We start from the raw sequence: 70,396 nt of genomic DNA, 5'->3' as shown, positions 1-70,396 counted from the left end.
CCACTGGGGGATATTTTTTGCTTCATTATAGTGAGATGGTTCATGAAAAGAGTGTAGCGCAATTAGACATGACCTATAGTTTGGTGATAGAGACTCATAGGAGACAAACCTATTTGGAGGGTTGGAGACTCGACCAGATCTTCTCAAAGAGGTTTCTTATATATTGGAACCTTGGGAATATTTTTCTAAAGCATTCATGGGAACTTGTTGACCACACCGAACATATGTTTGAATTGGTCTATTATCAATGACATCATTTTCATTTTCGTTTTCAACATTGTTAAGAGGAATATCCTCTTGGTCATTTAACAAATTTTCATTGAAAATCTCCTCTTCTTGAGGAGTCACTTCTTCTTGAGGAAGAAGATCAAACAAGAAAGCATATTCGCTTTCATTAATATCTTTAATTTTTTCAAAATCATTTTCATTTTCCAAGAAGGTTACATCTTTAGAGACATATAATTTGTTGCTTTTGGGATCGAAGCATCTAAATCCTTTTTTATTTTCTCCATATCCTAAGAATACACATTCAATAGCCTTAAAAGATAACTTATCTCTTTTATGTGAAAGAACAAAGCATTTGCATCCAAAAATTCTTAATCTATTAAAATCGGGTGTTCTTTCAAATAATTTTTCATATGGAGATGTATTTTCTATGGATACTGAAATCATTCTATTTATTAAGTAGGTTGATGTTAAAGCGGCTTCGGCCCAATAGCTTTTTAGAATTTCCTTAGCAATAAGAAGTGTCCTAGTTGTTTCCATAATGTGCCTATATTTTCTTTCGGCTAAACCATTTTGTTGAGGAGCTTCAGGACATGATTTTTAATGGCAAATTCCATTTGTTTCTAAATAGTTTAAAAATTCGTTTGATAAGTACTCTCTACCCGAATCGGATCTAAGTATAGAGATATTACTTAAAAATTGACTTTTGACAATCATATGAAATTTCTTTAAAAAGGTAAAGCCGTCAGATTTTAAGCTAAGAAAATAAATCCATACATACCGAGTAAAGTCATCAATGAAGGTAATATAATAGAAGTATCCTCATTTTGATATGATGGGAGAAGGGCCCCAAACATCCGAATGAACTAACTCAAAAGGCCTTTTAGACACAAAGGTTTTATTTGGAAAAGAAGTAGATTTCATCTTTCCAAAAATACAATTCTTGCAAACAAAATGTTTCTCATTACAAATTTTTTTTCTAAAAGGAGAAGAGTGCATTTTGAGAAACTTGGATGTTCAAGTCTTTGATGCTATGTTTCAAATTTTTTTTTAACATAATTACAAAAAAGAGTTTGTAGGGAGATTCAAGTTGCTCATGTAATAGAGATCTCCGGAGATCCTATTGTTAAAATGTATACTCAAAAACATTATTGTAAGTATAAATATATATACTTATATACATAGAGATACGTATACATATATTATATGTATACGTATCTCTATATATAAGTATATATATTTATATATTTTTCCCTTTTTCTCTTTTACCCAAAAAGGGTATTTCTGTCTTTTTACATTTTGCGCATATTCCATTTGGAATATGCTGTATTTTTTCCTTTTATTTTTTTGTAATTCTCTTTTTTTTTTCCTTTTTGCATAACAAAAAGGTGCATTGGGGGTCCCCCCAATAGAGTCGTTGGGGGGGGGGGGGGGGCTGTAATGAAATATGCGGAAAAGAAATGTATGTCCTACAATGGACATTCACACATAGAAATCAAAGAACAAGTCCAAAAGAGGACATACACAAAAGCCAATAATGGCTAGAAAGCATAAAATCTTATAAATGCACAAAAGGGCTTGAAGAAGCCACCCATTACAAAGGGGGAGACCCCACTTATTTATAGGCAAGAGAGGAGTGAGGGAGAGTTAGAGAAAAGCAAGAGAGAGGGACCATTGGGAGTCCCAACAAGGAGTCGTTGGGCTCCCAACGGTCACAATTGTGACCGTTGGGGGCCCAACGACTCTTTGTTGGGGCCCCCAATGGCTGTGCATTAAATGCACAAAAAGAAATAAAAAAGACAAAAAAAGAAAAAGGAAAAAATAGAAAAAGAAAAAGGAAAAAAGAAGAAAAGGAAAAAGTCTAAAATGCCCCTATTGGGCGAGATTACAAAACTACCCCTTATCGGGTAGTGAATGAGAACTATATTTATATATATATACATATATATATATAGGTATTACATATATTTTAACACCCTCCCTCAAGCTTTACGGGGATACAACGGAAAGCTTGTTGAGAAGAAACATGAAACGAGGAGCAGCAAGAGCTTTGGTGAAAAAGTCCGTCAACTGGTACTCGGATGTGACATAGGGCAATGCTATGGTTCCTTTTAGGTATTCATCTCGAACATAGTGGCAATCCATCTCAATGTGTTTAGTACGCTCATGGAAGGTGTGGTTGCTGGCAATATAGATAGCACTCTTGTTATCGCAACACATCTTCGAAGGAATTGAGATGACGATGCCCATATCACAGAGGAGACTTCTAAGCCACACAAGCTCCATGGTTGTAGTGGCCATTGCACGATATTCCGCTTCAGCTGAGGACAATGATACTTTATGCTGCTTCTTGCATCTCCAAGAAATCATAGAGTCACCTAGGAAAACACAAAAACCAGTGGTTGAGACTCTATCATTGGGATTTTCTCCCAATCAGCATCTGTATAAGCAATTAAATCAAGGGATGATGAAGAGGAAAGAAAAACTCCCTTAGTTATGGTGTTTTTAATATATCTGACAATTCTTAAGACTGCACTCATGTGCACAGTTGTAGGTGCATGTTGAAACTGACTGACGGAGTGAACTGCATGAGCTATGTCTGGCCGAGTGATGGATAAGTATGTCAGAGACCCAACGAGTTGACGGTAGGGAGTAGGATTCTCAAGAAGTGTCCCATCTTCCAGTCTCAGCTTTGCATTGATAACCTCAGGGGTTTCTGTCTTCTTATCATCCGAAATTCCAGACTTGGCACAGATGTCAGCAGCAAGTTTCATCTGAGAGAGGATGTACCCTCGAGGTGAATATGCAACTTCAATACCTAGAAAATATCTTAAGAAACCAAGGTCAGACATGTCAAAATTTTCTTTTAAAATTTTTTTAATATAATGGATTCCTTGCTCATCACTTCCAGTGATGATCATATCATCAACATATAGTAGTAGAATAACTACAGAGGACCCTGCACTTTTCACAAATAACGCAGTGTCAGTATAACATGAACGAAAATTTAAGCTAGTCATTACAGTACTAAATCTGTCATGCCAAGCTTTCGGAGCTTGTTTTAACCCATATAGTGCCTTTTTTAGTTTAAGAATTTTGTTTTCACCAATGGATACTCCTGGTGGAGGATCCATATAGACCTCTTCACTTAGTTCGTCATTAAGAAATGCGTTCTTAACATCCAATTGATAGATAGGCCATTTTTTAACGGATGCAACCGCAATAAGAGTCCTAACACTAGTCATTCTAGCTACGGGAGCAAAGGTTTCTTCATAGTCTATTCCGTACTCTTGAGCATATCCTTTGGCTACCAACCTAGCTTTATAACGTTCTAATGACCCATCACTTTTAGTTTTAATTTTGAAGACCCATCTACATCCAATAGACTTCTTTCCAGTGGGTAATGAGGTTATTTCCCAAGTTTTAGCCTTTTCAAGGGCACTAAGTTCAAGTTTCATGGCTTCAACCCATTGAGGAATGTTTTTGGCTTCATTATAGTGTGACGGTTCATGATAAGAGTGTAATGCAATTAGGCATGCCCTATATTTAGGTGTTAGGGACTCATAGGAAACAAACCTATTAGGAGGATTGGAGATCCGGCTAGATCTCCTTAAAGAGGTTTCTTCTATGTTGGAATTTTGAGAATATTTTTCTAAAGCGCTAATAGGAGTTTCTTGACCACGCCTAGCATAGGTTTGAATGGACCTATTTTCAACATCATTACTTGCATTTTCAACATTACTAAGAGGAGTATCCTCTAAATCATTAGGAACATCCTCTTCGTGAGGAATCACATCTTCTTGAGAGAGAAGATCAAATAAGAAAGCATATTCGCTTTCATCAACATCTTTATGTTTCTCAAAACCGTTCTCATTTTCTAAAAATGTAACATCTTTTGATACATATAGTTTGTTGCTTTTGGGATCGAAGCACCTAAAACCCTTTTGATTTTCTCTGTATCCTAAGAACACACATTCGATAGCCTTGGGAGATAACTTATCTCTTTTATGTGTAAGGACAAAGCACTTACACCCAAAAATTCTTAATCTATTAAAATCGGGTGTTCTTTCAAAAAGTTTTTCATATGGAGATATATTTTGTAGGGATGAGGATATCATTCTATTTATCAAATAAGTGGAGGTTAAGGCGGCTTCGGCCCAATAGCATTTTGGAATTTCTTTGGAAATAAGAAGAGTCCTAGTGGTTTCCAAGATGTGTCTATGCTTTCTTTCGGCTAGACCGTTTTGTTGGGAAGTCCTAGGACATGACCTTTGATGACAAATTCCATTGGTTTCCAAATATTCTTGAAATTCATTTGATAGATATTCTCCACCGGAGTCGGATCGAAGAATGGAGATATTAGTTGAAAATTGATTTTTGACAATCATATGAAATTTTTTAAAGAAGTTAAAAACTTCGGATTTTAAATTGAGAAAATAGATCCACACATATCGAGTGAAATCATCAATGAAAGTAACATAATATGAGTATCCTCCTTTTGATATGACCGGAGAAGGACCCCAAACATCCGAATGAACTAATTCAAAGGGTCTTTTTGACACAAATGTTCTTTTTGGAAATGGGGTGGATTTCATTTTTCCAAAAATACAACTCTTGCAAACAAAATGTTTCTCATTACAAAATTTCTTTCCAAAGGGAAAGGAGTACATTTTTGAGAAGCTTGGATGTCCAAGTCTTTGATGCCAAGTTTCTATATTTTTATCTTGGACATGATTACAAAATGAGTTAGTAGGAAGTTTCAAGTGGGTCATGTAGTAGAGATCTCCCCTCCTATGGCCTTGCCCAATCCGCTTCCCGGACTGGAAATCCTGTATAGAACAATCCTTGGTTGAGAAGGAGATTTCACATCCATGATCACATATTTGGGAGACCGATAAAAGATTTAAATTAAGTTGAGGTACTACTCTTACATTTGGCACAAAAAAATCTTTTGAAAAATCTAAGGTTCCAAAACTTTTAACTTGTAAAGAGGTACCATCGGCGGTGGAAACAAAGGAATTTTTGGAGTTTCTACATACATTGGATAGTCCATTTTCAATAGGGGTCATATGAAAAGATGCTCCAGAGTCAAGGATCCAAGAAGGCGTACCTGGAGGAGAAGAAGAGGCAATGGCGGCTCCCGAAGTTGATGGCGACTTGAGTAGAATTTGTAGTGCTTCGAATAGTTGAGCAAGGGAGAAGGACTCTTTCGCTTTCATTGTCTCCTACTTCTTTTGTGGGATTTCTTCAATAATAGCAACTTTACCTTTTGGAGGTTCATTTATCTTTGGACAATTAGGTCTTATATGACCCGGTTCTTGACAATGATGGCAAATGGCTTTCCTATAATTGCCATTATAGTTATTTTGCCTCCCAAAGTGTGGAGGCTTATATGCTTTCATATGGTTGTCGGGTTTAGACACGGCAAGAACTTCATCTCATCCTTTAATCATGCCAAGACGTGTTTCTTCTTGGCATATTTCGGCTATGGCATCTTCCAAAGGAAGTGGTTTGGATCTATGAAGGAGGGAGGACCTAACTTGTTCATATTCGGGCCTAAGCCCATGTAAAAATTGGAAAAAGTGTTCTTTCTCCATTTGTTCTCTCCTCATTTCAACATCTTCACTTGATACCCATTTGGGTTCAAGAAGGGATAGCTCATCCCACAAAGGGCCAAGAGTGCTATAGTAATCTCTTACACTCATTTCACCTTGCTTAATGGTACGAATTTTTTCTTGGATGAAGAATTGACGAGCAAGGTCTTTTTGGGTATACATACCTTTCATAAAGAACCATGCTTCATTTGCTAGGCGGAATTTAGCAATGTTGGCGCAAATCTTTAACTCCATGTTGTTCATGAACCATGCAAGAATTTTTGCATGCTTACTTTCTCAATCTTCTACCTTGGATTGGTGATCTTCAATAGCTTTCATGCAAGCATTTCCTTCTAGAGCTTTTTCTTGATCACCATCAATTTTCGTAAGTTGAAGTTGAGGTTCCCTAATGGTGCCCATAACGTATCCCCAAAGCTTTTTACCTTTGAGGTTGTTCTCCATGGCGGCGGCCCACATCATGTAGTTAGTACCATTGAGCTTGAAGGAGAGATCAATCTTTTGTTCTCCTTCCATTATATAATCAAGAATGGAGGACAAACAAAGAGAGATAAAACAAGACAACTAGCAATATGAATCAAGAGCACAACCAAGGCTTTGATACCATGTAATGAAATATGCGGAAAAGAAATGTATGTCCTACAATGGACATTCACACATAGAAATCAAAGAACAAGTCCAAAAGAGGACATACACAAAAGCCAATAATGGCTAGAAAGCATGAAATCTTATAAATGCACAAAAAGGGCTTGAAGAAGCCACCCATTACAAAGGGGGAGACCCCACTTATTTATAGGCAAGAGAGGAGTGAGGGAGAGTTAGAGAAAAGCAAGAGAGAGGGACCATTGGGAGTCCCAACAAGGAGTCGTTGGGCTCCCAACGGTCACAATTGTGACCGTTGGGGGCCCAACGACTCTTTGTTGGGGCCCCCAATGGCTGTGCATTAAATGCACAAAAAGAAATAAAAAAGACAAAAAAAGAAAAAGGAAAAAATAGAAAAAGAAAAAGGAAAAAAGAAGAAAAGGAAAAAGTCTAAAATGCCCCTATTGGGCGAGATTACAAAACTACCCCTTATCGGGTAGTGAATGAGAACTATTTATATATATATATATATTTATATTTATATATATATATAAATATAGGTATTACATATATTTTAACAGGGCCAACGGTCACAATTGTGACCGTTGGGGGCTCCCCAACGACTCCTTTGGGGAGCCTCCTCTTGCACCCCTTTCCTCTTGTATAAATAGAGGTGTTCCCCCTTGTTGTAAAATAAGCTTGAGAGTCTCAAGCATTTGCTTCCATTTTATGAAATACATGCATTATTGCATGTTTATTATTTATACGCTTTTTGCGTATTTTGTTCAAGTGTTGTGAGAGTGCTTTCGTACACTTCTTTTATAAAGTATTTATGCTTGTATGCGTATTGTCTCTTCGTAGACAATTTCACATGGTATCAGAGCACGGTTGGTGATTAAGGATCGTGGGATTCTCCTTTTTTCGAGTGCCTCGAAAACCGTGCATTCGGATCCTTAGAAGTTGAAGTGGTGGATCTTGCTTCTCAAATATTTTAGAAGGATCTTGTGCAAGCTAGAAGTTGAAGCATTGTGTTGGTACGCCCTCTTCTCCTTTTTTTTACACCTTAATGGGTGAAAAAGAGTCTCACTTCGCTCTTGGCTTCAAGTTTAATGGGTTCAACTATCATATTTGGGTCGGAAACATGGATGCTCACATAAAAGGTAAAGGATTATGGGGTTATGTGCAAGGCACAATTCCGGAACCGGAACCCAAAATAACCGTGTTGGACGGAAATGAAATCAAGATTCTTGAGGGAGAGGAAAGGATCAAAGCTCTTGAAGAATACTCCAAGAAGCACGACGAATGGGAAATGAAGAACTTCAAGATTCTTTCTTGGTTCTTCACATCCGTCGAAACAAAGATTAATGCCAACATTATCAAGTTCAAAAAAGCATCGGAAGCTTGGCATTATCTCGAGAAAATGTATACATCAAGAGATCTATCTCATAAGTATTACCTTCAAAAGAAGACCCTCTCCCTTACTCAAGGTGAAATGTCTATTAGGGAATATTTTGCCGACCTTTCCTCCATTTGGGATGAGCTTTCCATGCTTGAACCAAAATGGAGTGGAGAGGCAATTGAACTCCGCCACAAGCAACTTGAAGAAGATCGGTTCTTCAATTTTTTGAATGGGTTAAGACCGGAATTTGAGCAAATAAGGTCGTCACTTCTATCCTCATTTACTCCTCCCTCTCTTGAAGATGTTCTCACCAAATTAAGTGGTGAGGAGACTCGTATGAGTTTATGTAAACAAGGACCAAATGTTCTTGCGGTTCCTTGTAATTATGAAGAAAACAATGAGGTCAATGTCGTATCAAGACCCGAAAATAATGTAAAAACCTATCGTCCTCCTCATTTTAAATCACAAAATCAAGGAGGAGATGGTGGACAAAGAGGAAAGAGGGACTATAGCAAGATTATTTGTCATTTTTGTAAAGAACCGGGGCATATCAAGCCCATATGTCCCAAATGGAAGAAGCTTCTCGCCATGGCTACCACCGGTGCACCACAAAAGGAAGAGGCATCATCAAGTGGGTCACTCTCTTTAAATCAAATAGTCGAAGCCCTTCAACCTCTTCTCAAGGGAGCTACATCCGGTGCCGCCGTGTCTACTTCTTCCATCCCAGGTAAAGTCTCTTGGCTTTTGGACTCAGGTGCATCTTTTCATATGTCCTCAAACATGTTTTCACTTTCCGATTACTCAAAAAATGTTTCTCCATCCTTTGTTTCCACTGCGGATGGAACCTCCCTTGAAATTAAAGGAATAGGTAATTTTGAAACTCAAAATTTTTTCATTCCAAAAATTAGATTTATACCTAAACTAAACTTAAACCTTCTCTCTGTTTCTCAACTCTCGGACCATGGTTGCGATATTAAATTTTCATGTGATAAATGTTTAATACAGGATCGTCGGTCCGGGAAATTGATTGGGGAAGGCTTTAGAAAAGGAGACCTATACTATATGGAATCTCTCCAAGTTCCAAAATCTTTTTGTAATGTTGCCGGAATAAAGATATAAATATGTGGCACAAGAGACTTGGCCATCTTAATATCACCAAGTTATCTTATTTACATTTTGCGAAGGATCTATGTAAAAGTTCTTTTTCTTGTAATGATTGTATTCTCGGAAAAATGCAAAGTTTACCTTTTGAGCAAAGAACTATGTTCTCATCTAAAACCTTTGAAATAGTTCATTCCGATGTTTGGGGACTCGCACCTGTAGTCTCAAAAGGAGGCTTTTCTTATTATGTTATTTTTGTGGATGACTTCTACAGATATTCATGGATCTTTTTTTTTAAGTTCAAACATGAATTTTTACGTGTTTTAAAACCTTCCATTCACTGATTAAGAATCAATTCAACAGTAATATAAAGATTTTTAGAAGTGATTCTGGAGGAGAATATCTCTCCAACCAATTTAAAGTATATCTTGAAGATCACAGAATTATTCACCAAAGGTCTTGTCCTAAAACCTCTCAACAGAATGGGTTGGCCGAAAGAAAACACAGGCACATCATTGAGACCACTAGGACCCTTCTTATTTCCCAAAACATTCCTAAAAATTTTTGGGCTGAAGCAGCTCTTGCTTCTGTTTACCTGATAAATCGTTTACCATCTAGGATATTAGGGAAAATATCCCTCTTTGAGATCTTATATAAGCTTGAACCTGATTATAATAGGTTACGAGTTTTTGGGTGCAAGTGCTTTATACTTACGGATAAAAATGACAAGCTCTCTCCCAAAGCTATCCCCTACGCCTTTCTTGGATATTCTGAAACTCAAAAAGGGTTTCGTTGCTATGATCTTCGAGATGATAAGTTATATGTTTCTAGAAATGTAACGTTTTTAGAAAATGAAAGTGGATTTGAAAAAAATGTTTGTCAACAAGAAAATTTTGACTACTCGTTCCTTTTTGACTTATTGACTAGTAATGATGATATATCTAGTGATGATGATGTATCATCAAACCATGATAAGGAAAATGGTGGTGATGTTGAAGAACATAACCCTCTCAATGAACAAGAAAACCGGATTTCAAGTGACCCCATAACCTACTCACGTAGAAACCAAAACACCTTTAGAAGTGCCATTGACCAATATAGTGAGCTTGTTCCTGCTCTCGATCACCGAAGATCTGAGAGGAATAGGAGACCTCCAACTCGTTTTGTCTCTTTTGATTCCTTTTCACCTCAATATAGGGCTTGTCTTAGTGTCATTCACTCTTACTTTGAGCCAAGGAATTTTGAAGAAGCTAAAAAATGTATAGAATGGCAAGAAGCCATGCAAAATGAACTTAATGCTCTTAAAAGGGTTGGAACTTGTGATTTCCAAACTCTACCCATAGGAAAGAAAACTATATTGTAATATTATTACTCTATGTTGATGACATGTTAATTACAGGTGATGATGTTCAAGGAGTCAAGGGTATTAAATCCGTCTTGACTTCAAAATTTGAGATGTCAGACTTGGGTTTTCTGACATATTTTCTTGGAATTGAGGCTGCATATTCGCAACGTGGTTATTTTCTATCCCAGTCTAAACTTGCTTGTGAGATTATTGACAGATCAGGGATTTCTGATGACAAAGTATGCGAAACTCCTGAAGTTGTGGGAGCAAAAATGAAGATTGACGATGGTGTTCCTTTAACCGATCCTACTCCTTACAGGCAGTTGGTAGGTTCTTTAATGTATCTTAGCATTACTCGACCTGATTTGTCAGGTGCTATACACATCGCCGGTGAGTTTCAGCACGCTCCTACAACCGTTCATATGAGTGTTGTGCTTCGCATCATCAGATATTTGAAGGGAACTGTGAATAAGGGAGTATTTCTATCTTTTTCTTCTGAATTGAAATTACGTGTTTATACTGACTCAGATTGGGGAGGTGACCCTAGTAACCGTCACTTCACCACTGACTTTTGTGTGTTCTTAGGTGAGTCTTTGATCTCATGGAGATGTAAAAAGCAACAGAAGGTCTCTCTGTCATCCACTGAAGCCGAATATAGAGTCATGGCATCCACTACCATGGAAATTGTATGGATTTGACGCCTTTTGGAAGATATGGAGTGCCTATCCGAGAACCAACAAAGCTGTGTTGTGACAATAAAAGTGCAATCTATATTGCCAAAAATCACACCTTTCACGAGCGAACAAAGCATATAGAGATGGACTGCCATTATGTCAGGGAAGAATACTTGAAGAAGGTCATTGATTTACCATACGTGACGTCTGAGTATCAACTTGCGGACTTCTTCACAAAAGCTCTTTGTTCGCCTAGATTTCATTTCATTCTTGACAAACTTGCGGTTATCACACCGTAAGTTTGAGGGGGGTGTTAAAATGTATACTCAAAAACATTATTGTAAGTATAAATATATATACTTATATACATAGAGATACGTATACATATATTATATGTATACGTATCTCTATATATAAGTATATATATTTATATATTTTTCCCTTTTTCTCTTTTACCCAAAAAGGGTATTTCTGTCTTTTTACATTTTGCGCATATTTCATTTGGAATATGCTGTATTTTTTCCTTTTATTTTTTTGTAATTCTCTTTCTTTTTTATTTTTCCTTTTTGCATAACAAAAAGGTGCATTGGGAGTCCCCCCAATAGAGTCGTTGGGGGCTCCCCAACGACTCCTTTGGGGAGCCCCCTCTTGCACCCCTTTCCTCTTGTATAAATAGGGGTGTTCCCCCTTGTTGTAAAATAAGCTTGAGAGTCTCAAGCATTTGCTTCCATTTTATGAAATACATGCATTATTGCATGTTTATTATTTATACGCTTTTTGCGTATTTTGTTCAAGTGTTGTGAGAGTGCTTTCGTGCACTTCTTTTATAAAGTATTTATGCTTGTACGTGTATTGTCTCTTCGTAGACAATTTCACACCTATATAGAGCACCCCTTAGTTGAGAAGGAGATTTCACATCCATGATCACATATTTGAGAAACAGAAAAAAGATTTAAATTAAGTTGAGGTACTACCCTCACATTTGGTACAAGAATTTTTTTTGAAAAACTTAAGATTCCAAAACTTTTAACTTGCAAAGACGTGCCATCGGCGGTGGAAACATAAGAGGTTTTTGAGTTAGAACATAAGTTGGATAACCCATTCTCATGAGGTATCATATGAAATGAAGCTTCAAAATCAAGTACCCAAGAGGACATACATGGAGTAGAAGAAGAGGCAACTGCGGCACCCGATGTTGATAGAGCTTTGAGAAGAAGTTGGAGTGCCTCGAATAATTGAGCTAAAGAGAAGGATACTTTTGCTTTTGTTGAATCTTCTCTCTTTGGAGTGATTTCTTCAATTGAAGCAACTCTTGGCTTTGGGGCTTCATTTATCTTTGGACAATTTGGCCTTATATGCCATGATTCTTGACAATGATGGCATATAGCTTTCTTATAGTTGCCATAGTCATTTTCTCTCCCAAAATGAGTAGACTTATCAGTCTTAACATGATTTTCGGGTTTGAAGATGGCTAAGACTTCATCTCCCCCTTTAACCATACCAAGACGAGTTTCTTCTTGGCATATTTCGGCAGCCGCATCTTCTAGGGGAAGAGGTTTAGATCCATGGAGTAGAGAAGATCTAACTTGCTCATACTCAGGTCTAAGCCCATGTAAAAATTGGAAAAAATGTCATTTTTCCATTTGTTGTCTTCTAAGTTTAACATCCTCACTATCTACCCATTTGGATTCTAGGAGGGATAGCTCATCCCATAAGGGACTAAGAGAGCTAAAATAGTCACGGACACTCATGTCTCCTTGTTTAATGGTGCAAATTTTTTCTTTAAGAAAAAATTGTCTAGCGAGGTCTTTTTGTATGTAGATACCTTTCATGAAGAACCATGTCTCGTTAGCTTTACGAAATTTGGCAATGTTCGCACAAATTTTTAGCTCTACATTGTTAATAAATCATGCAAGAATTTTTGCATGCTTACTCTCCCAATCTTCGATCAAGAATTGGTGATCTTCAATGGCTTTAATTCGAGCTCCTCCTTCTAAAGCTTTTTCTTGGCCTCCCTCCATTTTGGTGAGTTGAAGTTGTGGTTCCGGAATGGTGCTCATAACATAACCCCAAAGCTTTTTGCCTTTAAGGTTGTTCTCCATAGCGGACGCCCATACCAAGTAAATGGTACCATTTAGCTTGAAGGAGAGGTTGATCTTTTGTTCACCTTCCACAGTGAGATAGGAATAGGGGAAGCTAGACAAGAGAGCTAAACTACCAAGGGGACACAAGTAAAAATCAAACTAAAGAACACGAGCACAACCTTGCTCAGATACCATGTAATGAGATATGCGGAAATAGATACAATGTCCTATAATGGACATTCACAAGCAACAACAAAGAACAAGTCCAAAAATGGACATACACAAAGCCACTAATGACTTGCAAGAGAAAAAATCTTATAAAGCAAGAATGGGCTTGTAAAAGCCACACTTTACAAAAGGGGTTTACCCCACTATTTATAAACAAAGGGGAGTGAGAGAGGGAGTGAGAAAAGATGAGAGTGAGAGGGCATTGGGAGGCCCAACAGGGAGTCGTTGGGGGTCCAACGACTCTTAGTTGGGACCCCCAATGTCTCGAAGATCCTGAGCATGACTTTCATTAAATAGCTTATCAAAATACTCTTTTCATCTCTCCTTAATCTCCTCATCTTTGACTAAAACCCTTTACGTTTCATCTTTGATACATCTAACCATGCCCAGATCCCTCGATTTCCTATCTCTCATCTTTGCAAGCCTATAAATATCCTTTTCGCCCTCTTTGGTATCTAACTTATCATAAACCTCTTATATACATTATCCCTCGCGTTTCGAACTACTTTTTTAGCTTCCTTCTTTGCTATCATATACTTCACCAAATTCTCATTATCACGACTCTTAGATTTCTATAACGCTCTCTTTTAACCTTAATAGCTAAATTGACATCATCGTTCCACCACGATGTATCCTTACCTAGCGGTGCACCGCCTTTAGACTCGCCCAATACCTCCTTAGCCACCTTTCTCATGCCACCCGCTATCTTATTCCACAATGATTCTCAATCCTCCCCGAGACATCAATCAGCTTCCTTAAGGACCTGCTCTACAAACATTCCTTGTTTAGCTCATTTCAGTGCCCACCACTTAATTCTAGGATATATCCTATGTCTATCCCTTTTGCGGCATTGTCTAATTCTAAGATCTAAGATTAAGACTCTATGTTGTGTAGTTACACTTTCTCCCGGTATAACCTTACAATCGATGCAACAACCCCTATCTCGCTTTTTAAGTAGGAAAAAATTTATTTGACTCGTATTAACCCCACTTTTAAATGTTACTAGGTGAGACTCCCTCTTCCTAAACCAAGTGTTTGCTAAGATCATATCATAGGACAAACCAAAATCTAAAATCCTTTCTCGACTTTCGTTTCTTTCTCCTATACCATAGCCTCCATGGATACTCTCAAATCCATCCCTACTAATGCATGCATGCCCATTAAGGTCACCGCCGATGAAAAGCTTTTCTCCATAAGATATCCCTTGTACTACTCCATCTAAATCTTCCCAAAATTGACACTTAATGGAATGATCTAAACCTACTTGAGGTGAATAAACACTAATAATATTAATAATATTTGTACCTAATACTAATTTAATAAGTAAATCCTATCACCCTTCCTACGGACCTCAACTACATTATCTATAAACTCACGACTCATAACAATCCCTACTCCATTCCTATTCTTATTTATTCTTGTATACCAAATCGTATATCCCCAAGGTTATATCATTTTTGCTTTCTCACCTACCCATTTGGTCTCTTGTAGACATAAAATATCAATCTTTCTCCTACACATAACATCTACTAACTCTACTAACTTACCAGTTAAAGACCCTATGTTCCAAGTGGCTAACCTAATTTTATGGTTTTGGACTAACTTCTTTACCCCCACCCGTCCAACAAAGTGAGGGAACCCTTGCCTATTTGACACCACACCCGAGCGCCGGTGTAATGCGTCGCTTCTGGGCGACGACCTAGCGACCCTTGCCCATTTATCACTGCCTCCGGGCCTATAGAGTACAGCGCGTCGCTCAGTAGGGAACGCCCCAACGAAATTCTCATATTGGTTCATATTCATAGGGTATGACTAAGTTTTTATGTTGGTTATCACTGGCCTACCGCAACCCTCCTCCTTTATCCGGAACTCATCTTGGAATGGCAAAGAAATTCTCATATTGGTTGATATTAATAGGGTAATATACATGCATACATGATTAAATGTATTTTAACATCAAGAACTCATCTTCTTTCATGGTATCAGAGCTTGATTGTGATCAAGCTATTCTTATCGGTGCATCGAGAAGCGTGCCATTCAAAGGTTGAGAGAAAAAGTGGCATTCTTTTCAAATATACATGAAGTTGTGATCTTGCAAAAGCTTGGAGGAGCACTCGTACTCATTATCCATGGTGGAGTATATATTTTCTTCTTTCTTCCTCTACTCTTCTTCTATCTTTTCTTTGTCATTCTAAACCTTGTAAAATGGATGACAATGATAAGTCACCATTAAACCCATTAAACTTAACGATTCAAACTATGTTACATGGGCTTCAATTATGAAGCACCTTATATGGGGAAAGTGATGCAGAGCATCCAGAGGTTCAGAGTTCAGAAGCAAAGTTGGATCTCAATCCAACTCTCCAGACCCGATCCGGGCACCGCTACCCGAGGCGATCCACCCGCGTGCAAGACATCTCTTGTCTTAGTGGATCCACAATTTAGTCGATGCTCGCCTTGATCCTTCGCTTGATTACATTACGCTCTTCATGGAATCACATTTTGTTGTCAATCTTTATTTTATTTTTATTTTTTTTAGGTATCAGATTCTACGGATCCGGATAGTTCTAGTGCCCTGTAGGATTATTTTGCGGCACTAGATGGTGTATAGGATACTCAGGGTAGTTTTTTTTATTTAAAAACCCAATATCGTGAAGGGTTTTTGGAGCAAAAACATCATTTGGATCTTGGATCTTATCCAAGATTCAATTCAACCCAAACTCTAATTGGCACCACTTTGGGTTAGACACATATAACCCCTTTTTGAATCAGTTTGATCGTAGGAGGTCAAAAGGGGTTGTTGGAGAAGCAATGATGGCCATTTTTGAAAGGAGCCCATGCATTGGGCAAGTAGGTGGCGAGTCAGGGAAGTCCACCTCCCTTTATGCATGATTGGAGCAAGTGGGTGGCAGCATTATGACACCTTTTTGAGGGCTTAAGAGCCTCATGGTGGTCGACCATGGGCTGGTGGCTTTTGTTTTGAGAAAGAAAAAAAAAAGAATTCGAAAATGGAGTGGAGAAGAGAGGTTTGAAGGTTGAAGACAGTCCCAGTATTTTGGTTGTATCTCCCTAGATACTGGTCCAAATTGCATGATCTTTAGCTCGTTGGAAAGCTAAGATCATGCTCTACAAGTTTGGTTTTTACCACTTGACTTGATTCGGCTCGATTAAGCCGGTAAAGTCCATGAGAATTTACCTACTGACGACATCCAGGATTTTTGTGAGAGTGAGCTTTTGAGAAGTCATTCTCGTGGTGGTTGTGACAACATTGGTTCGTCATTGCTGACCTTCATGGTGTTTATTCAAGATTGTTCGTGGTTCAATATTGGCGTCGGTTTCTTCCCACCGACGGGCATTGTCATCTTCAAGCCAGATATTCGTTAGTTCATCGTTCTTGCTTGTTAATTTTCTCGCATGAGTCGTGTTGCTCAATACATTTGCTTGTAAGTGTGACCAGTTTATTGTGGATTTCGAATGCATGACTAGGAAGAATTTATGTTAAAAACTTGGTTGCTTGTTCAAAATATTTTTTGGATTGTTACGTGTGTTTGGAATTCGTTTGCTAAGAGAGAAACTCGTGAAACGCTGACTCGGGTTGTCAGAGACTTACCCCAAAGAAACGATCATATCGACCTCGATACTGATCCGTTTTGGACGTTCTTTAGCTTCCCAGAAAGCTAAGACAATTGTCTCCAACTTTGTAGTTGAACCCATCTCGTGATTCATCCGTCTGCTCCCCTGAAATTTGTTGTCAAGGTGTCGGACTGACAGAAGTCCACTTTTACATTCATTTTAGTTATATGGAGATTCCCTGCATGAAATTTCAATTTTTTTTATTCTGTGGAAAGCTAGAATCTAGATCTACATCTTTCATGTTTTGAGTTTTAATTGAATCGTTATCCTTGTTCATCGAAAATATCAATCTCTCTGTTGTTGTCGTATATTTGAAGTGTTAATATCTCATATCATTTCGTAAATTCAAAATTTCGTAGAGGATTGTAGACAACTCAGAAAATTCCGATTCTTAGTGTTTTGAAAAGGTCTGGATCTGACCTTCGTTTTGTTAGTTGTGAGTTTTCACAAACTCCAACGTTTGAGGGGTCGAAAATCCCTTCAAACAGTCTTTCTGTGGAATCTGATAGTCTGTCTTGGACTTGTTTATCAGTCCCGGTTCCGAGTCCGTGGAACGGACATTCCTGCTCCAAATCTGGTGTTTCTGGATTCGTTGAAAAGTTGTGTGAGTCGCGCACAACTTTCATTTGAACCGCCTCTGTCGAAACAGAGCGCACAGGTCCCAAAAATCTGGTTTTTAGAGTCCTGTTCAGACTGCATCATATAAGCTTCCGCGTGCGTTTGGATCCGTTTGAATCCTAGATCGTGGATCGGTGTGTACCGAGTCCACACCGTACCATTGTATCAGAAAGAGGTTGTGGGGATTAGTGGATGGAAACGATTTGAAACCTAAGTTAATTCTTACAAATGTTGAAGGAGAGAAAGAAATACCTCTTACGGAGGTTGAAAAAACTAAAGTCATCACCACTTATAAGAAAAAGTGGAAAAAATGGGACACGCCAAGATTATGTCTTGGTGCATAAGTAGCGTAGACATCAAGAAATGTTCAAGTTTTGCAAAATTTGAACATGTCAATGATGCTTGAAACTATTTTAAGATAATGTATTCTCTTAAAGATATTGCTCATATATGCAATTTACAAAACCAAGTTCAGAATATGGTTCAAAGGGACAAGAGTATTAGAGAATACGACACTAGTTTGTCCGAATTATGGGAAGAGTTAAATCTTCTTGAACCAAAGTGGCATTACCCACAAGACATAGAACTCCGCCAAAATCAAATTAATGCAGAGCACTTTTTTCAATTTATTAATGGACTAAGATCGGAGTTTGAATCTACCAAGTCTATTCTTCTTCATCGAGGGAAGGTTCCCTCAATAGAAGACACAATAGAGGAATTGAGCATGGAGGAAAATAGGCTCAAGAATAGAATCATCAAGAGTGACGATGACTCGGTTCTAGCCGTATCTAGATCAGGAAACCATGTTCGTACATACAAACCTCCAAATTATGGGAGGACAAATGATGAGAGAAATGGAAATGAGTTTTAGAAAAGGAAAGTGATTTGTTACTATAATCGAGAGCCAGGACATGTAAAAAACTATTGTCCGAAATTTAAGAAACCATATAAAAAGAAGGTTGCCTTTGTCGGACCTTCTCAAGAATCAAGTGAACCATCCATCGGAAGCATGTCTTAACATAATTGGTGGAAGCACTTCAACCTTTGCTCAAAGGAGCATCGTGGAACATCCCTTGAAATCAAAGGAGTAGGAAATTTTGAAAAAGGTTTTCAAAATTCAAAAAGATTTTGCATTCCACAAGTTAGATATATTCCTAAGCTCAACCTAAATCTTTTATCTGTCTCACAATTGTCTGACCATGGATGTAATGTTTTTTTCTCCTCTCGTGAATGTCGAGTGCAGGATCACCAGTCAAGGAAGCTGATTGGGGAAGGCCATAGAAAATGAGGCTTGTACTATATGGATTTTTTGAAAATACCCAAGAAGACATTGTGTTGTAATGTTCAAAAAGTTGACTTAGATCTATGGCACAAAAGACTTGACATCCTAGTGTATACAAGCTCCAGTTTTTTTCAAAGACGAAAAATTTTTGGAATTTTGACGCTTTTACATGTGAAAAATGTATTCTTGAAAAAATGAAAAGATTACCTTTTCACGGAAGAACTTTTGTCTCTTCACGACCATTTGAGTTAATACATTCGGATATATTGGAACCCGCACCTGATATATCAAAATGAGGTTTTATGTATTATGTAATTTTCGTAGATGAATTTACAAGACATACTTGGATTTATTTTCTTAAACATAAATCCAAAGTTTTCTCACATTTTCAAATATTTCATAATCTAATCAAAAATCAATTTAAAAATGATATCACAATTTTTTGCACTGATTCAGAATGAGAGTTTTTATCAAAAGAATTTAAAGATTATTTAAACATACACTGTATTACACATCAGAAATCATGTCCCTATACTCATCAAAATGGTTTAGTCGAAAGAAAGCATAAACATATTATAAAAACAACAAGAATTTTACTCGTTACACAACAAATACCAAAAACTTTTTGGGGCGAAGCCACTCTAACCGTGGTTTATCTCATTAACAGAATGTCATCTTCTTCGCTAAACAATATATCTCCTATGGAAAAACTTTTAAACAAATTTCAAATTACTCTAGGTTGAAGATTTTTGGGTGTAAATGTTTTGTTTTTACAAATAAAAATAATAAATTCTCTCTTCGTGCAATTCCTTGTACCTTTTTAGGATATGCAAGTCACCAAAAAAGCTATATACGTTTTGACCTTAAATCTGAAAATTTATATGTATCAAGAAATGTGTCCTTAGAAAAGAAAAGTTTTTTTAGTGAAAAGCCTACAAAAATAGATAAGTACTCTTTTTTGTTGGACTTAGTCCCAAAGATTGATGAAGGTAATATTGATGAAAGTGAGCAAAATGACATGATAAGTATAGAATCATTTCGTAATGATCAAAGTTGTATTCAATATTCTAGGCGGAGAAGTTTAGAAAAACCATGTGCTTTAGAAAAATATATTAAAGAACATGAACAGATATCAACTAGAAAGTCATCTAGAGTGTCAAAAGTTTCCCGAAATTTTGTTTCGTATGAATCTTTTACACCAAAATATCAAGCCTACGTTGCCTTTATTCACTCTTACACAGAACCCTCCAACTATGCTGCAGAAAAAAAACAACCTGAATGGGCCAAAGTTAATGACAGCAAAACTAAAAGCCTTAAGAAAAGCAAATACCTGGACTATTCAAGATATTCCACCAGACAAAATCTTATAGGGTGTCAATAGGTGTACAAAGTTAAAACCAAAAGTAACGAGTGCGTTTTAAAGCCCGATTAGTTGCCAAAGGCTATTTCCAAGAATATGAAATAAACTATGAAGAGACTTTTGCCCCAGTTGCTAGAATGACCACAGTAAGGATCCTAATAGTCCTTGCCTCTGTAAAGAAATGGCATATATACTAAATGGATGTCAAAAATGCATTTCTAAATAGAAGCTTAGCTAAAGAGTATGCATGGACCCACCACCTGGCATCAACATTCCTAAAGGAAAAATCCTTCGTTTAAATAAGGCTTTGTATGGACTTAAGCAAGCCCCAAAAGCTTGGTATGATAAGTTTAGTCAAGTTATGCTTGATTTTGGTTTTCAATCTTGTTTTACTAACACAACTTTGTTTGTTAAAAACTCTTATGCAGGTATCATTCTTCTTCTCCTCTATATAGACGATATGATCATCACTGAAAATGATAAACAGGGAGTTGACAATATTAAAAAGTTTCTCAAAACACACTTTAAAGTGAGTGGTTTGGGTTTTTTAAAATTCTTTCTTGGAATAGAAGTTTTTATTCTCCTAGAGGCTATTTACTAACTCAATCTAAATTTGTTCTAGATATTGTTGATAGGTTTGGTATCTCAGATGAACGACAAGTTGACACTCTCGAAGTTATAAATATCAAAATAAAGATTGATGATGAAGAACCACTTGAAAATTCAACACCTTACAGACAACTTGTCGGGGCACTGTCTTATATCTTCATTACAAGATCTGACATTGCGCATGTCATTCACACAGCAAGCCAATTTCATCATGCTCCTACCACTATCCATATGGGAGTTGTTTTACGTATTATTAGATATATTAAAACTTCTATTTTTTGAGGACTTTTCTTGTCTGTTTCTTCTTCTTTAGATTTAACTGCTTATACTGATGCAGATTGAGGAGGTGATCCCAATGATCCACACTCAACTATTGGCTTCTGTGTTTTTAGAAAAATCATTGGTCTTTTGGTGGTGCAAGAAGCAACAAAAAGTCTCTCTTTCGTCAACTGAAGTAGAGTACAGAGCTATGGCTACAACCACCATGGAAGTAGTCTAGCTAAGGCGATTGCTTCACGACATAGGTATGAGGAGTACAGGAGCATCCCGGTTGTACTGCGACAACAAAAGTTCTATTTACATTGACAGCAATCGAACATTCCATGAACGAACTAAGCATATCAAGAAGGATTGTCACTATGTACGAGAGGAATTTCTACACGACACCATTGATCTTCCATATGTCTCCTCTAAATATCAACTGTAAACTTCTTTATCAAACCTCTTGTTGCTCCTCGATTTCACTCTCTTGGACAAACTTTCGGTTGTTCAACCGTAAGTTTGAGGGGGAGTGTTAAATAATATAACATATTATCATATTTAATCTCATAGTTTTAGTTTACTTTTATAGTTTAGTTAGGATTAGGTTAGTTTCTTTGTTTAGTTAGGTCTTCTTTATTTTTTTGGTTATTTTTTGGACATATTAGGACTTTATGCTTTTTTGACCAAAGTCAAAAAGCATAAAGTGAGAGAGTCGTTGGACCCCCAACAACTCTATTTAGAGTCGTTGGGAGCCTAACGACTCCCTCCTTCTCCTCTATGTATTATAAATATGGGGTGTTACTCCCTTGTAACTCATGCTTTTGAAGGGTGTTTTACCTATTCAATAAATATATATTTTTTTCTCTTTTATACACCACTTTTCGAGTATTTTTGTGTGAACCCTTGTGGTTATTGCGTGTGATCATTTTTTCAGTATCATGGTTGGAGCTATTTGAACCTTTGTTTGGTGATGATTCAAGAGCTCATCTTCTTTCAGGTATATCTTTGCAAATCAAAAGTATTGAAACCTTAAACTCTAAAAGTTCTCAAAAAATTTGTGTTTAAAAAGTTAAGGTGGTTCTAAAATTAAATTTAAATCTTTTTTCAATTTCTCAAATCTCCGACCATGGATGTGAAATTTCCATATCATATAAGGGTTGCTCTATGCAGGATCTCTGGTCCGAGATGCAGATTGGGCAAGGTCATAAGAGGGGAGATCTCTACTTCATAGATTTGTTAAATATTTTTATAATTATGTCCAAGATAAAGAGATTGAATCTTGACATAAAAGACTTGGACATCCTACTTATTAAAAAATGCATCTCTTTTCTTTTGGAGAAAAAATTTGTAATGAAAAAAATGTTATTTGCAAAGATTGTATTCTTGGAAAGATGAGCTCTATTATTTTTCCTAATAGAACATTTGTTTTTATAAAACCTTTTGAATTAGTGCATTCAAATGTATGGGGACTTTCACCGGTCAATAAAAGACTTGGACATCCTAGTTATTTAAAAATGCATCTCTTTCCCTTTGGAGATAAATTTTGTAATGAAAAAAATGTAATTTGCAAAGATTGTATTCTTGGAAAGATGAAATCTACTATTTTTCCTAATAGAACCTTTGTTTCTAAAAAAACTTTTGAATTAGTGCATTCAAATGTATGGGGATTTTCTCCGGTTATATCAAAAGGAGGCTACTTATATTTTTATTGGCGATTTCACTAGATATGTGTGGATCTACTTCCTCAATCTCAAGTCTAAAGTTTTTTTTCCTTTTTTAAGGAATTTCATATGATTATTATAAATCAATTTCAAAGCAATATGTAAATTCTTACATCCAACTCAGGTGGCGAATACTTGTCCAATGAATTTCAAAACTATTTAAAACACAATGAAATTTGTCATAAAAAAATCTTGCCCTAGAACTCCTCAACAAAATAGGCTAGCTGAAAGAAAACATAGGCATATTATGAAAACCGCTAGGACCTTACTTATTTCTAAAGATATTTCAAAGAGTTTTGGGGTTGAGGTCATTCTAACATCAACTTAATAAATAGAATGCCATCGTCATCTTTACAAAACATTTTTCCATATGAAAAATTATTGAAAAGAACACCCGATTTTAAGCGTCTACGCATTTTTGGTTGCAAGTGCTTTGTTCTTTTACATAAAAAATAAAAGTTTTATCTAAAAGCCATTGAATGTGTCTTCATCGGTTACGGGGAAAAACAAAATGGCTATAGATACTTTGATTTTAAGAATAATAAATTTTATATTTATAAAGATGTGACCTTCTTGGAAAATAAAAATGGGCTTGATAAAATTAAGGAGAAAGAATAAGTAGATTATATGTTTTTATTTGATCTCTTATCAAGAGAAAATAATTCTTGTGATATTTATTTGAATGATAATGAAGAAAACTTAGTTAGTAATGATAATGGGCATTCTAATGATGAGAATGCTGAATCATCATTGAATAATGGTGATGTTGAAAAAACCATACAAATATATACTCGGTGTGAGCAACGAAATCCTCCAAATGCTTTAGAAAAGTACGCACATGACTCTACTATATAATAATAGAATAAACCCACTTAGAATATTCAATCGGGTCTTTATTCCACCAAGTAGGTTTATATTTTATGACACTTTGACATCAAACTATAGGGCATGTTTAATAGCCTTACACTCCTATCATGAACCATCACATTATAATGAAGCCAAACATATTTCATATCGAGTCAAAGCCATAAATGTAGAATTAGATGCCCTTAGAAAAACTATGACTTGAGAAGTAGTTATGTTATCCATAGGAAAGAAAGTCATAGGTTGTAGATGGGTTTTTAAAGTCAAAACCAAGAATGATGGGACCCTGAAAAAATATAACGATAGGTTAGTGGCCAAAGGATATTCTCAATGATATGGAATTGAATATGAGAAAACCTTTACACCAGTAGCTAGGATGACTAGTGTTAGGACCCTCATAGTTGTTACACTATGTCACAGGGATTCGGTCAGCTGGGTGTTGCACCCGCATCGACGCGACGTGGGTGCGGGTTCGGTACCAGGTGCGGTCAAACCGACTCTGGGTGTGGTCAAGGCACCCAGAGTCATAAGTGTCCAATTTTTTTACTTAAAAAAAATTGCCCGATGAAATGGGCTGGAAGGGGGATTAGGGCAAAAACGCCCCCTCCTCCCGACCCTGATGCCTCCTCTTCTCCATCTCCAACCTAGCAGCAGCAAGGCGACCGGTCCGACATGACGATTCCGGCGTGACAACCCAGCAAGTATGTTTCCATTCTCTCTCTCTCTCAATCTTTTTCCCCTCGTCTCTCTCGCTCTTCTTGGCTAAAGCCCCGCCCCCTCTGTCTGTGTACCTCTCTCTCTCTTAATCTCTCTCCCCTCGCCAATGGTAAACGAGCTGAACAAACCAAACAAGGGTTGTTTAGGCTCGACTCATTAAATAATTTGAATAGCTCGAACTCGGCTCGTATTTGTCACGAGCTTGGCCCGGCTCGGATCTATCACGAACAACCCATGTTTGTGCTCATCTCATGAGCAGTTCGAACAGCAAAACAAGTCAAGCTTTTGCTCGGCTCAAGCTCAAACTCACATGACCATGAGGTATGATCAGCTCCTGAGATTATATGAGTTTAAGGTGAAATCACAAGTAACTTTCAGTTTGTAGGAGTGCATGAGCTTATCTTAGCAAGTAAGATCATGAATCACGAGTCCTGTGATGGTGAAAAAACAATTTTGTAAGACCCAAACTCACAAAACCATTTTGTTTGTTTGTTATTAAATAAATTATTAAGTTTTTTAAATCAAAACCATTTCTTTTCAAATAATCATAATGATATTTAGTTTTTTGCTCATCATAGCGTTTTTGACTGAAAAGGAAGAAATGTAAAATGAAAAAGTAATTGAAGTTACAAATTTTCTTATAAAATGTGGGATGCAATAAATGAAAAAAAAAATCATAATAAAATATTGACCATTAATTGGTGAAAATTTTGTAAACTTTCTTGATCTTTGTCATGCAATTTCTGTGGTTCATCTGTATTTGACAATTACATGATTTTGTTAATTGTAGATTGTTAATTTGATTTATTGCATGCATGATAATGAAATGATTTGATGATATTATGATAATTATTTTTTATTTCATTAGTGTTATTGTTAACTGGTAAAAATTACATGTATAATTATATATATACCCTCGAACAACCCCGCACCAAAGTTTTTTTTAAAGTGCCGCATTGTCGCACCTGCACCCACACCTATGTGACATAGCCGTTACATCTATTCAAAAATGGCTCATATATCAACTTGATATTAAAAATATTTTTCTCAATGGAGAATTAAATGAAGAGGTTTATATGGACCCTCCGTGGGGATTTACTATTGAAAAAGGTAAAATTCTTATACTTAAAAAGGCCTTGGATGGTCTTAAACAGGCTCTTAAGGAAGGTATGATAGATTTAGTAGTGTTGTGTCTCATTTGGGTTTTCATTCTTGCTATACATACACTACTTTTTTTATCAAAAATACAAGTTCTAAAGTTGTTATACTTCTACTTTATGTAGATGATATGATAATCATTGGAAGTAATATATAGGAGTTAGTGGAATTATAAATGTTTTAAAAAAAATATTGATATGCCTAACTTAGGGTTTTTAAGATATTTCTTAGGTATTGAAGTTGCTTACTCTTCGAGAGGGTATATTTTTTTTCAAATGAAGCTTGTTGTTGATATTTGTGCTAAGACTTAGCATTTCAGACGATAAGAAAGTAGAAACCCCTGAAGTGATCAATGTTAAATTAAGGCTTGAAAATGGGACTCCTTGAATATCTTACACCTTATCGTCAATTAATTGGGTCACTTATTTATCACCAGACTAGATATAACTCATACAATTCACTCTGGCAGTCAATTTAAGCATGCTCTGACCATTATGTACATGAGTGTTGTATTAAAAATTATCAAATATATCAAGAATACCATAACAAAAGGACTTTTTTTATCTTTATCATCTTCCCTAGATTTACTTGCTTATAGTGATGCTGATGGAGGAGAAAATCTTAATGATAGAATCTCAACTACAGTTTTTTGTGTCTTTTTAGGAGATTCTCTAATTTCATGGAGATGCAAGAAGCAATAAAAGTATCTTTGTCCTCGACTGAAGATGAATATCGTGAATAGCTACGACAACAATGGAGCTTGTGTGGCTAAAAAGTCTTCTCAGAGACATGGGAGTTAATCATCTCAAAACCATCAAAGATGTGTTGCGATAATAAGAATGCAATCTACATTACAAGCAACCACACCTTGCATGAACGAACCAAATACATTGAGATGGATTGTGATTATGCACGTAATGAGTATATGAGAGGAACTATTACGTTGTCGTATGTTACAATGAAGTACCAGCTTGCAGATTTTTTCACCAAAACTCTTCTTGCACCTCGGTTTATTTTTCTCCTTAACAAACTTTCAGTCACTTCACTGTAAGTTTGAGAGGGGGTGTTAATATATATATATATATATATATATATATATATATATATATATATATATATATATATATTCCAGGCTTGTAATAGTTCATGCCTTATAGGGGCATTTTGGTCTTTTCACATATAATAGTGACGGTTTATTGGAAACAGTATTTTATTTTTGTCTTTTTTTTTGGACATTAAGGGGCTCTATGGTCTTTTGACCATAGAGTTGCTGAGACTCCCCAACAGTCATAAATATGACCGTTGGGAGCTCCCAACGAATCTATTTGGGAGCTCCCAATGGCCTCCCTCTCTCTTGTAAAGTGTATATACAGGGGTGGTGTCCCCCCCCCCATTCTTCAATGCTTTTAGCTGAAGCATATGTTCAATAAAGACATTTTTTATCTTTTGTGTTGCCCTTTGTTGGCTATTGTATTGTCCCATAGTGGACTTGTGCTTGTGCACTTTATATTTGTGATCTTGTAAGCCCTTAGAGGCATTTGTTTAATATTTTCGGAATATTTCATTATAGACGCTACCAGGTGGTAGGCTCAGACCAAGGGCACCTGCATTAACTACTAAGCCTACATTACTTTGTTCAAGGGATTGCCTGTATGATTCTCGGGAGAGAAGAATTCCGGTTACAACACCATTCTCAGGTCCGATCACTTTCAACCAGTATTCTTCAACTCTAGTTACCCATCCTTATCCTATCTAAAACACAAACACATGATTGGCACTTGCAGGAGCCATTTGATTTGCTTTTACTATTTGATAGACATACGGTATGATGTGTAGATGAATATGCAAGGTTGAGGATACTGTGCAATTAAGGTTTAATGCAGGACAGCATCCTTGTTTCAAGTGAAACCAATTTCTTTAAAAATGCATTACCTAACAGTTTCACTTAGACTAATTCATTTGACCTGGTCTTAACTTTTCAAGAGGGGAGGGGAGCTACCAATGGCTCTGCTAGCCCTTTTCAACTCTAAGAAATGAGCGAAGAGGATGTATTGCCACTACAGCATATGCATGAACGCACATAGTGGAGAGAGAGAGGTTCAACCAATTTCGCATCTAAAGTTGAAAACTATTTTTTCACATGCAAATACCGAATAAATGCATCTTGTTCTGAAGAATCATTATGAGAGAAGTAACAACACAAGTACCTTCCGGTTACGCCCATTGGTGTCCCACAGAAGTATGGAACCATCATCACCTGCAGTCACCAAAAGATGCCTGCTAATTCGAGAATAATCGAGCACTCGCAATACCTGTACATAAAGAGGTAACAAGGACTAGCTAACAATTAATCCAAAAAATAAGAACCACATGAAAAACTGCTATGTTCAATTCAAATAATGGTAGAGAATCGCTAGATGCAAAAGTCATTGATAACAAAGCAACCTGTGCATTTGGATCCTTAAGTTCTGTGGTTCGTGCACTAGAAGCAAGATTGTGGAGAATAAGATCCCCTTTTACACTGATGGATGCCAAATGTTCATCCTTGCAAGTGTATGCAACACCTGTTATTGTTGATGTATGGCCCCTCAACCATTTGATGCAACGTTTTCTTTGCAAATCCCATATTCTAACAACTTCACCACTTCCCCCAGTGCAAAGATATCTAGGACTTTTATTGCTAAAGCTTATAGACAAGATTGACTCCTACAAAGCCACACAAACAACATATCAAAATGTCAAAACATGAAACATGCTAATGCATTTAGAATATTGATTAATGCATAACTTTATTCATTCATGCCTTCATGCTACAAAAAAAATTTAATTAAAACACTCAAGTTCAGTCCTCCAAAGAAGCCTGAGGACCTTTGTGAGAGGGCTAAATAATGACCAATGAAGGGGTAAAGATGCAATTTTAAATTTTAAGTAACTACACTTTTGTGCAGATCAAAAATGACGTATACCTATAATGATTGAAGTTCTTTCCTATTGGTTAGACTATATATATATCCATTTATTTGGTTTCATGAATTTTGTCAGTTTCATAGGGATAACTTACTTTGAATCTCAAATAGTGAATATATCACACGGATGTTGACTAGTTAAACAACTTGGACTGTAATGTATCAAATCATATAAAACATCCACACAATTGGACTCACTTTCATTTCCATAATTAAGAGAGAGAGAGAGAGTATAGCTTAGACCTGAGAACAGTTGTTGTAAGCATCGTCTCTTATGAATTTTATTAGTTCCATAGGCATAACCGACAAATTACACAGTTTGAATCTCAAACAGTATCACACAGATATTGACCAGTGAGATTACTTGGGGCAACGGGTTGTAACATATGAAATCATGTAACACAGCCTCACAATTGGACCCAGTTTAATTTTCATATTTAAAAAGTTTTCAGGAACTTCTTTTTTGAGATTATTATGTTGGTTCTTCCCATTGTTTTACATAAACAGAGCCATCTTGGCACTATGTGCTCATGTACCTCTTTTTAAGGACCATATCTAAATAGTTTGAAACTTTCACAATCTCTAGCTGTCGAAAGATAGGTATAACGTTCCAATTAGAGGTATGCTAGGCTTCCTCTTCAATAATTACATTAAATAGAATTTTCAGAATTAAGAGCTAACAAGCTATGTATGAAGGAGTAGTAACCAATGTCCGCACTTGTGGAGGGGTGACAACCAATTTTCCGATAACGGTTGGGTTACATCAAGGATCTGCTTTAAGCCCTTTCCTTTTGCGATAGTGATGGATGAGCTTACGAGATCAATTCAAGAAAATGTACCGTGGTGTATGTTGTTTGCTGATGATATTGTTTTGATTGATGAGTCTAGAGCTGGGGTTAATGCTAAGTTAGAATTATGGAGACAGACATTGGAAGCTAGAGGTTTTAAGTTGAGTAAGAGTAAGACTGAATATATGGAATGTCGGTTTAGTAAGCAACGAAGTAGTGATGGGAGTGTAGTGAAGCTTGGTGAGCAAGATATACCGGTGAATGATTATTTCAAATATTTGGGATCCATCATTCAAAAGTATGGAGAAATTGATGGAGATGTAAATCATAGGATAAAGGTTGGGTGGATGAAATGGAAAAGTGCTACTGGAGTGCTGTGCGATCGTAGAATGCCATTGCGGTTGAAGGGAAAGTTTTATAGGACGACTATTAGACCCGCTTTACTATATGGTACGGAATGTTGGGCTGCCAAGAGACATCATATTCAAAAAATGAGTGTAGCTGAGATGCGGATGCTTAGATGGATGTGTGGAAATACAATAAAAGATAAGATTCGGAACGAAGAGATACGTAAGAAGGTAGGTGTTGCACCCATTGAAAATAAGATGCGAGAGAATCGTTTACGGTGGTTTGGACATATTCGGCGAAGGCCTAATGATGCTCCAGTTAGAAGGTTGGAGAAATGGGAAAATATATTAGTTAAAAGAGGTCGGGGTAGGCCTAGGAAGACTTGGATGGAGATGATAGGAAAGGATATGAATGCTTTGAACCTCACCGAGGACATGGCGTTGGATAGAAATGATTGGAGGAAAAGGATTCATGTGGAAGACCCAAAATGAATTTCTTTTTTGGTTCATATCGCTGACCCCAATTGTTTTGGGATGAAGGCGTAGTTGTTGTTGTTGTTGTAAGAGCTAACAAGCTACCATACATGCCTTACAATGATGCAATATGAGAATTAATGTCTTAATAGTAGTCTAAGAATATGAAGTGTATGCAAACATTGACAAGACACCATGAACAATATAATCCATTCATCTCCAAGATTTTGAAATGCCAGATAAATCACAATATCATGGAAGACAGATCTACTTTTTATTCATAAAGAACATCCACACATGAAAACACATACCAATATATTTATGCGAATGGAAATGAATGCAAAAAATCATGCAAGATATTGCCTTAGAATTTTCAGAACATGTTAATATATAAGAGTGCAAATAATTGATCATTATTTTCTTCTAGCAAAGCACAGAATAGATGTTATCACCCTTATCTAACTTTACATAATTGGTTTTGAATTAATAATCATGAGTCTCTTACATCAATATTATCTCCAACGTCATTGGTAGAAGATGGTATTGTTCCCAAATTTTGTCCGCTCTTCCGCCATAGTGAAATTTTCTTATCATCTCCAGCACTTGCTACAACTAAATCTGCATAAGTTTGAAAAATTAATTGTGCACATGCTTCATTGGTCCAGAATTAAGACAACAAAAGCTAATTACAGCAGCTAAAATCATTAAAGAGTATGCCCACAAAGTGTACTTTCACTGTTGCATGTCTCACGAAGGGAAGGACCAACTTATACAATGCAGTTGTCTAGCAACAAGGCCCAATAAAGCATGCAGCAACGAAATCCTTATACCCAGAAGGCTAGACCAGATAGTACTTTAAGGGAGAAAATACCAGTGAAATTAGGCATTCTTGTGGCAACTTTTTGCAACTTAAGTTACTATAATCTTAGTAGCTAAAATCATGCCTACGCTGGCTAGACTACCTAGGAGCAAGCCTACCGGCTAACGCCTAGGAAGCCGAGGTGCGTAGGAGAGTACCTGAGTAGGGGTACCAAGGTTGGTATTGTTTTTTTATAATGTTTATAATCATGTTTTGGTTGTGTATTTTGAAACATTCAAGGTTTTCAGATTTTTTTCTTATTGTTATGTTTTTTATATTTTTATTTTAAATAATTATATTCTTTTGTGGGCCTTTAGATAATGATTAGGTGTCGCCTAAGGGGGCACACACCTAGGTGCCCCCTAATGTTTTTGACTACTAAGGTAACAATGAGTTACATGCTTACATTTCATTGATAGTCATAATTATATTTATTAATTTTAACAATTTGTTATAATTTTTTATTTTCTTACTTTTTAGTTCTTTTGGTCCCAAATACGCCAATTAGTCCCGCCTAGACCCTGATTAGTCTTTTTAAATGTCTATGGCCTACGCATCAACTAGAGCTTTTGACTACATAGTGTTTGCAAGTCAATAAAATACTGTAATGAAAAGAGGCGGAAGCACCAATAGAGCAAAAGGTCACTCTTTAAGAGTGACTACTAGAGCCAAAAACACAAACACCAAATGTGCACACACACAACTCACAAATATAGAAAATGACTTAAAGTCATAAGTTGGATTTATTGAAGAAAGGGAGAGAAGGGTGTAAAAACTCATACATTCAAGAGGGGAACACCTCCTCTATTTATAGAGGAGGAGAGCACAAGAAGGGACCACAAGGGGGCTCCCTTGTAGTCGTTGGGAGCCCCCAACGGTCAGAAATCTGACCGTTGGGGCCCCAACGACTACAAGAGTGGGGCCCCTTGTGGTTCAAACAAAAAGAAAAAAGAAAAAAAGGGAAAAAGGAAAAAGAAAAAGAAAAAGCAAAAATATAAAAAGTACATTTTGCAGTTTTACAAGAATACCCCTATCAGGTATTTCACTAAAAGGAATATGTATATATATACATATATGTATATATATACTTATATATATATATACGAATGTATATATATAAGTATATGTATATATATATATATATATATTTTAACACGCCCCCTCAAACTTTACGGGGAGAAGACCGAAAGTTTGCTAAGGAGGAACATAAATCGTGGAGTTGGGAGCGCTTTGGTGAAGAAGTCAGCTAGTTGATACTCTGAAGTAACATATGGTAATGAGATAGTTCCTCTGAGATATTCGTCTCGAACATAATGGCAATCCATTTCGATATGCTTTGTCCGCTCATGAAAGGTGTGATTGCTGGAAATGTATATCGCACTTTTGTTATCACAGCAGAGCTTGGTAGGAGTGGAAATGAGGACGCCCATGTCAGCAAGGAGACTTCTGAGCCATACGATTTCCATAGTTGTCATCGCCATAGCCCGATACTCAGCTTCAGTAGATGATAAGGAGACCTTCTGCTGCTTCTTGCATCTCCACGAGATGAGAGATTCACCTAAAAAAATACAAAGACCCGTAATTGAGATACAATCATTGGGATTTCCTCCCCAGTCAGCATCAGTAAAAACAGTCGATTCAAGAGATGAGGAAGAGGATAAGAAGAGTCCCTTGGAGATGGTATTTTTGATATATCGCACAATTCTCATTACAGCCGCCATATGAACCGTGGTAGGTGTGTGCTGGAACTGGCTCGCTGCATGAACCGCATGAGCTATGTCAGGACGGGTGATGGATAGATAGGTGAGGGATCCAATTAATTGACGGTAGGGAGTTGGATCTTCAAGAAAAACACCATCTTCAAGTCTTAGTTTCGCATTGATAACTTCGGGAGTCTCAACTTTCTTTTCATCAGATATTCCTGATTTGGTACAAATTTCAGCAGCTAACTTCATTTGAGATAAGATGTATCCACGTTCGGAATAAGCCACTTCAATTCCTAAAAAATATCGTAAATAACCAAGGTCAGACATATCAAAGGTATCTTTTAGCATAGACTTAACATCATTTACTCCCTTTTTGTCATTCCCAGTGATGATCATATCATCAACATACAGCAGAAGCATGATAATGGAGTCATCTGTCCTTTTAACAAAAAGAGCAGTGTCAGTATAGCAAGAAGAAAAACCTAAATTGATTAATACATTACTAAACTTGTCATACCAAGCTTTAGGAGCTTGCTTAAGTCCATATAAAGCCTTTTTTAATTTCAAAATTTTTCCATTTAAATTCATACCTGGAGGTGGTTCCATATAAACTTCTTCATTTAAATTGTCATTCAAGAAGGCATTTTTAACATCAAGTTGAAAGATAGGCCAATTTTTAACAAAAGTTATAGCAATAAGGGCTCGAACACTAGTCATTCGAGCAACTGGGGCAAAAGTTTCATCATAGTCTACCCCATACTCTTGGGCATATCATTTGGCAACCAACCTAGCCTTATACCTTTCTAATGAACCATCACTCTTAGTTTTTACTTTAACCACCCATCTACATCCAATGGGTTTCTTGCCATTGGAAGGATCAATGATTTTCCAAGTTTGCGCCCTTTTAAGGGCATTAAGTTCAAGTTCCATAGCTTCATTCCAATGAGCATATTGTTTGGCATCATTGTAATGAGATGGTTCGTGAAAAGAGTGAAGAGTAATAAGACATGCTCGATAATTAGGAGAAAAAAAGTCATAAGAAACAAATCTATTTGGTATCTTGGGAATGCGATTTGATCTTCTTTGAGAGGTTTCTTCTATCGAGTCACTTTGAGAAAATCTTTCAAGAGCACACGGAGGATTTCTTTCATTCCTTCTAGAGTAGACTTGTATTTGTCTAGACGCATTTTCTTCTAAGTTTTGATCATTATTTGGATGTTCAACAAGATCTTCATTAAGAGATTCACTAGGATCAACATGATCATCTATGATGTTTTCTTGAGGTAACAAATCAAATAAAAAGGAATAGTCAATATTCTCATTTGGTTGATGCGAAAAACCATTTTCTTCTTCGAGGAATGTGACATCTTTTGAGATATAAAGTTTATTCTTAAGAATGTCAAAACATCAATATCATTTTTTTTCGCCATATCCCAAGAAAATACATTCAATAGCCCTAGGAGAAAGTTTATCATTTTTGCGAGTTAAAACAAAGCATTTACATCCAAAAATTCTTAATCTTTTATAGTCGGGAGACATATTGTAAAGTTTTTCAAATGGAGAAAGATTTTTCAAAGAGGATGAAGGGGTTCTATTGATGAGATATGTTGAGGTTAGAACCGCTTCGGCCCAAAAGGATTTTGGGATATTTTTTTAAATCAATAATGTTCTTGTAGTTTCTATTATGTGCCTATGCTTTCTTTCCGCAAGACCATTTTGTTGCGGAGTGTTGGGACAAGAACGTTGATGACAAATTCCATTTTCTTTTAAGTAATTTTGAAAATCATTAGACATATATTCACCTCCCGAATCGGTCCTAAGAATAGATAGATTTCCCAAAAATTGATTTTTAACCATTGCATGAAATTCTTTAAAGAAGGAGAAGACTTCGGATTTGCGACTTAGGAAGTATATCCATGTAAATCTAGTGAAGTCATCAATAAAAACCACATAATACGAAAAACCTCCTTTAGACAAGATTGGGGAGGGTCCCCACACATCGGAATGAACAAGTTTAAATGGCCGAGTGGTAAAGTAACTCCTTTGAGGAAACGGAATAGCTTTAGATTTCCCAAAAATGCAATCTTTACAAGTCATGTGATTGTCTTTACAAGTATTGTTCAAAAAAGAGAAAAGAGACATTTTTACAAAATTTGGATGACCAAGTCTCTCATGCCAAATTCCAATACTTTTGTCTTTAACAAGATTGCAGGATGACTTAGATGGAAGCGTCAAAAAATCCATAAAATAGATATCACCCCTTCTATGGCCTTGCCCAATCAGCTTCCCTGACTGGAGATCCTGCACGGTGCAATCTTTAGGTGAGAAAGAGACTTGGCATCCATGGTCGGTGATTTGAGAAACGGAAAAGAGATTTAAATTAATTTTTGGGACGACTCTTACTTTAGGAACAAAAAAGTTTTGAGATTTTTTGAAGTCAAGAGTTCCAATACTTTCAATTTTCAATGACGTTCCATCGGCCGTTGAAACATAGGAGGACATGGGTTCGGAAAAAACATTTGAAATAGAGGTTTTATGAGATGTCATATGAAAAGAAGCACCAGAGTCTAGTATCCACATACCTGGAGGTGATCAAGAGTAGGCGATGGCAGCTCCGGATGTTGAAGGAGAAGACTTGAGAAGATGTTGGAGAACTTCGGAGATATGATTAAGAGTTTCTTTGATATCTCCTTCTTTGGTACTTTCTTCCTTCTTTGGAGAACTTTCTCCAACCGCGGCAACCTTTCCTTTAAGCTTTGGACAAACCAGTCTAATATGCCTCGGTTCATTACAATAGTGGCATATAATTCCCTTTCTAGGCCCATTACTATTTTTGTTAAAATGGGGAGGTCTATAAGCTTTAACATTCGATACGGGCCTATTAACGGCCAAAACTTCATCACTCCTAATGCTCAAGCCAAGTCGAGTTTCTTCTTGACATATCTCGGCAAGGGCATCTTCAATAGGTAGGGCTTTGCTTCTATGGAGAAGAGATGCCCTTGTTCGAATTCCGGGCGAAGACCATGAAGGAATTGGAAAAAGTGCCCATTTTCAATTTGTTCCCTTCTTAGTTAAATATCTTGTGGAGCAACCCATTTGGGTTCAAGAAGGGCAAGCTCATCCCAAAGAGGTATTAGAGAGCTAAAATAGTCTCGGACACTCATATCCATTTGTTTGGTGGAACGAATTTTTTCTTGACAAAAAAATTGTCGAGCAAGATCCTTTTGGGTATACATACCCTTAAGGAAAAACCAAGCTTCATTGGCCCTTCTAAATTTGGCAATATTTGCACAATTTTTAAGGTCTACATTGTTCATAAACCATGCCAAAATTTTGGCATGGTTACTTTCCCAATCCGCAATTTTGGATTGATGTTCATTAATGGCTTTGATGCGCTCATCGCCATCTAAAGCCTTTTCAACTTCATGAACAAGAGAGGGTTCGGGAGTAGTTCCCATAACAAAGCCCCAAAGTTTCTTACCTCTTAGATGATTTTCCATAGCGGAGGCCCACATGAGATAGTTGGACCCATTTAGCTTGAAAGAAAACTCCACTTTAGAGTCACGTTCCATCGGCACCAAATATTCTTCCTTTCTTCAAAACTTTGAGAGGCACGCGTTCCAAGATGTCAAAGAAAAAGCTCAATCACCAACCGTGCTTTGATACCATGTAATGAAAAGAGGCGGAAGCACCAATAGAGCAAAAGGTCACTCTTTAAGAGTGACTACTAGAGCCAAAAACACAAACACCAAATGTGCACACACACAACTCACAAATATAGAAAATTACTTAAAGTCATAAGTTGGATTTATTGAAGAAAGGGAGAGAAGGGTGTAAAAACCCATACATTCAAGAGGGGAACACCTCCTCTATTTATAGAGGAGGAGAGCACAAGAAGGGACCACAAGGGGGCTCCCTTGTAGTCGTTGGGAGCCCCCAACGGTCAGAAATCTGACCGTTGGGGCCCCAACGACTACAAGAGTGGGGCCCCTTGTGGTTCAAACAAAAAGCAAAAAAAGAAAAAAGAAAAAAAGGGAAAAAGGAAAAAGAAAAAGAAAAAGCAAAAATATAAAAATTACATTTTGCAGTTTTACAAGAATACCCCTATCGGGTATTTCACTAAAAGGAATATGTATATATATACATATATGTATATATATACTTATATATATACGAATGTATATATATATAAGTATATGTATATATATATATATTTTAACAAATACTTGAGGTATCTGGTGGTTTCTTAAATGAAGGTGGTTGATTAGCCCATTGGCAATTGGTTTAACATTAAAGCATATGTACACAAAAATATACATACTATAAAGAAGATTGGTTTGTTCAGCGATTGGTTTAACATAAAAACATTTATACACATTCTACACATCCATAGATGTGCACGTGAGTGTGTGTGCATGAGAGAGAGAGAGAGAATAACAAAGGTTTGTAACAACAAATAAATATAAAATCTACAAATGTCTGGAAGAATTATCTAGAAAGCCATGAAGATCGAGGGGCATCCACCAAATACATAAATGTGCATAAGATTCCTTTCTCCCCCCAATAAGGGATTTATTTCATAAGAGGACTGATTCCATAATACAGAACCAATTTACAATGTAACAGCACACATCAAACACGTCAGACATCCTAATTAGGGACTGCTCTCCCAACATGCAACTTCAACAGTTGACTTTGCTTAAGATCTTTCATGCACCAAACAACCAGCTAGCAACTAACACTTTATGGGTGCATGTGTTAATTGGTTAACTTGGGCTGGTTATTGAAGGCTAACAGCTTCATGAAAACATAATCACACCAACATAGAAAAGGAATATGAACTATAAGATCAGTACTATGAAATCAACTAGTTCATGTGTTGCATAATTCCATGATCTAGATTTTTGATGGACATGGTTCTATGAACCTGAAGTTGGTTGTGGCCCACGTAAGAGAACATAGAGCAACAGAAAAATGAATTTCAAGGCGTAATCCCTCCTGGTCCCTAGCCCAAAATTTCAACATGAGCTGTGTTGTAGAGGCCTGCCGCATAGTCTTCATATCACTCCTGATCCCTTGTCCAAGATTTCCACATGAACTATGTTCTAGAGGCCCACCTCGTAGTCCTCAGGATCTGATACAGGCATTGCCTGTATCAATGTCTCAATAGGTTAAAGTTACCCTTTATTCAATACCAATAGGTAATATTGCATTAATATTACTAGGCCTTCAAGTCAAGAATGTTCATCTAGGTCTCCCATTCTACCACTTGACACATTCTAAATGCAAATGCTGCATTGAAGCTGGACGTTTGAGCTATTTCTTAATATGAAAGAACAAAGTGTTCCAATTTTGTGCTCAACTTCAATAAAGAGTCTGAGGATTCTCCTATTGCAGTGGTTATCTGGCTACCAACAAATGTCATTTTGACACTCGATCAAATTCAGCACACTATTTTCATAAACTTTCCTCCCACGTAGGACAAGTGACCAAGTTGTTCAATAGTATCGTGTAATGGAAATTGTGCCTCTCAACTGTTGGCTGACCTCCTTTTTCTGGATGATGTACTCACTGCCTTTGTCATAGGAATATTGCATTTCGACTTCCATCCTCTACTCCCCATTTACTGTTGTCAATGGATCTCAATGATGGCATCTTGTGTCCTAAGTCTCTAACCATGCAACATAGCTAAATGCGGATAAAAGTTTATAAGTCTTGTTCATTTTATTCCCTCTAAAGCATCATCTCTCGAGCTACCAATGTTCTGAGTTAATAATGCAGGATAGTTAATTCATGCCAACTATACTGCTCCTTCTTACATCAGTTGGTAACCTTCCATTTCCAGGATGTGCTGAGATAAGTTGATTGAAAATTGGAAAAGTGGCACTACATAAATTATAGAGATTGACAGTTGGTTTCCCTTACAGTGTGAGCCATCACTTGACATTCCGAAAAATAGGAAAATATAAACCAATGTTGTTAGTATCGTTGTGAATCAGCCTGAATTGGCTGATTGTATCATATCTCAGAACATTGATACAACGCTGACCTGAACAGGCTTGTTTTCAAAAAAATCTAAAAATGGTCAAAATAGTTTTTATTATTTTAATACTTTTTTGACGTCTTTTTGTGGTTGAAAGTTGGCCGATTCAGTTCCCTTCAGCCATGAATGGGAATCACCCAACCCCTTGAATCGATCAGAGACTATTCTTACAACATTGATATAAACTCATTCTTTTAGCACCATGAACCTAGGCTACATTGGAGTGACAATCCAATTTGCCCCCTTACCCCGAAAAGAAAAATAAAAACAAAAACAAAAAAGAACAAAAAAACGCAGGTTGATTCCAGAAGCACAGTATCAAATATACACATACAGTCAGCACTATGAAACTCCATTCCAGCAAGCAATTGGGTGCAACCTTCTTTCCTTCCTTCCAACATCAAAAGGAACTTCCATTGTCCATCTCGACAGTCTACCCCAATAATCCGAACGAAAACACCCAAACATCCGTTCACAAAATCTCAATTGACAATCGCACCAATCCAAACAACAAAATTCATTTACAAATTACTAATCTGCACTCGATCATCCACAGTATCATCTTGAATCAAGCATTCGTCAACACCATCATCTCCTCCATTCACTCTCATTTTCTCGTGTTATCAAACTCCAATTGCCAATAAAAAACAACAAAAACGCAAACGACAGCACAACAACAGCAATCCATTCGCAAATAGACTTAAATTTTCACACGCATTGCAATGTCGATGAAACCCTACTCACTTCCGACCAACAAACAATGATCAACATAATTGAACAAAGAAGCCCAAAAAAAAAACAGAGATCGATCAACGATGGCTCAAACAAAACTACGATACCCACAGACACCACTCGATCGTCACGCGTCGCCTTATTATCAGATGCAGAAACCCTAGAATGAGAAATTTAGAGAGGGAGAGAGAGAGAGAGAGTACTGGTATGATTCCATCTGACGGAGTTGACGGAGAAGCCCGCGGAGGGAGAGTACTGAAGAGTGCAGGGGTCCCCCGAGTCGATGGCGGTATCGAAGATCTTCACCGTGTCGCCCGCGGACGCGGCCACTAGGGTTTGTCGTTCCGACATCGCCCCTCCCGCACAGACCTGCAAAATTATACCCTCCTCTTCTCTCCCCCCCGCCCCCCCGCCCTGCCTTTTCAAAACAAAATTCTCTCCTACCTATTGATGTAAAAACTCCCTCAGATTGACTTTATTTACATTTTTAATATCTTTAAGAAGATGGTAAATAGCAGGTAGAATACTAACCTTATTGGAAATTTGCTTAACTGGGCGCATTTTCTTTGGGTCTGGGAAACGAGACGAGCAGCTCGCTGTTCGGCTCAGTTTGGCTCGTAAGAATCTCGCCTCAGCTCGAAAATTGAGCTTGACGAGCCGATCTACCAGTCAGCTCGTTTAGATAAATGAGCCGAGCACGGACATGGCAAGCTCGGCTTGTTTTACATAGTATATACTTTATACCAATGTTGCCAGTATCGGAATCGGACCTGTATCGTTTGGCCAACGATTCAGGTGAATGAGGTCGATACTGATTCTCAAGTGAATCGTTCCGAATCAACCAAAAAATAATTAACATATATTACATGTCGATTGACACATGTTAAAGCCATTCAAATAATATTAAAAATTTATTTTTAAGTTATTTTTATATTTATTAAAAATAGCCAATTCAGATCAGTATCATATTTCTGGCGATAAGATAAGTATCGGCTGATTCAGGCTGATACGCATCCATTCTGACAACACTGCTTTATACTTATATTATATATATAATATACATATTATGTGCATTTTATACATTTATTAAATATATATTATGTGTATTTTATATGTATTATATATATTTTATATATTATCAAGCTTGAAAAATATTTAAAAATATTTTTAAAAAATGAGCCAGCTTATGATCAGCTCATCAAGCTTGGCTCGTAACAAGCTCAGGCTCGGTTAGGCTCGAGGTGAGTTCACAAGCCAAACTCGGCTCGTTTACTCAGGTGTAAACAAACTTTGACCAGGTAGGATGGATCCCATCATCTGTCATATGACGAGATCAGTGCAAACCAGTGTGCTCTTAAGTAGGGGTGTCAACTGGTTGGGTTTCGTTAGGACTCAGGTGTAAACAAACTTTGACCAGATTTTCGGTTATGGTATCATGTTCAGACCTAGGTCTATTCGGGTTTACTATAAGAGAAATCATACCCGAACCCCAGAAGAACTACATGAACCAGACCCCGACCATACCCGATAAAATAATATTTTTTATCGTTTTCATATTGAAAAATTGTGAATCTTAATTTGACCTTTGAGTCCACACCTGAGTCTTAATCGGGTCTTCTTATTTGTCACCACCATACCCGGACCTTATATGGTTTGGTTCGGGTCGGGTCCGGGTAAACCTGATCCGTTGACACCCCCTACTCTTAAGAATGGAAACCATAGGCACAAAAGTTTAAATTGGGAAAACCAGACAGCTTGCAAACCAAATACTTCAATGCACCAAGGTTTAAAAACTGGCTGAGTCAACCCAATGACTTGGTTTAACTTGGTAACTGACTGGGTCAAAGACCCCAAAATGAACAAAACTTTTTAACATGACTGGCTAAGTGAGCCCATGACTCGTGTCATTATATGTTTCAAATAAAAACATACCGTAAACTTTTTAAGCCCTCACGTACTAATTTCTGGCAATTATGTGAGAAACCCAAAGGTAGCTACTTTTTTTTATAATAAAAGGGTAGTTAGTTACCACCGAGGTGGTATCCCATGTGGTAAGTGGGGTCCTGTGCCAAGCTAAAGGCCCAGGTTCGAATCCCTCTGACACATGGGGCTTAAGAGATATCTGGTAGAGGTCTGCAAAAATCGCCTGTAAGAAAAAGGTAGCTAGTTAAATGCAATAATCAAGATGTTGAGATACTTCACTTAAATATATATAAGTTTGGCAACTTTCTGCAATTTAATCGTTTTCAAAGCATTCTGCTTGTGTTTTATGGTCGTCACTCATCTTAGATATAGTTTGTTGAATTGCATTTTATACAGGATTTGTTTTCAATCATTACAAATACAAGGTTCTGATGTACATAATTAGACAAGGGTCGCCTTGGTCTATCACTTTAATGCAAGAGTTTTTAGAAGAGTTTTTTTTTCTGGTAAATATGGGATACTAATGAAGGTAATGAACTAATAGTTAGTAGAAATCACTGTTTTCTTCAAAAAAAACGACACTTTTTTTTAGATCAAATGTTAAGAATGCCATCTACATGGTTTGTTTAGTAGGAAACTTGTTTAGAATCATGTGATTTCGCCAAGTAATTAGGTTTTCAAAGGGTTCAAAAATAACTGGCCCATAATGTGCCAAAATTTAATAACTCAAAAGATCACATTTTTCAATCAAAAAATCACGATCCAGGGCTTGATCATTTGCAAACGACGTTAAACACATATATGTGGTTAGATTGAGTCAATACAACTTGCATCTATGATTTCTAGCTCATTAGTTTCTCACCTTAATTAGTAGCAAATCTTTTTTCATTTTTTTAGCCTACTTTTACATAATTGAAAAATACACCCAATTTTTTTCAAGGCCCAAATAGTGATCTCAGGTTTTAGAGCAAAGACTTGGGAGAAAAGGAATTTCTCTTGGGATGTCAAACTAGTTTGTCGTCCTGCTTCCTGCTTTGGGATGACAAGCCAATTTGTCATCTTACATTGGGGATGGCAAACTAGTATGTCATCCCGCTTTGGGATGGCAAACCAGTATGTCATCCTGCATAGAGGACAACATACATTGTGTTTCTTGACTTGGGATGACATTCACCTTTGTAGTCCCACTTTTGGATGACATTCTACTATGTCGTCCTACCTAATAACCATGAGGATAAGCCTCTGAAAAGGCATATCCCAATCCAATAAGAACTCTCCCCGTGCGTGTTTGTGTAGAACTCCTCAAAGATGAGCCATACCTCCATGGAGATATTGATGCACTACAAGAAACCTGTGGATTAGCGACGACCTAAATCCGTCACTAATCCATCGCTAAACAGTTTAGCGATGGATTAGTGTCAGATTAGAGACGGATAGCTTCCATCATGAATTTTTTGACGCTAAGTAGCGACAAAACTTATATGTCGCTAATTTGCGATGGATTAGCGACAAAAATGATCTGTCGCGAGTCAGCCACTATTTTAAATTAGCGATGGATAATATCCGTCACTAATCTGTCGCTAAATAAAAAAAAATAATAAAAATTTTGCTCCCTGTCGGGCGGTATTCCGACAGCAATAGGCCGAACTTGGACTGATTTGTCGATGGCGGCGGAGCAGGAAGACGACCCACCACCGGATCCCAGCAAGTCGTACTCCCTCGGCCCCAAGATCTTCGATTGGGTCTCGCAGAGGTCGGAATGGACCGATCTCGTTGTTGACGGCCATGACTTGAACAAAAACTTGACAGACTCGGTACAGGTTAATATCGACCTGACTCAGTCTAGGTTGCATTCAGACTGAGTGGTATAATAGACTCGATTTGGTTCATATCCTGGGTTGAGTTGGTCCCTATCAATTTTCTTTTTTTTTTAATAACGGGTCGAGTCCTTCTCTCTTTCCCACACAGTGCCATCGGCAACTGTGGTTGCCGACGGCAGAGGCAAAGGGATGCGACTCCCTTTGCTTCCCTTGCAAGGGGCGATAGGGGCACGAACGACCCCTCTTGTCCCCCGCCCCTTTTTATTTTGTACTGAGCCGACAACCCTCATGGTTGTCGGTTTTGATTTCCAGACACCAGCAACCTACTGGTTGTTGGCGGTTTGGTCTAGGTGGATATAGAAACAACTATTGTCTCCTGTCATCGCCTTCCCCCTTTTCTTTGATTTTCTAAGCCGACAACCCTTGTGGTTGCCAGTTTTGGGGTTTATATATATATCGCCATCGGCAAAGGGTGTTGGTGGCTTAGATAGGATCACCCTCTGCCTTCGTCTCTTTTCAGCAGGAGCAAGCCACCAACAACTGTGAGGTGAAGACATAGGGGACGATCCCATTTGCGCCTCCTCATTGAGAGTGGCAGGGACAGGGGTGACTCCCTGTCCTTGCCCCTCTCTTGTCCTTGATGATGCCCCACCATCATCGCTGGCAACCACGGTGGTTGCTGTTTTTTTTTTTCTTTTTAGAGGAAAGGAAATAACTTACCTTCTGGTGGCAGTGACGCCATCCTCAACGCCCTTTTTTTCTTCTCCTCTTCGCCCTCTTTCTTTCTCTCAATCCCTCTCTCTCTTTCTCAATGAAAATGAGACTGAGAGAGAGTGAGGGCCCATGGCTTTTATAAGCCATGAGTGAGGGGCGTTACCCCTCTCCTATAACCTCTCCTCTTTAAGAGGAGTTCTCCCCTCTCTCCCCACTACCCATACGTGGGAAAGAGGGGGTTGCCCTCTTTACTTGGAGGAGGCAATGGCCCCTTCATCTCCTCCATTACCTATTTAATGGGAGGGAGAGGGGTCTTTTCCCTCCATTTTCGTAATCGAACCAAGAGGGTTTAATCCCACATGGTAGGTGTTACAATTCTACTTCCTTTAAAAGAAGATTTCTCATGAATCTTACCTGAAAATAAATGAGAAAATTGTGCATGAATGTTTGTTTTACACTCCCACATAACTTCATTATTGTTGTGATGCTTTCATCTTACCAGGACCATTAGAATAACCTTTTTTCTTAATTTATGATCATTGAACTCTAAAATCTTGATTAGTTCTTTACTAGTATTTAAATCTTCTTGAATAACCAATATTGATTCGACCATATTCAATATCTGCAAAGGATATGATACATATTTTCTTAACATGGATACATGAAACACATTGTGCATCCTAGACAATGATAAGGGTAATGCAAATTGATAGGCTATAGAACCTATCTTTTTCAAAATTTCAAAGGGTCCAATATATTTTGGACTTACTTTTTCTTTCTTTTCAAACCTCATTACCCCTTTAAAAGGTAATATCTTCTAGAAAATGTGGTCACCTTGCTTGAACTCCAACTCGCATCTCCTCTTATCTGCATAACTTTTTTTACGACTCTGAGTTGTTCAGAGTTTTTCACGAATGAATTTGATTTGTTCTTCTATTTGTCGAACCACTTATGACCCTAATATCTTCCTCTCACCTACCTGGTCCCAACATAGAGGCATTCTACAATGTTTTCCATATAAAGTTTCGTAGGAAGCCATACTAATGCTTGCCTTAAAATTGTTGTTACATGCGAATTCTTTTAATGGCAGATCCTTGTGCTAAGAGTCATGATACTCTAATGCATAAGCTCTCAACACATCTTCCAGCGTTTGGATAGTCCTTTTCGACTGTCCATTTGTCAAAGTATGAAAATGTGCCCTCATTTTTAACTGTGTCCCCATTGCTTCTTGAAGGTAAGTTTTGAATCTCTGTAAAAAATAACAGAGTCTGGCACTCCGTGCATTTTTACTATCTCTCTAATAAATAAATGTGTTAACTATTAAAATGAACATATTGTCTTGCATGCGAAAAAATGTGCAGACTTCATCAACCTATTGATGATCACTCAGATCACATTCAATTCATCCTTAGTCTTAGGAAAGTCTGTGACAAAATCCATTGTAATGTTCGTCCACTTCCATGCAGGGATGGGTAGTGGTTGTAAGAGTTCACCCGGTCTCTGATATTCAATCTTCACTTGCTGACATACAAGGCATCTGATGACAAACTCAACAACATCCTTCTTTATTTTATTGCACTAAAAGTTATCCTTCAAATCCCTATATATCTTTGTATTGTCAGGGTTAATGAAGTACGTTGAATGATGAGCCTCGTTTAAAAGTTGTTTCTTAAGTTCCTCGCCCTTATTTATACACACTCGGTCTCAGAATATCAAAATCCCTTAGTTGTCTACCTTTAAATCTGAAACTTCACTATTAGATATTGCTAATTTAATTCCTTCTAATTCTTGATCTAAGGGTTGTCTCTTATTGATCTTGTCCCAAATTACAGACTTTAAGGTCGTCTGCACAAACATTAACTGACCTGGTAGACGTTGCACTTCTGCTTTTTATTGCATAATATTGACAAGCAGGTGTGATATGGATAGTCTTGTCTCCACTTCTACTTTCCAACTAGGTGCATTAAACACCATATTAGCTTTTCTCGGATGATACTTTAACTCAAAATCATAATCCTTGAGTAGCTCAAGCTATCATCTTTGCCTCATATTCAATTCATTCTGGGAGAACAAATAGTTCAAACTCTAGTGGTCAATATAGACCTCAAATTGTTCTCTATATAAGTAGTGTCACCAAATTTGAGTGCAAACACTATCGCCACCAACTTAAGGTCATGAGTTGGGTAATTTATCTTGTGCACCTTTGAGATGCATATGCGATAACCCTATCATGTTGCATCGGGACACACTCAATCCTTTATGCGATGCATCACCATAAACAATAAAACCAACAGTGCCAGAAAGGTAGAACTAACACTGATGCAGTGGTTAATCGCCTTTTTATTTCTTGAAAACCATGTTCACACTTCTCGTTTCACTCAAACTTCACATTCTTCTTTGTAAGTTTGGTTATTTGGGTTCCCTATATTGAAAATTTCTCAATAAAATGCTTGTAATATCCAGATAAACCCAAGAAACTCTGAATTTCAGTGGCATTCTTGGGTCTAGACCAGTTGGTCACCGGTTTAATTTTTGTTGGGTCCATCATCACACCCTATTTACTGATGATATGTCCAAAAAATGATACTTGATCTAGCCAGAATGCACATTTAGAGAACTTAGCGTATAACTTATGTTCTCTAAGTGTCTACAAAACTATTCTCAAGGGTTCTGTATGTTGTTCTTTATTGGCTGAATAGATGGGATTATCATCCATGAGCACCACCACAAACTTGTTTAAAAATGGTTTGAACACTCGATTCATTAAGTCCATGAATACAGTTGGGGCATTCATCAGACCGAAGGGCATGACCAGAAATTCATAATGCTCATCTCTCGAGCAAAAAGTTGTCTTGGCCACATCCTCCTCTTGAATTTTAAATGATGTTACCCGGAGCGTAGATCCATTTTAGAAAGGCATGATGACCCTTGAAGTTGATCAAATAACTCGTTTGTCCTTTGCAGTGGGTACTTGTTCTTTGTTGTCACTGTATTTAATTTTCTATAAGTGATGTACATTCATAGTGACCCACCCTTCTTTTTCATAAACAAAATCATTTCACCCCAATGTGACACCAATACTCAAATAAATCCAACATCTAACAACTCTTGTAATTGATCATTGAGTTCTTTACGTTCTGCAGGTCCCATCCTATAAGGTGCAGTAGAGATAGGTGTCGTGCCAGAAACTAAGTTGATCTGGAACTCGACTTTCCTATTTTGTGAAGTCCTGGTAGTTCTTAAGGGAAAACATCCATAAATTCTCGTACAATATCAACCTCTGCGATCATAAGGTTATCGCTAACTTCTGTGTTCATATAATCATAAAACCCAAGGCAACCCTTTTGTAGGTAATAGTTGGCCTGAAGACCCTAAAAGATGAATATTGGGGCTTCATGGTGTTGAAAGTTGAATTTTTTTCTCTGGCAGTTGATAGTCGCATGATGGTTAGACAAACAATCCATTCCTAAGATAACGTCAATTTCCTTAAATTCCAATATCCAGAGGTCTACTGGCAATAGGCGTTCCTTATTTTTCACAATGGATTCTTTGGTAACCTTATCCACATAAACGGGTTTATCCACTAGTGTTTCTACTTGATAATTTATGTCTAGAGGTGTAAGTGAAACAGGTAATAGTGCAACAAAAGTAAAGGTAACAAAGCTATGTGTTGCTCTTGAGTCGAAAAGAACATAAGCACAAACACCAGAGACAAGAAGTGTACCTTCCACAGACTAGCCAGAGCTTCCTTCAAAGTTGTATCATAAACTCGGTCTGAAGCAACTAGTTTGTCTTTGGGTCTTGCTCTATTTCCTTGCACTGGTTGGGGCCACTTTCTGGCGACGTGTCTTGTTTGTTCATAATTATAGCACCTTATATTTTTCTCATCACAACGCCCTTCATGCTTGAGGTCACAAGTTCTACAATTTCCATTGTTCTTAGAAGGTGGCCCTTGGTGCTGAGGCATCTTTGCTTTCCCATGTTGCTTTTTGTTGCTTCCCCCACAGTTTTCTTCTTCTGCCTTCGAAAATCTGTTGTTGTTTTTTCTCTTCTTGAAGAAACCTGGGGATGACGAACTAGACTATCTCTATTGTACTTACTTTGGTTTTTCCGCTATCTTTGACTTTGATGTCCGGGCATCCCAAAACTCATAACGAGATGCAATTTCCATTAGTCTGGCAAACTTTTGAATTTGCAGTGGTTCCACCATCCTCAAAATCTTCGGCTTTAGTCAACACTCATAAAGTTTGCATTTTTGCCTCTCTCGAGAGACTAAAGCATTCACAAATCTGGATAATGAAATAAACTTGGCGGTGTAGGTCGCTACACTCATGCTCCCTTGCTTCAATTTTCCTCTTCTTCTTTTTCTATTCTTTCGACCCTAGGGAAAAACTATTTATAGAACCTATTCCTAAAAGTGATCCAGGAAACAAATTCTCCATTACCCAGGACATCTTTGATGCATCACCACCAGTACTTTTCATCTCCTACTAGGTTAGATGTTGTAACCTAAACCTTTTGGTGTTCTAGGTATTGTATAACATCTAGTGCCTTTTCTGCTTGCATCATCCATTTTTCTGTTGTCTCTCCCACAAGAGTTTCAACCCAAGAACTACTTCTAAATACAACTTTGTTTTGGCCCTGTTATAGTGAATTTTGTAATAATTCATACAAATCTCTTTCTGTAGTATAACTGGGAGGCACACTACTCTCCATAGTAGCATAGTCTTGTCTATGTGAAACTGATGATGCTCCTCCACCTTCTGCTCCCACATTATGAGGAGGTCGACTCCTTTATGCTTGAGAAGATACGAGGACATTGGGGCTTGTAGTACCCCTTATTGCAGAACCCTCATTTGCATGCTTTGCTTGTGAATGTGAGGCTCGACTCCTGCTTGCTTAGGAGCGCATAGATTGGTAGGATGTTCCTTGGCAAGTTCTTATACTGTAATTAAGAGTAAGGTAAACTACTAAATGAATACACATATGTATCTTAAGCATTGAATGTAATATGCAAGTAGACACTTCCATTATACACATAAACTGTATTTTATTAAGCGACATTTTTATAAAGTTATCGAGTATTTTCATGAGTTCTTGTATAATAAAACCCGTGAATCCCTAACGACAACTAGGACACCACAGACCTTTATTATACGACTTATACAACAAAACCCTACTTTATAAATATCATAAAACCTACTAAGGGGTACTTGGGGTGTGTGTGGGTTCTTCCTCATCCTCAGAGTCTAAAGAAACTCTTACTGGTGATAGTGTTGTTGTGTTGCGGAAGGCACAAAGATATAAGTGTTTGTTCATGTGCTCTCTACCTCTCTTATGTAGAGGCATGCCCCGAAGAGACTGTATCGGTTCTCTTGCTTGCTCTTCTTCTAGGACTGCAATGCTCCTGTCTTGTTGCATTACTGTCTGCCTAGCTTCCTCGTGACATGATGTTGTTTGCAGCTCCTTACTCCTCCTGCTGCTACAGGTAGGGACAATGGTACTTGGTCCTACCTCGAAATCGCCATAGTGGTGTTTACTATAACCCGCACCGCATGTTGTTGCACCCCTGCATCCACGGTTTCTCATTAGTCTCATTCTAACATGACTATAAGAAGAACATCCCTGTGATGTTGGTGTTTCCCCAACTGGTGGTTAAGGTGGTGCTACAACATCAGCTTCATACCCTCGACACTCAAAACCCCTGTAGTTGATTATCACAACGGCTGGTGCCTGAGAAGGAGTGAGAGGTACCAAGTTCTTAATCGCCCTAGACACATTCATCAGGGTTGTCACGAAAAATGATAGAACGACAACTATCTAATCCGTGTGAATGATCTTCAGATGCTCCTGTCTTTCTGCATCTCTACCATTCCTACGATCGTTCTCATTGTTGTTGTTAGCATCCGTACCTGCTAACATGAATCAGTTAATAAGTTTAAAATCTAACTAACTATATAGACTTCCCTACGACTCAATGCTACTGATTTAAACTTGGATCATACAAATTAACTTTCTTATAAGACCATGTAATCTTGATAATCCTCAATTCATAGCCTTTTTTTTAAACCTAGTTTTGTTACCAACTGTAATGACCCAAACCGGGGCCTCTCGAGCTCAGGTTCATGGATTAGTTCCCAAAGAAAATTTATCAAAATAACCTAAAAATATTATGGTAATTTTTTCATAATAATAATAAGGTCCATATATCCATCAATAGTAATGATGACCATTCCAACTGAAAGTATTCAATTTACATAATCTGAATAAAAGAAATGCAAAGATGAAATGAAATACTCTAAGTACTTTGTTGCCAGATAATAGATGAGTCTGAGTCCAAGGTCAAGTCCTTCGGTCAGCAGTAGTTCATGAACCTATAGTTGTAATCAAGCAAGGATGAGTCTACAACTCATTAAGTTCACATTTACAAATAAGTGACGACCATTACAACCGTAGTGAGTTCTAATCTCTGAATCTTAATTTAGTCTATTAACTAAGTACACATGTTATTTAAGAATTTTATCCCTCTTTACTATTTATTTATCTTCATTTTTAAAGTAGACATTTATATTCTACTTTAATCGATTATTTCAAATATAGCTTCCTTAAGCATAACAACTCATGTAGACAATTCAGAGTCTACGGTGTTGGTCAGACATATGAACTACTCACAATAATATAGTCAAAACAAGCCCAGACTATAGACTCACAATCATTGTAGCTTACTCGCCGGTTGCAATCCAGGAGCCTCAAAATGCTCATCGGTAGTTAGCCGAAGAGCCCGAAAGGCTATACCTGCCCCCAATGTGTCCAATGAGCTTTACCTGCCCCCAAGGTTTTTGTAAAGATATACCTGCTTCAAAGGTTTGTGGTTCATGCTACATCATGTATGTGTTTAATGGACAATGTTTTCAACCTATAAGGGTTACCTAAGAATTCTTGAGCCAATCCTGATGTATGAACAAGGTACACATACCCAAAATAATGTCCTAGACCATGTCTCTCCTAATAAAGTTTCTTATCATACTTCATATTGTTATCCTATGTGCATCATTCTTTCAGCTTTTATTTCTTGTCGTTAGTGCATTATATAATAACTAATGTATGTTCACTAACTACTCTTAACATGTAATCACAGACACGTGTCATATTTCTAAGGATAACGACCCACCACAGAGTTCGCTCATCACGTCATGACACTTACAATGTCTTTCCCAAGGCATAAACGTGACATTCTCATGACAAATCATATCCTGAAAACTCTACTATCATTTCTTAAACCCAAACATCTACATTTAACAACATTTTACATGCATCAATGTCTGAATTATCTCCACACAAGATAATATATTCATAAACTAAATTATGTCATAAGTCACAAAGCATGTAATATGTGTCAACATTTTTAAGCATCATTTTGAACATCAAAATTATAGATTCCTAAGCATGCTACTCAGTTGTTCTACTCAAAACATGATAACACCAACATACTTATAACACATGAAATCACACTGCAAGATGCCTAAATTAACCAACATGTATTTTATTTAACTAAGAAAGAATTAGCAAATATTTAATTATAGAAAAAGCTTAAATTCTAATTCTAAGAACTAACCATAGTTTTCTCGCAAATTCTGATATGAAATAAACAAAAATCTTGTATCATCATTTAGAGTCTCGTCGTATAAAAAATATAAAAATACCCTTAGACATTCATGCCAAACTCCGACTCTATTTGATCAGAGTTTGTCATCATGTCCCTTGCTATGGATCCTACTAAAAAAGAAAAATCCAAGGATTCAAAAATCATTTGAATCCAATATCGAGGTAAAAAGTTATGTGTAATCTACTAATCAAGCATAATAAGGGCAAAATAATCTTTTTACTTTTTGACCATCCATGGACTCATGGAACTGTATCCCAGACTCATTATGGGTTGAGTCAAATCTTGCTTGTACACCACATCTAGTTCATACTCATTCTTGTCCAGGTTCAATTGGATATTTTGATTGAGTTTTAGATCCGGATCCAATCTTATTCTGATGTGGATCTTTTAATTTTTCAAACAGATCTAACTGGATCCTATATCCGATATGAGTGATCTAAACCTTGTTCATACTAAGCTTGGTATAAATATGGTGTTGATGATGAAAAGAGCTTGATTTTGAACTGAACCCAACTGGATCCAATTGCTTTGGATCTATCAAATATAGACATGATCCGTCTGAGTTTGGATCCAATTTAGATCCAAACTCTGATCTAACTCGTATTGAAAAACTGAGACATTCACAGTCTCATGTTTTACCCTGTTCAATATATATATATATTTATTTATTTTAGTTGTTAAAAAAAAAGCTTTATCGACTCGATCTAGACTGAGTCAGTATGTCAATAGCACACCCAACTTGGTCTGGATCGAGACGGTCTATCAAAAGCAGACCCGACTCAGTTTAGACCAAGTCGGTCTGCGCAAAAGCAAACCCAACTCGGTTTGGAGTATATCAAAACCAAGTAGGTCTGGAACACACATTTTGTTTCTACCCGACTTGGTTTGGATCACATCCAAACCGAGTTGGCTGGATGACTCGCTTTGACTCGGTCTGGGTTAATAGCGACCTGACTCGGCCTTGGTTGCACCTTAACCAAGTTGTCCAATTGACTTGGTCCGATTCGTATCCCAAACCAAGTCGGTCCCTATCATTTTTCTATTTTTGTTTAACAGAGGGTCGAGTCCCTCTCTCTTTCCCACTCAGTGCCATCGGCCACTATGGTTGCCGATGACAGGGGCAAAGGGGGGTGACTCCCTCTACTTCCTTGGAAAGGAGTGGTAGAGAGAGGGTTTGTATTGAGTATGTGACCCGACCCTAACCCAAATTTTTGGTACGGGCATGAAAAGTGCCAACTAGAATAATATTTTGGTGGACCAAAACCCGACCAATATGCGGCCCCAAGTTTTTTTTTGGGTTTGGGTTATGATTTTTGCCAGGTACCTGAGCATGACCCCAAGTTTCAATAGTTTGTGAAATTTTATACGGGACCCGGGCCTAACCTGAGTTCCGATTAAGACCCACAAATTTTAAATGTAAAAAAGATAAAAATTATTATTTTACCCGATATGACCTGGGTATGATTTCTCTTATGGTGGGTCTGATTAGACCTGAGTCCAGACCCGATACCATTCCCAAAAATTGGGGTCTGGTTGGGTTCTACCTGGGTCCGAACCAAATCCGACCCGTTGATACCCCTAATTATCTGTATCCCAAAATAGCATGTCGGCCTCCCGTCTTGGTGGGTCCAGAGAAAGCAAAAGTGGATGTCCTTCTATGAGTCCCACACCTAACTAGTGACAAAAGTTAAAAACCGTAAACTATGGGCGGCCAAAAACTCGCGAGAAATTGATTTTTTTTTAAATCTCACTATTTTTGGCAAAATCTCAGCAATAACAAATAAATAAAAAATACAAAAATATTTTTTATAAAAATATTTAAAAATTAAAAACTACACGGTTTTGTCACGATAACTAGCTGATAAAAACACAAATATTGAAACTTGCTAGAAATTGAAAATATCGCAAGAAATTACTGTTTTTAACTTTCAAATAATTCCTCGCGATATTTTCACAAGATTTGTCACTATAGCATGCACGGCGATAATTTCAAGTAATTCCTCGCGAAATTGAAAACAGCAGGTCGGTTGGTGTGGCTTGAGTTGCTGAGGGATCGGTTGACCCTTGGCCGCCGTCACCCCAAATAGTGGGATATTATTTTGTTCTTGGTCCCCACCTGTGTCACATGGAGACGGGAGGAGGACACGTCATTTTAGTGGAAATTTCAATTGACAATGTTGCATAACAGGACACGACACCAGATCCAAATTGAAAGTATCCCTGTGAAAATGGGCCCCACAAACGCCTGACAGTGGCCAAAACCATCAATGTCAAAGTTTGAACGGCCCTCAGCAAAGCAGTAGTCAGCAAATAGGAAAGCAGTCCAAGCAGGACTCGTCTCAACATTTTAGTGGTACATTTTTTCATAGGAAATTTGATTCTTCATCTGAAGACTTCTAAAAAGCATGAAAATTATGGATGAGAAAATTTTACCACCATTTCTCCATCTCTTTGGCCTAAGAAGGCTTTTATTTTCCACATTTTGTACAGAATTTTCTTGTGCTTTAAAATGAAACAACTCAACAAGCATGTCAATGGGTCGGGTTGAAGTCTAATATCCGACGGAACTGGTTCAAGGTTTTCGTATCCAAATCCAAAACTGCTTCAGGCAAAAAGCCAAATATATCCGATCCGACAACAGCTTTCCCTGAGTGTACCCACCCTCCTGCTCCGATCAAGTACAACTTTAGCGATACGATTCCAGATCCGAATACGAATCAGAATCTAGAACCTCATGAAATGACCAAAGAACCCCTGACCTGTTCACGTCCTCTCTCCAGCAGTTATTTATACAGCAACCCTTTCGCGCCATCTTCTGAGTTGGGGATTCGACGCAGCCTCTGATACCAGATACCGTAGCGGTTTCCCGGCGAATCCCTCTCTCCTGAAAATACGGAATCGGATCTCCGGAGACCTTCTCCGTCAACTACTTCCATAATCCGTCGCCTGAGTTGGGGATCTGGTGACGGAATACCCGCCGGAGTTGTTTCCCGCCTGCTCTCCCTTCTTCGGAAGCAGAAAAGGATCGCCGGAGATCCCCTCTGCTATTTCTTTGCCAGTAAATCGACGCCGGAATACCGGGGACCAGGGAGGTTTTCCGCTCTGTATGTATATGTGTGAGAAAACTCGGTCTTTTATTCCGCAATTTTCTGCATCTCCCCCCCACCTCCCCTGACTGATTCAACTCTAATCTGTAAACTATCTACTGTGTCAGATAGAAAATGGGTGTTTTTAGATATTGATTATTGTGTTTCTGATCGTAGTCTGTGAGGGATTAGTTTCTGTTGATCAAATTTAGGCCATTCGTCGACTTATCTTGGAGAAGTTTCCTTTTGTTGTACTTGTTTTGGGGAGCAGAAGTGCGATTAGCGTTTGGAAATAGGAATTTAGAGGAGCTGTATCGAGTGGATTGTGTTTTTGGGGTCTGATTAATGGCGGTTTCTTCGTCGAGATTAGGGCCTAGTTTGGTCGAGTTCGAGAATTTGCGGAGTAATCGGAGGGTTAATTTGTTGGGGTTTAGTTGGTCGGCGGGATTTAGAAGGATACAGAATGGAGATTTTTTGGTTTTGGGGTGGGAGTGTAGGTCTAGGGTTAGGGTGCAGAGGTTTAAGGTCAGTAACGAACTGAGCGCGCAGAGCGAAACAGTGGATGTGGTGGTTAATAGGGAAGTTGAGGGCCTTTCGGATGGAACTGTGGTGAAGGACGCGCCAGGATTGACTCAGAAGAGTTTCGCGCCGGAGATTGATAGGGGGCACGGCGGGGGCTCTTTTGGTGGTGGTGGTGGTGGAGATGGCAGCGGAGGAGGGGGTGGTGGGGATGATGAGAACGGTGGAGAGTTCGATAGGGGTGACGAGGACGTTGAAGAGTTTGGACCGATTCTGAAGTTTGATGAGGTGATCAGAGAGATTGAGTCCCGGGGCGGCGCGTCTCTTCCGGCTGATATGTTAGAGGCAGCGAAAACAGTCGGCATTCGTAAAATCATTCTCTCTAGATACTTGGATCTGCAGGTATCTGTGCGGCTCTGTTTGCCAATTGTTTTAGTTCTTAGTTTCTATTTGTGAATGATGTTAATGGTGATTATCTTCTTGAGTGTTTTATTGAATTTCGGATTTCTTTTTAATAATTAGGGGGCAGTTTGGCCTCTTGGTGCAGCAATTCAATCTTGCGGGATGCTTCGAAACAGAATGCTCGCTGACCCTGCTTTCCTTTTCAAAGTGTCAACAGAGGTGGGTTTTTCATCTTATTTTCTGGAGTTCGATTGTGTTCATAGCTCATATAGTATCACATCAGCAAATTATATATTGTTGGGCTTGTAAATTGAGATTTGGATGATTGTTCTTCAAACAGATAATTATAGACTCCTCTTGTGCAACATTTGCTGAAGTTCAGAAGAGGGGAAAGGACTTCTGGCAAGAATTTGAGCTTTATGTTGCTGATCTTCTAGTTGGTATTGTGGTTGACATTGCTCTTGTTGGAATGTTGGCACCATATGTTCGCTTTGGACGACCTTCTGTGGCTAAAGGGTTCCTTGGAAGAATACAGCGTATTTGTGGAGCTCTACCTAGCAGGTTTGTACTCCATGTTTGGTTCTTATTGTCATGCAGTGGACTGGTTTTGTGGCTTTATGTTACCTGAGCCTTGCATAAAGTTTTTGATAAAATTTCCTATACATAATCTGCATGAGTTGGTGGATGGTGAGCAACACAGGTATTTAGGTTTTGGATTGTTTCCTTTCCCAGGTTACCTGCTGTGAACTGACTAGTATGCTTTTACTTTTCTAATTTGAATTGCAAGAGACCAAGTCTCAGCAACGTGGAGCATATGGATGGTTATTTTAATGACATTAACTGTATAGATGAGATCCCGTTCTTCGTTAGTATGAGACTATAGATCTAGTAAGGGCTTTGATATGTGGTGATGGTATCTATCTAATAGCTCTGCAGATGATGTCTAGTGTATAATCTTTAAATTCATGACGCTGATACTCCTTCTAACTGCTTTCATATTGTAAATTTACTAAAACATGAATACACTAACCATAACATCCTCACACCTTACAACACGATTCATGAGCACATGTGGAAACTGACGTTTGCTAGACCTGTTGAAGTTAATACCAAAAGACATTCTAATATGTTATAAATAAAAAAATACGTCCAGCATATGCTCTATGACATATTGAAACAATAACTGTTTAAATTATAACCACTTTGAGGATGAATATTTCCATATGGGTCGTGAACTAGAATATGATGCAACAATTTGTGCAATGTAGAATATGATAGCATAAACCATATGACATTTTTTTTTAATGTTTTAGTGGGGATAACATCTACATGCTTATCTACTTGTGTAGTTGTGACTTGTAAGCAGTTGTGTCATGTGTGGCAATATGGCATTTAAGAATGATAAGTTTACTGTTATTTTGAATTTATTGACGTGAATACCTCTATCATAGATGAAATTGATGCCTGTTTATCTATATTAGCTCTACGCATAAAGATAAAGAAAATATAGAAACCATCAAATGATTGTGTCTAAAATTCCTGAAACTTAATACCGCAACTTTGTTGCACTTTCTATAATCAATTAGTAATGATGAATTCATGATAAACCAATATGAAGATACATACCGTTCTGCATGATAAACCAATATGAAGATAACATGTGTGTTGAATCAAAATTATAAGCCAGAGATCTTTTTACTTTGGTGTGGGTCATGATGACTAGTGCTCCTAAGATCATAAAAGCAATTCTGTGGAGAAAGAGAAAGGTGGATTTTTTTTTCTGTAGACAGTTTTTTTTTTTTTTGGGGGGGGGGGGGGTAGGTGACAAAGAGGGAGGGTTTGTTACAATGTAAGCTTAAAGCTGCTTTTCTGCCCAATTTTATAATGTTAGAGCGCACATTGAGTTCAAAACAAAAAGACTTGTTGAACATTGTGATAATTCAGAGGGCTTTGAGGAGTCGTATGGTTTGTTCCATAGGATTTCTTTCTAAGTGCTCTGGACTTGTTAATCACGTTTGACTTCTTACCTTAACTACCAATTTTTGATTTATGTTGTGGCCTGTGCCTCCTCTTGATTAAATGAATTATATGAGCAGGAGACTTTAATTACTTTTTAATTGTCTTACTCATTATTTTGGTAAGGCATTCTTAGAATATTATGTCTGTTCTTCTGTCATAGTATACTATTTGCATTTTTTTCTTTGTGTTTTCAGATTCACCTTGACATGGACTTGTAAGCTTAGCATTTTAACATATTTCTTCTTGATTTTTTTTCTTATTTAGTGTTTTTGAGGCTGAGAGACCTGGGTGCAGATTTTCAATCCAACAACGGATTGGCACATACTTCTACAAGGTATTATTCAGTTGGGTTCTTTCTGATATTTCTTTATGCTCTATGAGACTTCTGCTTGGTAAGTTTTGTGCGTGTATCAGTGAGATCACTTTTCATCTATGCCACATGGATATGGCTGTAGATAGGGGGATACAGCCATTTTTATGGAGTTCTCCATTACAAGTACCATAGAAGAGGGATATGGTATGAGAGTGAAAATGGAGTATCCATGTGATGTAGGTTTTCATCTTCCATCATCATATCTCTTTTTTATTCTTTTGGTATTTCTGTGTATCATGCTGTAAAATATCTATTTATCTGGATATTCATAAGCATTTTTAAAATGTTGGTATTGCACTATATCTTGATCAGTTTCACTGCTTATATGGTTGCTTTAGAAGTAATATTCTGTTCATACTCATTTGAACCAGGGAGTTATGTATGGATCAGTTGGATTTGTATGTGGCCTTATCGGCCAAGGAATCGCGAATTTGATTATGACTGCCAAACGGTATGTATCTGTTCTTATGGCTGTTTATGCCCTCGAATCTGTCCTTTGTCTGATTATGCTATCAAAGTGTACTGTTTCTATTGATCATGTTGCTATTTAGTGGACATCTTCGCTTCTGCCTATTTCCCTTGGAATAGCTGTTTAAAATTTATAAACTTTTGTACTAGGTTTCTGTGGATGATATTATTTCATTCAGTTGGGTTCTTGGATTTCATGAAATACTATAGGATGTTACATAAAGAAGCAATCAATTAAGAAATCCACAAGGAAGGTGAAATGCTGTCCTGGCTATTCATATAACCTCTATGGAATTAACAGAAGCCTCCTGACTGAATTTTTGTATATAAGTGTGTCAAGGTGTTTAACTGGCATTATCAGAAACTTCTTTTCTCCATCACATGAGAATGAAATTCCAGTGACTTTGTTTCTTTAGTTTTTAAATTTTTATTCATAAGGTCCAGTTCCTTAATGGTAGATATTTTGACCATCACATTGGTCCTGGTGATCTCTTATATGGGACAAAACAACCTCTATAGTGAGACCCTTATGACCCAAAGGTTACCATGTGGATGAGCTCCTCTGGTTCAGATCCGTCAATGATTTGAATGTATTATTCAGGTATCAGGTTACAAAATACTAAGTTTGGCTTATCGAAGGATTTCATGCTGCATATTGTCCTGTCACCTATGATCCACATTAGCCTCCAAGCTTGTTAAAGCACTGGACATATGTGTTCATGCATCCAGGATAAGTGGAGCATCATTGACCCGCTGAATAGGTGGGATGTTTGCAGAAATATCCAAAACATCAAAGTTTTTCAACCATCTGGATGAAGCTGTCTACTAGGGATATGAAGATACCAAAAAAGCTTCATTGAATAGCCAAAATGTAACATTGCAAGCAACTAGCAAAACCATTACCAAAGCCGTCATAGAAGAATGGTATGACTATTGAAGCTCAAGATTTTCAATAAAGGCCAAAAGAAAGGAAAAGAGAGAATAGAGGACAAAAGGGGAAACAAATTGATATTTCTGTCTCTTTGTGTGTGTGCATGCAGAACATGAATGTACATTGACAGTCAGGCTTTGAAGTTTGACCTGACTCACATGAAGATGATTTGCTGCAATTGGTTGCTGGTATCTCTGACTTCATATGTGACTATGACTTTGTTTAGGTAGCAGCCGTACTGGAAATTCAAATGGTCACAAGAATGCTAATGAGAACATTATGACTGTGTTCCAACTTATGATGATCTTGCCAATAAGCACATGGTCCAGCATGTAAAGTTCAAACTCTGTTTTTTGGACTACTAATCATCTGAATGATGATTCTTGAAAGTTAATAGTCTAGGATACAAGTTAATGCAGCATTAATTATGGTATTTTATTTTTATATATTTGGTTAGTAAAGTTGAGTTCAATGAGTTATGTTGGAGAACTTTCCATGAAATTATTCCAGAAGCATATCATGCAAAAATCTGTTGGTGTCTTATGGTTAGTCCTGGAATATAATAAGGCGTCACTTTATGTAACATTTATGAGAAATTCCTGTTCATGTCTCTAGTAAACATACTCTTTTTGGGGAGTCCTGCTGTTCTTTTAGTGCTCAAGAGCTTAACAGAATATTATTTCCTACTTTCAGACAAATTAAATCATCAGACGATGATGTACCTGTACCACCTCTTATGAAAAGTGCAGCTCTCTGGGGTATGTCCGCTCCCATATGGTTCTTTAATATCATTATCTATCTTGTTATCTTGTGTCAACATAGTGTTTACTGACTAATATAATGTCTTTGCATTGCTATATACAATCATATCTATGCTTGTCATGTTGGTTCTCATGTCTCACGTCACACTAGGACATGCTTTACCTTTCATCGGAGAAGAGAATTTTTGGGGTTAATATTTGGTACTAATGAAGGCACAGAACTATCAAGTAGAAATGGACTTCTTTCCCTTGTTTTTGGGTTTTTCAGTAGATCCGACCCTATGGATGTGATCTACAGGGCTTGTTTAGTAGAAAATGAGTTTTAAGCATAGTCACAGATATCGGCGATATTTTCAAAATATCGTGATATTATCGTTGTATTTTCAGCAAACAATATTATAGGTAAAATATTGTGATATTTTGAAAATATCACCAATTTGATAATATCTTAGTATTATGATAATATCAGGATATTATCAATTACTGTTACTGTTTTTTTATTTTCTACATCCTAAATGTGTTTTCATCTTTATTTTTGCATTTTTACTTATTTATTTTATTATATATGTATTTTATTATCTAAACATGATATTTTCTTACTTATTTTTGTTATTTTAATATATTTATTATTTTTTAAACCCCGAGTTTTTCCAAAAATTTATCACCAAACCCATAATATCGTGAGAAATAGCCTCACCGAGATATAGGATATTTGTAACTATGATTTTAAGTCACATGATTGTGACATATAAGTATGTTCCTTAAAGGCTTCAAAAATCAACGGACAACAATGTACCAAAATTGTCTTAAAAAATCATATTTTTTACATAGAAAAAACTGCGCTTCAAGGTTTGATTCTTAGCAAACAGACAATGCTGTCTATGTGGTCAGATTGAGACTATACAGTTGAAAACTATGATTTCTAGCTCAATAGTTCCGTACCTTCATTAGTACCAATTAAAACCCAGAATTTATGTGTTTAAGACTCTGATCGCTAACTTGGCAACTTGCAGGTGTCTTCCTTGCAGTCTCCTCAAATACTCGCTACCAGATCCTCAATGGCCTAGAGGGTGTAGTCGAAGCATCGCCTCTGGCTCGGCAGTTTCCTCCTGTCGCATTGGCTTTTACTGTTGGCGTTCGATTTGCCAATAATATATATGGTGGAATGCAGTTTGTTGATTGGGCTCGATTGAGTGGTTGTCAGTGATAAAACTGTACGCTTACTCCGATTGAAAGTTATTCTTTCTTTTTATCATTTTTTGCAGGATTCATGTTGCATGAGAAAAATGAAATGAAAAATGAGAGGGGTCGATCAGTCCCCTCTGAGAGGCCTGAAAATGGTGGTGGGTGGGAGGAAGATGAAGATGGAGGAAGCTCTTCTTGTGGGAGAATGCTTGTCCTAATCAAAAAGAATTTTTGATAGGAAAAATTCCTTCACCCACTCAGGTGTTGGAATTATTCTTATCAAAGTCATTTTTTTGAAAAACTTTCATTTCAAAAAATCTCGTTTGGAATGATTGGAAAAGTTGTCTATTTTTCTTATCATTTTCTTGCTTCCAAGCGTGTCCTAAAAGGGAACTTTGTGTGTCGTTCCCTTTAGGGATGGCAGTGGACTGGGGGAAAATGGGCCCCCGCCTTGCCTCTCCCCGTTTGGACTGGAAATGAAGGGCATGAAACGGGTAGGAAGGCGGGGATGAAGGTTAAAATCCACCTTGTGCGGGAATAAAAGCTGGGATGGACTTACACCTTTCCCTGCCTTGTTCTATCCCGCCCCCAATCCTTTTAAGTGATGACAATAGACCAAAGAGGAATGGAGCCCCGCCCCGCCTCGCCCCCGTTTGGATCAGGAATGGAGGACATGAAATGGGGATGGAGGTTAAAATCCATCGTCGGAGATGGAGGCAGGGAATGAAGGTTCAGATTTTGAGATGGGGCAGGGGTGGAGACCTTGTCCCCTTCACCCGCCCCGGTCCATTGCCATCCCTAGTTCCCTTTGACTGGAAAAATATGTTTTGCAAATTGTACTGGGAGGGAGCAATCTTTTAGGTGTTTGAATGCATGGGATGCAGTGTCTGCAGGACGCCCTTTGGTTGGGGCTTGCGGGCCCATGCAAATGCGGGACACTGTCTCATGCATCCCTTTGGGATGCATTTTGCTGTCCCAGAGTGTTCCGCCCTTCCCCCTGGAACAGGGGAGGACAGGACAAGACACCTTTGACAAAAAAATCATCCTTGGGTGTCCATGGTATCCTTGTCCTCCCCTGTCGGCAAATCAAATACCCCTTTAAGTATTGGTTGGGGAGACCACAAGGGCTCTGCTCATCTGGTGTGTATATATATATATATATATATATATATATATATAGAGAGAGAGAGAGAGAGAGAGAGAGAGAGAGAGAGAGAGAGAGAGAGAGTTGTAATTGGAGATGTTCAGAACAGAAGCTGGGCTGGGCCAGGCTAGTCCATGCTCGACTTCCCTATTGATTCTACATCCATTTCTTATTGTTTTTAGATAGACATGAATGGAGAAATAAGACCCACAAAGTCGACTCCATGTAGTCGGGATAAGGCTTGATGACCATTCATGTGATGTGGCGAGAGTTTCATGATCATTTGCTACCGAGAGTATAGTTTTTTTTTTCCTTTGTTTAAACATGCAATGGGCATTGATAGGTTGAAACCCCAATAATTTTGGAGTTGTCAAATTTTAATTTTTTCCCTGTTTATTAGGTTTTCTATCAAGCACGAAAAGAGCTCCAAACTATTACGAAAAGTCAAAATAAAATGATGAATAATTTTATATTAGTGCAATATGATCTTGTTATTTTTATTTTTATATAATTTTAATTCCATAATTTTTAAGATTAAATATTATTTTTGAATGTTCTTATATATATATATATATATATATATATATATATATATATATATAGAGAGAGAGAGAGAGAGAGAGAGAGAGAGAGAGAGAGAGAGAGAGAGTAGGTGCTTATGATACCTGTTTGATGTTCTTTTTGCTCTTTTGGTATTTTTTTGGCAGTTTCGACCCCCTAATTGGTATTTTTTTGGCAGTTTCGACCCCCTAATTGGTATTTTTTTCACAGTTTCGACCCCATAAATGTATTGGGCATGATTGATTTTCGAGGAATCCACACCTGAATCATGTATTTTTCATGAAAAAATGATATTTTGAGCCTAAAAAATTTACAAAGATTTTGGACTGTTGATTTTTTGAACCTTATAAAAACCCACCTTTGGCGGAATCAAACAGTTCAAGGGCTGAACCCTATAAAATCAAGAATTTAAAAATAAAATGAAAAAACCTGAAAACCCATCCAGCATGTATCGCAAGCACCTATGCCCTAATATAGAGTAATGGGTCTGTGTTGAACCCATTTGGTGCTAAACCGCGTGCTAGATGGGTTTTTCAGCTTCTCCAGTGCTTTTTATGCGGTTTCGGCCCTATAAATGTGTTGGGCATGGTTGATTTACTAAGAATCCACACTTGGAACATGTGTTTTCTATGAAGAAAATGACGTTTGAAGCCCCAAAAATTTACAAAGATTTTGATTTTTCAAACTTTATAAAAGCTCTCCCATGTGTTGGAATCAAACTCTTCAAGAGTTGATCCCTAATAAATCAAATACATAGATCACATCTTTATGGTCAGAATTTAAAAATAAAACTCAAAAAACTTATTTAGTACGTGGTTTAGCAGCAAATGGGTTTAGCGCCAACCCATTACACTCTCTCTCTCTCTCTCTCTCTCTCTCTATATATATATATATATATATATATATATATATATATATATATATATATATATATATATATATATGCCTACCACTTTTTTAATCTGCTTCCAGCTTACAAGCTTTGAAACAGTGACGGAGCTAGGAACCTAAACTAGGGTGGGCACAAACACATGGTAAGAAACCAAGTCAAAACCCTAAATCCTAATAAACATTATTCATAAATAAGCTAATTGAAAAAAAAAACTAAAATTCTAACCAAAACCAAACTTGCATTCATGGAATGTTGATTGAAAAAAAAGATTGACAAAAATACCTACTTAAATATTCATGTCATATGAAAAACCAAAATAACACAAAAATACAACCGATAACCAAAATCATGCATTCATTAATGAAATCATGTTTAATGATAATTGAAAAGAGAAAAGAAGAGGAAAAACTCAAAAACCACAATTAAACATTTACATCATTTGAAAATATCCAAATAAACACCCTAATTCCTAAAAAATTCATAGATTTATGCTCATTGAAAAAAAAAATCTAATGTTCCAACCAAAATAAAGTATTCATTTAATGGCTAATGCTTATTAAAAAAACAGAAAAAACTTTAAAACCTTAATTAAATATTTATGCTATTTAAAAATAAACTAAATAAAAAACCTAAACCCTAACAAGCATTATGCTGATTCAAAAATGGCCCAAGTTCTATAGGGAAAATGTTGGATGTACTCCTAGTTGCATTAGTAGCATCAACAACGGCAATTCCATTATTTGCCTTCTTTAGAGCTGGAGCAACATTCTTGCAGTTTCCTCACGACTTCATACTTGTGCTCTATCGGGTTCTTAAATCGGTATCATGTCACAAGAGGCACATTTCACATGAACCCTTAAAGTCCTTTTTTTCTATTTTCAGGATAATTTTTATCACAACCATCACAAGGAAACTATAACCCTAACAAATTAACTCAAGTTGTTGATTCTGCAACTGCGATAAGAACTGATCTATGCAGAATGAGAAAAGGAAAACCCTAGAAGAACCGAAAAAAAAAATCCGCCACTGCTTTGAAAAGTTTTTTTTTTCTTTGTTTTCCTTAATCTGACCTTATATGTGTTCTACGTGATTTATTTTATATGAACCGACTCTTGGATTGTCTGATTCCGGCATACAGGTAGGTTTTTAAAAGGTTCAGAAATCAACAGTAAGATTTTCATAAATATTCAGGGATTAAAAAACCATAATTTTCACTGAAAAAATGATCCAAATATCGTTTTGTAGCAAATCAATCATGAACACATCTACAGGGTCGTATTTGTGGGAAACAACCTAAAAACACCCGTTAACTGACAGTAGACTACAAAAGTGTCAGGCAGCTACCACTTTTCCTATGTGTGCATTCCAAATTCGACCAAATATACACTACCTGTATCCCAAGAGTCAGTTCAGATCGGTTTGGACTCGGGTCACTGGCGTCATGTTTGCATCCATACCTTCAATATCTGATTGTATAAACAGCTGGATCTGGTGTGGACCACTTAGAGTCAGATCCGACAGGAGCTCTACCCGATTGGTTGGTCATGTGTGATGTCATCTCTCCAAAGGATAAAAAGCTAATAAGATCCTGATTTGCATTGATCTGAATCCAAATTTAAGTTTCTATTCAAGTATGCTATGACCCATCAGGTCCATGTAGGATCTGGTTTGATCTATCCAAGAAGGAAAGCCCTTGTTCTTTTTCACTTAACTGGAAAAGAGTTGACATGTCAATGGTATGGGGTTTGAGTTTAATAATTACACATATTGGTATTCAATCATAATATTGATATATGGATCTGGATCCAATAAGATTTTAGGAGTGATGCAAACATGTTAAATGGGCTTTCCGGGCTTTTTTCATTTTATTTTTAAATTCTGATTTACAGATGAGAGTACGCAGTTGATTTTAGAGGGATCATCAGCTTTTGCAGTGTTTGATTCTGATACAGGGTGGGTTTTTATAAAGTTTGAAAAATCAACAGCCCAACATCTTTATAAAATTTTTGAGGCTCGAAATATCATTTTTTTCATCCAAAACACATGATCCGGGTATTGATTCCTAGTAAATTGACCATGCCAAACACATCTACAGGGTCAGAATGGCAAAAAAAGAAAAAGTAAAAACCAAAAAAAAACCAAAAACCCATTTAGCATTTTATTTTAGTATCATTCAACATTTGAGTACCACTCAATTTAGGATCTTGTGATAGGCCTCCAAATCCCAGTTCAAGCTGGATATGGTCATGTGAAATCTGTTTTGGTTCGATTCGGACATGAATCCAAATCCAACCTGCCAAAATCCTCAGGAAAAGTCATCTTCTAGATGGTTCAATGGAGATCGAGCAGATCCAGTCAGTCAAAAGACAGGTTGGGGCCCTGCATGCCAGTTTGTATTGAACAAAAGATCATATCCATATGGATTTGAAATGATCCGATTAGACTCTGGGTTTAGATGTTTTTAGGAAAGACATATAAGTCGAGTAGTCTCTTCATCCAGAAACTGATGAAGCCAGGTTTGTCCATTTTGATCTGGAATGGACCAGTTACCTCACCTATCTTTGTTGGACCATGTGAGCTGAACTAGACTACTAGTAAAGGGGGGTATGAAAGGGTCAGGTCTGACCCAGACCCGACATGACCCAACATGTACCAAACCCTATAAGGTCAGGATTTGGTTATAAATAAGATGGTTTAATAGAATCCGGGTTGTACTGGAAGGTTCTGATTAATATATGGTTTCACCTGGGTCCGAACCAAACCCCACCCGCCGACACCCTCCTAGTAGTGTTGGACTCAACTCTGTATCTTTTTCAGACAGAAATGAAAGGATATAAGATCCGGTTTGGACTCCGGTCGGTAGTCCAACCATTTGGATCCCTGCTATTAAGTGGCACAAAGCCAACACTACATAAAGCAGAGCGTTTTGTTTCATTGTCAAAATTATCGCTGAGAAAGGCCAACATAATACAAAAACAAAAAGATATTTTTAAAAAATCTCATATTTATCACGACATAAATCTAAGAAATATTATTAATTCTGGATGAATGTGTCAGTGTCCTATCATCGTGTCCTACTGTGCCAATCGGCGTCACAAGGACACGCATCCAAAATGGCGTGTCCTGTGACATATATCCATCTCATCACCAATTTGTATTTGATTACGAGAATTTTTTCATAAGGACAGGTTGAGATGCAACATAACAAGCGTGTCCTCTCTCTCTCTCTGTACACAGACTCCTCTCTCTCTCTCTCACAGTACACAAACACTTACTGTTATACCAACCTCGTGAAAATTGGATTTCTGAAAAGAGATTTCAAGCCTAGAGGCACGTTCTTAAGATCGCTATCTTTAGAACTTCAATCGCCCCACTCTGGAAATTCCGAAGATGCGAAAAAGGGTTTTGTTACGACTGAGTTCCCAGGATACAACTAGGCTTGAACCTCAAGAGAGTCACTGCTTCGCAAGAACATATGACCTCTCCCACACATGAACTCTGCAAGCCAAACCGAGAAGAAAGAAAGGAGAAAACTGGAGAGTCAGAGATTCTGATGATCCTCAAAAGACGAAAATAAAAGAATTTATAGACTTTTAGAGTGGCCAAAACGTTTTGCGATAAATGAGATTAATGGCCATAAATCTGACGGTTTGAAAATAGGACAAAAAGGTACCTGAACAGTCACCCACCTTTGACTGTTAATCAAAAGCCTCCAAAACCGTCCAACAGTCACAAAGCGCCTTAATCTCAATATAAATGATATTAAACTTTTCAAACGGCCAGATATCTCAAAACCGAAAAATCAAAACGGATATTTGCGCCTCATATGCACCCTTGCGCCATCAAAACGCCACATTGCGCCATCAAAACGCCACATTGCGCCTCAAGCGCCCTTGCGCACGCGCGCGCGAACGGCGCATCCGTTGCTGCACGATGCGCAGCAACGTCCGCAAGCCACCCATGGACACAAGGCTTACCAAAGTAAAGAATGGAGAACAAAGTTTGTATTTAAACCACTAGAAAAACTGATTTCTCTTAGATATGGGACTAAAGTTTTTAAAACACTTTTGGTGGAAAGAAATCATCAATTTTAAAACTTTCCTAACAGTTACAACAGAGCGGTGAGTTCACTCTAAGAGGTCCATGGCTTGTTATGAAGGCTTCAAGGCATGTTTCCAACATCTTTTTGAGCTACGAACCCTCCTGACTGTGCTTTTGGCGGGTCACACCTTGGTGGGGGCAGCCCGTGTTTTGGGTGGAGGTGGCAAAGATTGGTAGTGGAGGTGTAAGTACTGAGATGGTACGCGCGCGTAGGGTGGTGGTGGTGGACGTCCACGGAAGCCCACTGGCAGTGTGGATTCTGGTGGAGATGGTGGTGGTGGTGGTCGTCTTCCACGGAAGCTTGGTGGAGTGTCTCTATAGGTTGGTGACGCTGGAGGTGGTGGTGGTGATGAAGGAGTTGGTGGTGGAGGATGCTGGCCGTGGCGGTGGCGGTGATGGTGATGGTGGTACTCAGTCTCAATTTCAGCAAAAGAGAGAAGGCTCATGTACAAAACTGTAGCTAATAAGGTGGTGAGAATGCTTAAATTGGTGCTTATTGTGTGAGCCATGGTGTATGGGAGTGTGAAGGGGAGGCGGGGGGGGGGGGGGGGGGGGGGAAGGGTTTATATAAGACGGTTTTGTGTTAGAGGGAGGATTAGGTGCAATGTGATTGCGCACTTTTTAGTGCGCTGCTACACTGATCTCCCTTCATCTTTGGTACACAGCCTTCAGCTGTGGGGCCCAAACAACAATGAAGGGTAATCAGGTGAAGCCGCAGGCTAAAAGTGTGTAATTACATTGCACCTGATCCTCTCTGTTGGGGGCCTTTGAATCACGTGAGGGCCACCAGGATGGTCACGTGAATGAATCAGAAAACCATGACACGTTTACAAGCCTGGAAAAATTTGCCGATTGCTGGGAAGACACGCGGGGGCAGTAGAGGCTTTCTTAGGGGATGTCAATGGGTCAGGTTTGACTGGAACCGGACCCATACCAAACCCTTATAAGATCCGGGTTTGGTGATAAAAAAAGGAGGTCCAATTAGTAACCGGGTCATACTTAAAGGGTCCAATTATTCCGAGCATGATTTGTGAAATTTCATAGCAGACCCGTGTCTGACTTGAATTCCCATTAAGACCCATAATTTTTTACTATAAAAAGCTGAAAAATATTATTTTATCAGGTATGAACTGGATTTGGTTCATGTAATCTTTATAAGATCCGGGTATGGTTTTTCTTATAGAGGACCCGATAAGACCTAGGTCTGGACCTGGTACCAGTAGTACCTCAAAGTCAGATCCAGGTTCACACTCACCTGGGTCCGAACCAGATATCGGACCCGTTGATGCTACAAGACTTTCACGAGGAAAGACAAGGATTAATATTGGGATTCTTTTGTCTTACCCAAGTTGGTGATTACTGTGGTTGTGTTACATTAGACATTAGTCATCTCATTGCATTAGACGTAAATTTGATTAGTTTCCTAGCCTAGTACTATTAATATACATAGTCATAGTCATGTAAATATAGTTATATTCATGGTAACAGTTGTTTTCCTATTCATTAGTCGTAAGTGATTTCCCCAAACATTGCGTGTTTCCACCGTATAGGTTCACTGTTAACTTCTTTATGTTGTTGTATGTTAGCGTCATCTTATTTCCACAACTTATTTCATTCATTATTTTTCTGGTATTAATTTACTAGTAGCCATTCGTAGCTTAATTTATTGGATGTTCTAGTGTGCATCGTCAATTCATTTTTTTAGCCGTGGAGCACGTAAGTTGTTCTAAGTTTTATAGATTATTTTAGTAGTTGTTTCGTTAATTCATTTGATTGATTTAGTTAATACACCTTGATTTCATTAGCTTAGTTGATCTTTAGAATTAGTTTCGTGAATTCGTATTGGATAGTTTGCTTTTTTATTGTCTTTTAGTGTAGTTGTTATAATTAGTATTATAATTAGTTTATGTTATTCATTCATGTTTTTATGATTTTTCATCATATTTCATGTTGATATTCTTGTAAATTGCTTGTTTCTGCTTCGTGTTTTGTTTTTGTGTTTTGCAGGAAAGCGTTGAAACGTGCGGTAGAGCTTTTTTTGTACCTTAAAAGTACTCTTTCAGGTCCCCTCAAGCCCTCAAAAGTGTCCTGAGGGAACCTTTTAGCAAACCATACAAAAATGTTAAACCTAAGTACCTAAAGGGTACACAAAGGAAAGGTTAAAGGGAAGCAAATCAATCAAGAAGACTTAGAGCACTGAAGACCTTTCTTTTAGTCTTAGATTAGGATTTTAATTCTTCTATTTATTAATTGGGCCTGTAATAAAATCATTTATTTCTTTTGTTTAAGCCCTCTGCGTAGGGCATCACTCAAAGTTATTTATTTAATTAATTTGTTTTTCTTTTTGACAATAAAGCATAGTTAGATTGTGTGCTTGAATATAAGTATTTTCTGTTCCCTGAGTTCGACCCAGACTCCACCACTCGTGCGAGCCGGTTTTTAT

At 37.6% G+C, this 70,396-nt stretch overlaps 2 protein-coding genes across 3 annotated transcripts; one reads left to right on the top strand and one right to left on the bottom strand.

Moving 5' to 3' along the window:
- Positions 1-27,653: 27,653 nt before the first annotated feature.
- On the bottom strand, positions 27,654-39,788 carry LOC149821402 (protein NEDD1-like). The gene is made up of 4 exons (XM_089981947.1): positions 39,592-39,788; positions 30,554-30,666; positions 27,919-28,179; positions 27,654-27,785 (listed from the first exon to the last, which is right to left on the bottom strand). Exons 1-4 carry the CDS (start codon positions 39,737-39,739, stop codon positions 27,654-27,656), a joined length of 654 nt encoding a protein of 217 aa, XP_089838073.1. The 5' UTR covers positions 39,740-39,788.
- A 14,539-nt stretch (positions 39,789-54,327) lies between these two features.
- Positions 54,328-70,010, top strand: LOC149821401 (protein RETICULATA, chloroplastic-like). 2 transcript variants are annotated; one of them, XM_089983676.1, is made up of 8 exons: positions 54,328-55,518; positions 55,639-55,737; positions 55,859-56,079; positions 57,802-57,871; positions 58,282-58,361; positions 60,003-60,067; positions 61,084-61,284; positions 69,961-70,010. In XM_089983676.1, the coding sequence occupies exons 1-7, from the start codon at positions 54,943-54,945 to the stop codon at positions 61,275-61,277; spliced, it is 1,305 nt and encodes a 434-aa protein (XP_089839802.1). In that variant the 5' UTR covers positions 54,328-54,942; the 3' UTR covers positions 61,278-61,284; positions 69,961-70,010. The 2 variants fall into 2 exon arrangements, with proteins under 2 accessions (XP_089839802.1, XP_089839801.1); XM_089983675.1 differs by lacking the exon at positions 69,961-70,010 and having other exon boundaries at positions 61,084-61,319.
- Positions 70,011-70,396: the final 386 nt, after the last annotated feature.

The sequence above is a fragment of the Nuphar pumila genome, chromosome 12 (genome assembly GCF_984573655.1).
Source record: "Nuphar pumila chromosome 12, dmNupPumi1.hap1.1, whole genome shotgun sequence".
NCBI classification, from domain to species: domain Eukaryota; kingdom Viridiplantae; phylum Streptophyta; class Magnoliopsida; order Nymphaeales; family Nymphaeaceae; genus Nuphar; species Nuphar pumila.
Note: the sequence above shows the minus strand (reverse complement) of the source record. Positions and strands in the feature narration are given on the sequence as shown.

Excerpts from the sequence above, each read along its gene's own strand:
- LOC149821402 (XM_089981947.1), bottom strand. The coding sequence starts at position 39,739 with ATGTCGGAACGACAAACCCTAGTGGCCGCGTCCGCGGGCGACACGGTG. Across the intron at positions 28,180-30,553 it reads ACGTTGGAGATAATATTGAT|GAGTCAATCTTGTCTATAAG; the intron begins GTAAGAGACTCA and ends GTGGCTTTGTAG. Across the intron at positions 27,786-27,918 it reads TTAAGGATCCAAATGCACAG|GTATTGCGAGTGCTCGATTA; the intron begins GTTGCTTTGTTA and ends CTTTATGTACAG.
- LOC149821401 (XM_089983676.1), top strand. The coding sequence starts at position 54,943 with ATGGCGGTTTCTTCGTCGAGATTAGGGCCTAGTTTGGTCGAGTTCGAG. Across the intron at positions 55,738-55,858 it reads TTTTCAAAGTGTCAACAGAG|ATAATTATAGACTCCTCTTG; the intron begins GTGGGTTTTTCA and ends TTCTTCAAACAG. Across the intron at positions 56,080-57,801 it reads TGTGGAGCTCTACCTAGCAG|TGTTTTTGAGGCTGAGAGAC; the intron begins GTTTGTACTCCA and ends TTTCTTATTTAG.